Below are 56,941 nucleotides of genomic sequence, written 5' to 3'. Positions count from 1 at the left end.
TGTGTAAAGTATAACATTTTTTTGGATGAAGAAGGTAACATGTAGCCACTATCTAAGGTTGCGCATGGGTAAAGTATACCCGGCCACTACTGTTACAATTCAACTAGTTTTTTTTTTTGTTTTTTTTTTTTTTTTAACAACTAGTTTTTTTTTTTTTTTTTTTTTTTTTTTTTTTTATGATGTAACTAATCAAAACAGAGTTTTGAAGATACTTCAACAGAGAAAGAACAATACAAATCCATTTTCACATAAACAATATATAGAGTTATTGTTAGAATTATATATAGAGTGAATAATGTTGCTCAAGATTTCACATAGGATTATGCTATTAAGGTATGGAAATTAGTCTAAGAGTAGAAAATAAAGTTTTTTTTTTAGAAAAAAAAAAAAAGGTAGAATAACGCAATTTCGCTGCTTGCCTAGCTTCAAGCCCCACAAATTCCCTTCAACGATTTATGCATTATTCCCATTATTCTTTTGATTTACAGTGAAGTCTATAGTTTTTATTATGCTTGGAATAATAGTTTGAAAATGACATGTTAAGTGGCTATTTTGTGGTATAAATATTAGTGAGGTCCACTTTCTATTTGGGTCAAGTAAAAGTGGATTCTGATTTTTCGTAGTGAGACAAAGATATTGATATATTGTACGCTCAAAACGAATAATGGGTGAATGAAAAATTGATTCTCAAAGTAAACTCATTTGAGTTGAAAAACGAAGGGAAAGACTTTAATTTAAAGTAGCATTTGTCCCACATTGGTTTGGAAAGTCGATTTGCACCACTTTTTATACAAGAGCCTTTCTAAAACTTATTGAATTGAATTGTATAGCATAATGGCTCATTTGATTTCTAAACCAACCTTCACTACACAATGTTCCTAACAGCAAAGCAAAAATCTATTTGTCCCTTTGTTTGTTTTATTCCTAGAAATTTCCAGTTTTTCCAAAAAAAAAAAAAAAAAAAAAAAAAAACATAATCTTTTTTCATAAGTTTATTATTGAGTTTTCGACTTTATTTGCCAATAATTATCCGACACAAGGATTTATGCATTATTCTTTTCAAAAGGTTGAACTCCAACGATTTATGCATCATGATACACGTATCCATGCATCCAAATTTGTGCGTGTTTCACACTTGGGACATACTATATAAAGGAGTGGCTGGTGAATTAGTTATCACAACTATGAATTTGTCACTTTATTAAAATTCATCAAATCAAACTGAGTATCTATCTGTCACAGGGACAAATCCTTATCCTTATCCGATCCTGAATAATTTGGACATACTAAAGTAATATACTTTTACTTTTAATTTTATAATAATTTTTGTCAGAAAGATATACTTTACTCTGTTGTCCTTCAATTCATGCAAACTCTAGAGATAGCGAATTGTCTGTTTCTCACAATTTGCCGATAATGAAAGGGCCACAAAGTAATCCATTTCACACACGATGTGATATTGTTTTGTTTTAGTATGTTGATTACAACAATTCATTATGAATGACAATGAAAATGAAAAGACTATAGTTTTGATTATTTTAAATGCACTATCATTTGATTTACAGGAAAACACTCAATCCCTATTTGAAATTAACGTACACATACTCTAAATGGAACTTGCCTTATCATTCTAGCCGACGAAAGACCACAGACAAGTAAATTTGTTAAGGTTATCATAACCGACCGGCTCAGACCAAAATACCAATTAATAGACAGCTTTCACAGGAAATTGAACTTTTAAAAATTATAATTATCAAATCAACTGTCTGACTAACTTAGCTATGTATTGCCCTAGAATGCATTATCTTACAGAGACATGCAATGTAATTGTTGATGTTCTACAGTATAATGCTGATAGCTTATTTTCTTAATGTATGGATTTCTACTATCCACACTACCTTCATTATGGGAAAACATAGATTTTTCGTCCAACTACAAATAGTCAAATAGACGGGAAATCTCCTTGTTTTTATTAGAAAATGATTTGCCCGGCCCATCCAATATTAGAAAAAGAGTAATGTTATATACCCCTAATTTATTTTTTCTACATTTTTTCTCTTTATTTGACATCTTTAGGGTTTTCCTATGGCATCGAACCAAACTAATTTCTTGTAAAGATACGTCGTCACCTCGCTTCGTAGCAGTAGCCAATGGCATCGAACCAAGATACACCGTATGAGAAGCGGTCTAGTCAACGACGTGGCATTGATGATCCGTGTCAAATTTGTAAACGTTTTGGTCACACGGGAGCCAATTGTTTTTGGCGCTATGATGATCCTTGTCAAATTTGTAAACGTTTTGGTCACACGGGAGCCAATTGTTTTTGGCGCTATGATGATCCTTGTCAAATTTGTAAATGTTTTGGTCACACGGGAGCCAACTGTTTTCAGCGTTATTCAGGGGCTCCGGGTTTTTAGGCTAATGTGGCCGTCTCTGGTGATAATGGTGATTCCAACGGTCCTCATCAGTAGTTCCCTGACACTGGTACTACAAATCATGCTACACCTGATTCTTCTTTGATGACTTCTGCGACACGTTATGATAGACCGGAGACTCTGCGGGTCGGCAGTGGTACAGGTTTGCCTATTGTTAATGTTGGTTCCGCTTCGTTAGCTACTGATTCTAGGTCTTTTAAGTTACATGGTGTTTTACATGCCTCCTGGTCTCTCTTCTTCTCTATTGTCTGTCCAGCGTTTTGCAAAAGATAATAATGTTTTCTTTGAGTTTCACCCCCTTTGTTTCTATGTGAAGGACATTTTGACCAGGAATGTTCTTTTTAATAAGGGACATGCGTCTGGTGGTCTCTACACATGGCCTGCGTCCTCCTCAGCTCCTGCTGTGTTTATTGTTGCGCGATCCTCTTACGTTTGGCACATGCGGTTGGGGCATCCTCATTCTCGAGTCTTACGTAAAATTTTAACGTCTTCGTCTATTGGTACATTTAATTCTTGTGATCTTCCCAATGTCTGTTCCTCTTGTCAATTGGGAAAATCCTCTCGTTTTCCTTTGACTCGTGTCAAAACTACTAGTACACATCCTTTGGAATTAATTTATTCAGATATTTGGGGTCCGGCGCCATTACTTTCTACGTCTGGCCTTCTAAGACGGATGTGTCTCTTTTTATCTATTCTCGTGACAATATTCATCTTTATTTCTTGGTGTATGTTGATGACATTTTAATTATGGGTACTGACTCAGATCGTGTTACTGTTCTTGTTGCTAAATTAGCACTTGAATTTAAGGTTCGTGATATGGGTGTGCCTTCTTTCTTCTTGGGAATAGAAATTGTCACGTTATCTGGCGGTATGCTTTTATCCCAACAACGGTACATGAAGGATATTCTCAAACGTGCTGGCATGGTGGACTGCAAGCCAGTAATCACGCCTCTCTTCTGCGAAAATCACAGACGACGTGGCTGTTCCCTATGCCGATCCAACATAATACAGGAGTCTTGCTGGTGCTCTGTAGTATCTTACGGAAACTCGTCCGGATCTATCTTATGCTGTTAATCTATTGTATCAACATATGCATGCTCCCACTATTACAGATTGGGCCTCTCTAAAGAGAGTCATGCGGTATGTCAAAGACACCCTGAATCTTGGCCTGCATATTTCTCGGTCTACATCTACGGATATTCACGCCTATCCTGACTCAGATTGGGCTGACGATCCGAATGACCGCAAATCTACTAGTGGCTTTGCTGTGTTCTTGGGCAGTAATCTTATATCTTGGGTTTGTCGGAAGCAACGGGCTGTGGCACGTTCTTCGACTGAAGCAGAATACAAGGGACTCGCTGATGTATCTGCAGAAGTTACATGGCTCGTTTCTTTGTTACATGAAATCAGCATCCCGCCTGGGTCTCCTCCTCGACTATGATGTGATAATTTGGGAGCTACTTATTTATGTGCCAATCCAGTGTTTCATACTGTTGGGTTGGGCTTCCCTCCTATGTGGTAAATAGCTCATGTTTGGACCAAGCCAATTTCTATCCACTATATTTTGTTGGACTTCCTCTCATATTGAGCCCTAATTATTATTATTATATTTATATAATATAATAATATTTAATTAGGAATATTGGATGAATTAGGAATATATGAGGCAGAAAACCTTCATTTCCTAAGTTGTAAAAAGGAATTAAAATTCCTTTCTACTTTGTTCTCCCATATATATATTTATATATATTGCCTTTGGGATTATGGATGAGATTTTTTACACGACAGCAAGTTGGCAGCGAAGAGAAGAAGCAGTGGGCGAAACAATTGTTTTATTCTCAGGCTTTTCTTCCGCAGTGCGCAGGTACAATTTGGTACAGTTTGTCGTGAGTTCACCAAATTCTTGGGTGGTTTATTCATCAAATATTTTGGAGGTCAGCTTATTTGTTCTAGGCATCTTTTGGGTATTCTCGTACTATTTGTATTCTTTTCATCTTACTTGTGGTGGTTGAATATTTTAAGTACGAGTTGGTATTCTGTTTAGGCTTGTGGAATATAATAGAAGTCTTTGGCCTAGAATTATTACATTTGATGATTTGTGGATGTTTGGCTCGTGTGGTAGCCTGAAACTTTGTACCCAAGATTTATTATAGTGGATTATTTGGTTGGTGGTGGCCCCGTGGTTTTTTCCCCGATTTGGGGTTTTCCACGTAAATCGTGTGTTCTTGTGTTTGATATTTATTTTTGGGCTATTGTGTATCATCTTGTGTTTGTGCTCCTGTCGGTTCTGTGATTTTTATTGTCGCAGGAAGTGGGATTTTCCCAACAAAGTGGTATCAGAGCCCTGGTTGTTGATTGGGTACATTTGACATGGAGACAAATATGAGTAATATGATACGATTGAATGGTAGAAATTATCACATTTGGAAGGCCAAGATGAAGGATCTCCTATTTGTGAAGAAATTACATCTACCTGTGTTTGCAACTGCAAAGCCAGAAAGCATGTCAGACGAAGAGTGGGACTTTGAGCACCAACAAGTTTGTGGTTATATTCGCCAATGGGTTGAAGATAATGTTATGAATCACATTATCAACGAGACACATGCTAGAAGCCTGTGGGATAAACTTGAGACCCTGTATGCTTCCAAGACAGGCAATAACAAATTGTTTTTGCTAAAACAATTGATGAATCTAAGATTCAGGGAAGGTACATTGATCAATGATCATGTCAATGATTTTCAGGGTGTTCTTGATCAGTTGTCTAGCATGCGCATCAAATTTGAGGATGAGGTACTTGGTCTCTGGTTGCTTAACACTCTACCTGATTCTTGGGAAACACTCTACCTGATTCTTGGGAAACACTTCGGGTTTCTTTGACCAATTCTGCTCCCAAGGGTGTTGTGACCATGGAGTATGTCAAGAGTGGTATCTTGAATGAAGAGTCAAGAAGAAGATCTCAAGACACCTCCACTTCTCAGTCAGATATTTTGGTTACAAATGATAGGGGGAGAAACAAACAAAGGGGTCAGAAGGGTAGAGATAAAAGCAGAAGTAAGTCAAGGTCATGGCACAAGGATGTTGAATGTTATCATTGTGGCAAGAAGGGTCACATTAAGAAAAATTGCTTCAAGTTCAAAAGGGAACAGAAGCAAGACAAGAAAGATGATCACACAGAGAACCAGGTTGCAACAGTTAGAGCAGATTTGCTTCTTGCTTGTGATGAGAACGCCGTCAACGTTGCATGCCATGAGACAACTTGGATTGTAGATTCAGGCGCATCTTACCATGTTACACCAAGGAAGGAATTCTTTACTTCATATACTCCAGGTGATTTTGGAGAGCTAAGAATGGGTGATGATGGTCAGGTGAAGGTGATTGGTACGGGTACAGTTTGTCTTGAGACCAGCAATGGAACAATGCTGGAACTTAAAAATGTAAAGCATGCACCGGGTATCAGACTGAATCTCATTTCTACAGGAAAACTCGATGATGATGGTTTCTGTTGTTTCTTTGGTGATGGACATTGGAAAATCACTAAAGGCTCGTTGGTTATTGCACGAGGTAACAAGTCTTCTAACTTGTACTCTTTACAAAGCTCTATTTCTGGTGATTCAGTGAATGTGGCAGCAAAAGAATGTGCATCAGAATTGTGGCATAAACGACTTGGCCACATGAGTATGAAGGGGATTGATTACCTTGCCAAGAAGAAGAAGCTTTCAGGAGTAAAGGAAGCTAGATTGGACAGATGTGTTCATTGCCTGGCAGGGAAACAGAAAAGAGTTTCTTTTATGAGCAACTCTCCTTCGAAGAAGCCGGAGCCACTTGAGTTGATACATTCTGATGTGTGTGGACCAATGAAGGTTAGATCACTTGGAGGTGCATCTTACTTTGTGACCTTCATTGATGATTATTCTAGGAAACTCTGGGTTTACACTTTGAAGCACAAAAGTGATGTGTTTGGTGTGTTTAAAGAGTTTCATGCCCTTGTTGAGAGACAGACAGGGAAGAAATTGAAGTGCATCCGTACTGATAATGGCGGTGAGTACCGTGGCCCATTTGATGAGTATTGCAGAATGCACGGTATTAGACATCAGAAAACTCCTCCTAAAACTCCTCAATTAAATGGCTTAGCAGAGAGGATGAATCGGACAATTATGGAGAGAGTCAGATGTATGCTTGATGACGCAAAGTTGCCTAGTTCTTTTTGGGCAGAGGCAGTTTCCACAGCTGTTCATGTTATCAACTTATCTCCTGTTATTGCTTTGAATAATGAAGTTCCTGATAAGGTTTGGTGTGGAAAGGAAGTCTCTTATGATCACCTCAGAGTCTTCGGTTGTAAGGCATTTGTGCATGTCCCGAGAGATGAAAGATCTAAGTTGGACTCGAAGACTAGACAGTGCATTTTCATTGGTTATGGTCTTAATGAATTTGGCTACAAGCTGTATGATCCAGTTGAGAAGAAGCTTGTGAGAAGCCATGATGTAGTGTTCTTTGAAGATCAAACCATTGAAGGTGTTGACAAAGTGAGAAAGCCAGAATCTCAAGATAGCGGAAGATTGGTTGACTGTGAGCCAGTTTCCAGCGAAGATACACATGATGTTGATGAGGTTCAAGAGAATGGCCAGAACGGTGATCTTGTACCAGACAATCAGGATGATACAACTGATGTGGATGGTCATGTTGATGATGTTGTGCACCAGGAACAAGAAGTTCCTTCGCAGGTTCCAGTTGATCCTCCTAGAAGGTCTAACAGGGAACGGAGACCACCTACTCGTTACTCTTCCAGTCAGTATGTGTTATTAACTGATGGGGGAGAACCTGAGTTCTATGAAGAAGCTATGGAGAGTGAGCAAAAGAGACAATGGCTTGAGGCTATGCAGGATGAGATGAATTCCCTATATGCAAATGATACCTTTGAGTTGGTAAGGGCACCAAAGAATAGGAAAGCTTTGAAGAACAGGTGGGTCTACAGATTGAAACATGAAGAGGGCACATCAGTTCCACGATTCAAAGCTCGACTGGTGGTGAAAGGTTTTAGCCAGAAGAAAGGTATTGATTTTGATGAAATTTTCTCTCCTGTTGTGAAATTTTCATCTATTAGAGTTGTGTTGGGTCTAGCAGCTCGTTTGGATTTAGAAATTGAGCAGATGGATGTAAAGACAGCTTTTCTCCATGGTGATTTGGATGAGGAGATATATATGGAGCAACCTGAGGGATTCGAAGTCAAAGGGAAAGAGGATTATGTTTGCAGGTTAAAGAAGAGTTTGTATGGATTGAAGCAAGCTCCGAGGCAGTGGTATAAAAAGTTTACTTCCGTTATGAGTAAGCACGGGTACAAGAAGACTTCTTCAGACCACTGTGCTTTTGTAAACAGATTCTCTGATGATGACTTTGTTATATTGTTGCTTTATGTTGATGATATGTTGATTGTTGGTCGCAATGTTTCAAGAATTCAACAGTTGAAACAGGAGTTGAGTAAGTCATTCTCTGTGAAGGACATGGGACCAGCAAAGCAAATTCTTGGGATGAAGATCATTCGTGACAGACAGAACAAGAAGTTGTGGTTATCTCAAGAGAAGTATATAGAGAAAGTACTTGAGAGATTTAGTATGGATAGAGCTAAGCCAGTGAATACACCTCTTGGTATGCATTTCAAGTTAAGTAAGAAGCAATGTGCCTCTAGTGAGAAAGAGAATGAAGAAATGCAAAGAGTTCCCTATTCTTCAGCTGTTGGTAGTTTGATGTATGCCATGGTATGTACGAGACCAGATATTGCTCATGCAGTTGGTGTTGTTAGCAGATTTCTCTCAAATCCAGGGAGAGAACATTGGGATGCTGTGAAGTGGGTTCTGAGATATCTTCGGGGTACTTCAAGTCTGAGTTTGTGTTTTGGTACAGAGAAACCTATTCTTGTCGGGTACACTGATTCAGATATGGCCGGGGGCATTGACACCAGGAAATCTACTTCAGGTTATCTAATTACCTATGCAGGGGGAGCAGTTTCATGGCAATCAAGATTGCAAAAGTGTGTTGCTTTGTCTACCACTGAAGCTGAGTTCATAGCATCTGTTGAGGCCAGTAAAGAAATGCTATGGATGAAGAAGTTTGTTCAGGAGCTCGGGTTTGTTCAAGACAGGTATGTGCTCTATTGTGATAGTCAAAGTGCAGTTCATCTTGCAAAGAACTCTACGTTCCATTACAGGTCAAAACATATTGACACGAGATATCATTGGATTAGAGATATCTTGGAGTGCAAGATGCTTGAACTTGAAAAGATTCATACTGATGATAATGGGTCTGACATGATGACTAAAGCATTGCCGAGATGGAAGTTTGAGGATTGTTGCTCTATCGCCGGGATGGCGATATCTTCCACATAGTCGGGAGGGGGAGATTTGTTGGGTTGGGCTTCCCTCCTATGTGGTAAATAGCTCATGTTTGGACCAAGCCAATTTGTATCCACTATATTTTGTTGGACTTCCTCTCATATTGAGCCCTAATTATTATTATTATATTTATATAATATAATAATATTTAATTAGGAATATTGGATGAATTAGGAATATATGAGGCAGAAAACCTTCATTTCCTAAGTTGTAAAAAGGAATTAAAATTCCTTTCTACTTTGTTCTCCCATATATATATTTATATATATTGCCTTTGGGATTATGGATGGGATTTTTTACACGGCAGCAAGTTGGCTGCGAAGAGAAGAAGCAGTGGGCGAAACAATTGTTTTATTCTCAGGCTTTTCTTCCGCAGTGCGCAGGTACAATTTGGTACAGTTTGTCGTGAGTTCACCAAATTCTTGGGTGGTTTATTCATCAAATATTTTGGAGGTCAGCTTATTTGTTCCAGGCATCTTTTGGGTATTCTCGTATTATTTGTATTCTTTTCATCTTACTTGTGGTGGTTGAATATTTTAAGTACGAGTTGGTATTCTGTTTAGGCTTGTGGAATATAATAGAAGTCTTTGGCCTAGAATTATTACATTTGATGATTTGTGGATGTTTGGCTCGTGTGGTAGCCTGAAACTTTGTACCCAAGATTTATTATAGTGGATTATTTGGTTGGTGGTGGTCCCGTGGTTTTTTCCCCGATTTGGGGTTTTCCACGTAAATCGTGTGTTCTTGTGTTTGATATTTATTTTTGGGCTATTGTGTATCATCTTGTGTTTGTGCTCCTGTCGGTTCTGTGATTTTTATTGTCGCAGGAAGTGGGATTTTCCCAACACATACCCGCACGAAGCACATTGAGATTGACTATCATTTTGTTCGCGATAAAGTAGCCAAAAAGGAGTTAGAAGTGCACTTTATTTCGACCAAGGATCAACTAGCGTATATTTTCACAAAGTCTCTGTCGTCTCTTCGTTTTAACACTCTCCGTGACAAGCTCAATGTTTTGGCTAGCCAACCTTGTGCTTGAGGGGGAGTATTAGGACTATTATTCATATTAGACTAGGACTATATTATTCATATTAGACTAGGACTATATTATTCGTGTTAGACTAGGATTCTATCTTGCATCTCTATATATTCGCTCCCTGTATTCTCCGACATTATTATTGAATACAACACAATTATATTCTCATCGTTAGCATATTTATGATCACCCAATGATTGGAGCCACATTAGGAGCGGAAATATGAGAGGAGAAATTTAAGAAGAGTAATAAGTATTTTCCTTAGAAAAATAATCTATTTATTAATTAAATATAAACTGATCAATAAAACATTATGACTTAAAAGATGTGAAATTAAGAGTCTGTTTGAAAACTTAAAAAATAATTTTCAGAAAATGACTCATTATTTTCTAGAAAATAATTTAATTTTTAAATGTTTGGCTGAAAGTTAAGAAATTATACTTTTCTATTTGGTTCATTTTCTTGAAAATGACCATATTATTTTTATATAATAATAATAATAATAATAATAATAATAATAATAATAATAATAATAATAATAATAATCTAATCTAATCTAATCTAATCTAATCTAAAAATATAATAAGTCTCAATCAAAGTTATATCCCTAGTTTATGCCCATGTTTGTAGTGCTAACCATTTTGTACATTGTGCTTTTAGAGTTGTACTATATAATTTTGTGGACAAAAATACCTTTACCGTTATCTTTTCCATTACTTTTACCATGCACATGCATCCACCATATTTTTTTTTTAATGATAATAATGAGTTAATTCCAGCAATGGTCCTCCGACTATTATGATTTTCAAAAATTGGTCCTTGTATTTTAATTTGGACAAAATAGACCCTTGACTATCAGATTTGATCCAGCATTGGTCATTCCGTTAACTATCTGTTTGTTAGACGCTAGGGAAGGGCTAAAATGGTCATTTCTTGTGATTGTTTTCTTCTTCACTTGTGCATGCAAGGCTTCTTTCCAGCCGTTATTGGAACAAGAGTGTGGCACTAACTGAAGATCTGGCAGGGCAGTGGAAGTAGCGTTTTGTTCTTCTGAGATGTTAGTAGTAGCGCCGAGAAAAGCTTCAGGGTAGGGGACACCGAGGGCGAGGGATTCCTGATCGGCGGCCGCGGCCTCGTAGTTTAGTTGAGCATGGGATGAAGTAAAGCATTGATAGCAGGGCCGTCCCTGGGCATGACTGCCCAGGGCACTTGCACAGGGGCCCCCAAATTTTGGGGGCCCCAATTAGAGAACATGTATATACATATACTATACAGCAGGCAGCGCACTGCCTGCTGTATAGTATGTGTATATATTAATTTTATTATTTTTTTAAACAATTGGCCCCCAAATTTGGGGGCCAATTGTTAAAAAAAAATTAAAAAAGAATTATATTTTTTTGAATGCTACTAGCTCTATTACATTGTAGTATCTGTTCATATACTTTCTCAAGCTACTGAAACACAAAGAGCTAATAACGCCTCCACTGAGGCTTGAACTCACAACCTTCCTAATGGAAGTCCAACCCGGGTACCATTGAACCACATAGTCCTGGTAAAAAAGAATTATATACTTATATACATATATAATATATTATATGAGTTATATATATTGGTCATGTTTCGTAAGATAGTTAGCTTATCTATTAATTTTAATTTATTTGATTATTTTTTAACTATTTAACATGGTTAAAAAACTAATATAAGTGTTTGGTTAATCAGTTTTTTGTAACTTCAAAAGCTAAGATTTAAAAAGATGCTCAAAGCAATTTTTTTCAATTAGCTTTTTGAGAAAATAAATTATACCAAACAGCTAATAGCTAATTTATCAAATATTTTTCTACATTCAAATGTTATCAATTAGTCATACCTTTTAACCCAATTAGCTATCAACTAACATCCATTTACCAAATAGGGCCATAATTTTTTTTACAATTGGGCCCCAAATTTGGGGGCATAATTGTAAAAAAATAATAAAAAAATTATATACTTATATACATATATTATATGAGGAGTGTCAACCCGGTTACCATTCCAAATGGATGTTCATAGGTTTGAACCCCGGTGGTGGGGACTTAGATTCTTTGATTTTCTAGAAGTGGTCTGAGTGGAGGGCGTCGGCCCGTAGTATACTGTATTCAAGTTCTGAATTTCGAAGACTGAAGTTCTTCATTAAGTAGTTTAATCAGGGTTTGGAGGAGTGGTTCAAGGTGTACAAAAAAAGATTCTTCGATGTAAATTGTAGAGCATTTTATACTTGTAGTGGTAATCACAGTCTTAACTTGACTTTGTGTGCATGATATTGCAAATAGTTGTGGCAGAACAAGGGATTCCTTTAGAGTAGTGCAACGTATTTATACAATTTAACAACTATGGAGTGTTATTTATATATATGAAATGCTTGAAAAGGGCCCAAATTACGATGTCGTACAGGACCTCCATTTTTTTGGAACGGCCGTGATTGATAGCTAAGGCTGCTTGTCAGATACTGGTCATTCCAGAATCTTGTAATTAAAAACAACTCCAAGAACCTTGGAACTACCATTATAAGTAATGGAAGCATTGTTATCCTTTCCGTGAGTAACGTTGTTCAACCATGCTGTGATATTAACCCATTCCAGCGTAGAATTAACGTTGATACATACATTTGTTATCGAACAACACAGCCACAAAAGGATCTGGGCGTGTTACTGAACTGGGAGCCATGAGCCAAGGCCACCTCCACCAGTGGCAATTATATTGAATGGATGGGTTGAAAAATTCGCCAGGAAAAAGGCCAACCCATCAGCAAAGCTACTGTTACCATTTGAGTCGATGTTGAAAGCCATTCTCCGCAGCACCCTGGCACGCGACGTGGCGGCGGTAATGGAGTACAAAGCAATCATTATTGTATGGATGTGCTAAATTTAATTTGTAGTTTATATTCCAAAAAAAAAAAAAAAAAAAAAAAAAAGTGGATGGTGAAATCAGCCAATTCTCCAGTGGCCTTGTCCCATTGGTGAAAGGATTTAACATACTTTGCTTGGCCGACTTTGCCATTCAAGACCTTGTTGCGTTCATATGAGGTGACTTGGATCCCCTGCTCTGAGATATATGCATCTCCTTCCACGTTGATGTTCACGTTTGTATCCTTAGCAGTGATGTTTTGCAGATCAAATGAGAGTGAAGACGCTAAAGACGCCGCAAGCAGAAAGAGTGAAAAGGCTGCAGAGATATTCAAGAATTGAATCTACACAAGGTAGCTGCTGCCATGGCTTACAGATAGTTTGCTCATGATCAGGTGTAAGCTAAGCTGTGCTGATTCTCATAAATAATTGCTCTCAGCAACAATCTAACACTAGATTTAGATAGTTACAACTTACAAGACTTTGCCAGTCCACGCTCAACATTGAATATTTGTAACGGCTATATGAGCTGAGGCCTGAGGGAAAAAGGGAAATCAGTGGCTGAGAAAAGGAAGGAAGAAGCCATCCTAAAACGGTGTCGTAAGAAGTAGCCGTTATTTCGTTAATAAATGAAGGCCCAAAACGACACCGTTGCAGTGGCGGTTGGAAAGCAGTTGAGCGCTGATCTGACGACGTCGTTTAGCCTCCCCCTTTTATTTTCCTTTACAGCTTGTTTTGTTAGCAGTTAGTTATGCTGAAAAGTGGGGAACTGTTAGTAGTAGCTTGTATTTAGCTTGCCTGTAGATGATGGGTTTTCTTCATGCTATGAATTGAGATTTTCAGCTTCTTCTATCTCTTTCTCCTCTAACCCTAAATTCTTCCCCAATTCTTCCCAATTTCTGGTTTTCCTATTAAGTTCCATCACAAGTGGTATCAGAGCCCATATGTAGGATCGTTTGAGAAAGCTAGAGGCCACTGTAACAGAGCTGAACAGCAAGATCGATGACTCAGTCAATGAGATTTCCACTCAGTTTGGAAATCTCAAAGAAGAGCTACTGGAGCTTTTCAGGCTCAATAGGCCAGTGGTGCCTATCTTGGAGAACTCTCCGGGGTAGTCGTCTGTACATGGTCAGATTCTAGAAAGACCTGCCATGGATCCGGGAAGGAGAGCAGACAAAGCTCATGTCCAGGAGGAGGAAGAAAACATGGTTAATCATGGCATTGAGACCCCAGGAGGGATGAATACTGTGGAGAGACCTCAAGATGAATGGATGCGCAGAAGAAGAGGTATGGATGCCATTAGAGGATGTGGTCAAAACTTGGAATTCCTCAAGTACAAAAGCGAATTTCCTGTGTTTGATTATGGTAATCCTAGACATTGGGTTCTCATATGTGAATTTTTTTTTTTTTTGTGCTTTCCCACATACCTAGACATGATATTATGAATATACTATTTGTGCACCTCACTGGAAGAGTAGGTTTGTGGTATGAAGGGTATATGAACAGCCTAACGGAAGAGTTTCACTGGGCTGCTTTTGTTGAGGCTGTGTGCCGGAGGTTTGGAGATAGTGGAGCCTCTTTAATGGAGGACTTTGCTTCTTGCAAACAATGGGGAAATATAAGTGAGTTCACTGATGAATTTGAGGGTTACAAGAGCATGTTGTTGAGGGCTTACCCCTATCTGACTGATCAGTATTTTCTGGAAAATTATGTTGCTAGACTAAAGGCCAATCTGAGATGTTTTGTCAGGACTTCTAGACCTGGAAACCTAGAGGAGGTTATATGATTTGCTAGGGAGTATGAGAAAGGCTTGAAGATGCCTGAGAGCCCAAAACCTTTAAGCTGGAATGCCAAATCCACACAACCCACAAAGACCTACAGTTCAAACTCAAACCATCCTAACCTTGTAAGCCAACAACCTGTAAGCCACACACCTAAAACCACCCAATCCACACAAACCACTGCCTCAAAAATCCTTGACATAGCTCAGTTTAGGAACCAACTCAGAGAACAAAAGAGGTGTTTTAAATGTTTTGAGGCTTGGCAGCCTGGCTATAAATGTAGAGGTCCTACATTTAACATCATAGAAGAACATGAGGCTGAAGTCCTTGAGGCTTTTGAACAAGAAGGCGGTATAGAGGAGGCTGAGGTGTCCTTATGTGCTGTAGTAGGGGGTGAAGGATGGAACACCATTAAACTTCTGGGGGCTATACAGAAATAGCCTATCATTATACTTGTGGACAGTGTAGTACCCATAATTTCCTAGATCCTAAGTTGCTTAGCCATTTGAGAAGGGAACCTGAGAAGACCAATGTTCTCATGGTGATTGTAGGAAATTGGGAGAAGGTTGCTTGTGATTCAGTCTGTCTTGGTCTCAGTTGGCAGGTTCAACACGAGGAATTTGTCAAGGACTTTAGATTGCTAAGGTTAGGGGAATGTGACATGGTGTTGGGCATGGATTGGGTAGATCAATTTGCCCCAATCCAGTTGCATACCAGGCCCCCTGGCATCTCTTTTTATAATGAAGGGAAGAAGGTTTATCTTAAGGGATTAACCAAGAATGTGGTTCTGAAGGGAACTTCTGATAAACAGGTCAGAAGATGGCATAAGGAGGGAACTCAAGGCTTCCTGGTCCAGTGTTTTTCTACCCAAATAAATCCAGACACCCCACCCCAATCTACCAATTCACCTGAGCTAAGCAAAATCCTGCAAGACTACCAACACCTATTCAAAGAACCCACTACCCTACCCCCATAAAGAGCCCTAGACCATTCTATATCCTTAATACCAGGAGCTAAACCCATTAATATTGGTCCTTAAAGATATTCTTTTGACCAAAAGAATATCATTGAAAAGATGGTGGAGGAAATCTTAGTGGCAGGAGTAGTTACTCCCAGTTCATCATGTTTTGCTTCGCCAGTTTTGTTGGTTCCCGAAAAGGATAACACATGGAGGTTTTGCATTGATTACAGAGCCCTCAACTCCATAACAATCAAGAACAAATTTCCCATACCCTTGGTAGAGGACCTGTTTTCAGAACTGGTAGGAGCTATGTGTTTTTCCAAACTTGACCTGAGATCAGGATACCATCAGGTCAGGATGAGGGAAGGGGATGAGTTCAAAATAGCCTTTAGGACTCATCAAGGCCTCTATGAGTTCAAGGTGATGTCATTTGGGCTCACCAATGCACCTGCAACCTTCCAAGCCCTTACGAATCAAGTGTTTAAGCAATTACTAAGAAAATCTGTCTTGGTGTTTTTTGATGACATTTTAGTATATAGTGCAAGCTGGGATGAACATTGGCTGCATCTAAGAGAGGTTCTAAGAGTGATGGAATAGAACCAGTTGTATACTAAGATGAGTAAATAGTTTTTTTGCCCAATCACAAGTGGAGTACTTAGGCCACATCATTTCTGGAAATGGGCTGCAGACTGATCCTTCCAAGCTTGAGGCTGTTTCCTCTTGGCCTAAACCTGTGGCTGTGAAAGGATTGAGAGGATTCTTGGGGTTGGCTGGCTATTATAGGAGGTTTATCAAAGATTATGGCATAATCTCCAGACCCTTAACAGACATGCTTAGAAAAGATACCTCCACCTGGACTAAAGAAGCTGCGGAAGCATTTGACCAACTGAAGAATGCTCTTTGCCACTCTCCTGTCCTTGCATTGCCTAACTTCCAGAAGGAGTTTACAGTGGAAGCTGATGCTATCTATAAGGGCATGGGAGCAGTGTTAACTCAGGAAGGAAGACCAATTGCCTTTTTCAGTAAGGCTTTTGGGGAAAAACACCTAGGTCTGTCAATATATGAGAAAGAGTATCTCTCAATCATTAATGCAGTTGAAAGGTGGAGGCCATACTTACTGGGGAGACACTTCATAATAAAGACAGACCATCACAGCTTACAGTTCCTATTGGAACAAAAAATTACTACTGCTTTGCAACAAAAGGGCTCTCTAAATTGCTAGGGTTGGACTATTCCATCCAATACAAGAAAGGCATTGAGAATGGAGCTGCTGATGCCCTCTCTAGGAAGGATTTTGAAGGAGGAGTTACCTTCCATTCCATTTCTGCCATACAACCACTGTGGATGGAAGAAATAGCTAAAACTTATTAAGGAGATGTGTGGGCTGAAGAGAGGCTGGTACCTACATTGGTAAGTCATGCCAGTGATAGTAACATTTCTATTTCTAGAGGCCTTATGAGATACAAGAATAGGCTTTACATTGGATCTGCTGGGGAACTGAGAAAAGAGTTTATACTAAAGCTTCATGAAAGTGTTGTTGGGGGCCATTCTGGCCAAGCTGGCACTTACCACAGGATGAAGCTACTCTTTTATTGGAAAGGTATGAAGAAAGATATTATTGAATTAGTAAAAAGCTGTGATGTGTGCCAGAGATGTAAGCATGAGAATGTGGCAACCCCAGGCCTATTGCAACCCCTTCCTTTTCCAGAAGAGGCCTGGCAGAATGTGTCTATGGATTTTATTAAGGGACTTCCTAAATCAAACAAAAAGGAGGTCATACTGGTGATTGTGGACATGCTAACAAAGTATAGTCACTTCATTGGCTTAAGTCACCCCTACACTGTTGAAGTTGTGGCTAATCTATTCATGGAGAATGTCTACAAACTCCATGGGTTGCCTAAAGCTATCATATCTGACAGAGACAAGATTTTTACTAGCAAATTTTGGCAGTCTGTGTTCAAGAGTTTAAAAGTGGATTTGAACCTCTCAACTGCTTACCATCCTCAAACAGATGGACAAACTAAAAGGGTCAACAAATGTGTAGAAGGTTACTTGAGGTGTATGGTCTTTCATAGGCCTGGTAGTTGGAGCAAGTGGCTGCATTTGGCTGAGTGGTGGTACAACACTAATTACCACACAGCTTTGAAATGCACACCATTTCAAGCCCTATATAGCTATTCCCCACCCCTCCTGACATGTGAATTACACTCAGACAACAGGGATATGAACTGGTTAACTGACAGAGGAGCAGTCTTGTTAGCATTGAAGGACAACCTCAGCCAAGCCCAGAACAGGATGAAAATGCAGGCTGACAAGGGGAGGTCTGAAAGGTCTTTCGCAGTAGGTGATTGGGTTTTCCTTAAGATCCAGCCCTATAGACAAGTCACACTTGCAATCAGAAGTAATCTGAAACTCTCGGCCAAGTTCTATGGACCTTACAAGGTTTTGGCTAGAATTGGAGCAGTGGCTTACATGTTATCTCTCCCTCCAGGTTCATTACTACATCTGGTTTTTCATGTGTCGCAGTTGAAGAAAAAGGTGGGGGATGGTGTAGCCGTGTAGTAATTAATCCCCCTCTTGTGGGACTGGAGGGGCAAGTACTCGCTGAACCATTGAGTGTGCTGGCCAAACGATTGGTTAAAAGAGATAATAAGGTTGTCACTCAGATTTTTGGTCCACTGGACTAATCCTCCAGAGAAGGAGGCCACCTGGGAAGACTTTTACCACATCAAGAGTCAATTTCCATTGTTCGATCCTTGGGGACAAGGATCGTTGAATGAGGGGGGTGGTGTAACGACTATAAGAGCTGAGGGAAAAAGGGAAATCAGTGGTTGAGAAAAGGAAGGAAGAAGCAATCCTAAAACGGTGTCGTAGGAAGTAGCCGTTATTTCGTTAATAAATGAAGGCCCAAAACGACACCGTTGCAGTGGCTGTTGGGAGGCAGTTGAGCGCTGATCTGACGATGTCGTTTAGCCTCCCCCTTTTATTTTCCTTTACAGCTTGTTTTGTTAGCAGTTAGTTATGCTGAAAAGTGGGGAACTGTTAGTAGTAGCTTGTATTTAGCTTGCCTGTAGATGATGGGTTTTCTTCATGATATGAATTGAGATTTTCAGCTTCTTCTTCTATCTCTTTCTCCTCTAACTCTAAATTCTTCCCCAATTTACGGTTTTCCTATTAAGTTCCATCACAATATTCTCACCCGCCAATTAGCATTTAGGGAGGGCACGGACCCCACTCCCCTGCTCCCACTGGAAATTATTGAAGCCATCTAACAGGAAGCCAGGAAAGACAAAGAAGAGACCTAGCTAAGGAAATTACACTTTTACCCCTTTACTTAACGGTTGTCTAAAACTATTTTGACGAAAGGACCTATGGTGGAACAAATCTAATAGTCAAGGGTTTATTTCGTCCAAATTAAAAAACAAGAACCAATTTTGGAAAATCACAATAGTCGAAGGACCATTGCTGGAATTAACTCTGATAATAATATTTGACTTTATTTGTAGACATTATATTTTGGAATAATATAATAAATAAATTTAGTTGGTTTTCAAAAATAAATAAATAAATAAATTTTAGTTCATTTATATTTTAATTAGTAAAAAAAAATTTGTTAGTTATTTTTTTTTAAATATAAATATTGGGCATATGTTTTTGCGCATCGTCAACTCTTAATTGGACTATAAACAATAATAGGGGTGAGCATTTCGGTTCGGATTAAGGTTTAGATTTTAGTTTATTATTAAAGACTGATCAGTTCTATATTTTATAAATTGAATGGTTTCGGTTCCATTCAGTTAAAAATCGAATCGAAAATCATATATATATATATATATATATATATATATATATATTACGTAAATGTTTTTATATTTACAAATTTATCTAAATATATATACTAAAACCTCAATCCCTAACCCAATTTTTTACAATTGTTCTTTGTTTCGAATTTGTAATTGCAAGTTTGTGACATTGTTGTCGGACATCAGACGCAAGTGAAGATGTCGATTTATTTTGGACTTTATTTTAGATTGAAGAATTTAAAATGTGTATTGTGTACTTGTTGTTTAGATTTTAAAATTTAAATTATTAGTGAAAATAAATAAATAATTAATGACCTTGTGGTCTAGTGGCATGAAGTGACTCTTCGAAATGGGAGGCCATGGGTTAAAATATGAAACTGAAACGCCCACCCTAATAAATAGATCTTTAACTATTGACATTTATCAAATTTCATCATCGACTTTCAATTTGATCATAAATAGTCTCTTAACTACTGATTTTATTAAACATTTGGTCATACAGTTAAATATATATACATTTAGTAAACATTAAATTTAAGGGTACAATGTAAAAACCGACTTCTTGTTGTGATGGGCAAATCGAATTCATCATTAGTGGAAACGTGAAGAACCACATTTTTACATTATTACCTTTAAATTTATCTTTAACTAAATTGATAGTAATAGTTCATCACTGGTATTATTAGTAATAGTTTACCAAATTATTACTACAATATAATTAACTTGTCACATAATAATAGTTTAATCAATCTCTTCTCTGGCAAGATAAAATCCACAAGAAGGATCTATTCATTTTTGGACCCTCTTGTCCCTCAGCACAATAATTGCATTTAATTGTTCACAAATATATCTTTATGTAAAGTTAAATAAGTATTGTACTTTTCAGTCTTTCTTTAGGTATTCTTTATGCAAATTCTAAAGATGATTTTCACAATTTGTCAATAGTGAAATGACCCTAAAATAATTCATTTCACATTTGAATGGCATCTACTTTTGTGTTCGATTTGATGCCTTGGAGGTGACTCATAATTTACACAAACACATAACCTCAAATTATAAAAATAATTTTTAAAATTACAATAATCCATTGTATCATGTGAAATTGATACACTCCTAACACTTTTAGAAAGAAACAGAGTGATTTTAAAAATACCATGTGTAGCACAAACTTTAGATTAATTTTATATTGTACCATGGCTGAAATTTTGGAAATATATTTCGAATTAAAATTCCCTACGACCTAACATACACTAGCCACACCATTGTTGTTAATTAGTTTACCATATCATACACCATTATAGAATCATAAAATTATAAAATTTTAAAATGTTGTTAATAAATAGCTTTATGGTTAACACTATAAATAATATGGCATGCATACACAAAGACACAAAGCACACTTCCTACTTAATTACTATATATCATTCTCTTACCCTTTGGCATACCACATTGATGATGACTTTTCCAACTCTTGATTTGATTTACACTAAGTTTTTCTTTTTGTTGTGTTTTCTTATCTTATTGATTCCTGGTTTTGTGTTTGTTTCTTGCACCTCCAAGTTATTAGGCAACGAGACAGACAAAATTTCCCTTCTTGAATTCAAAAAAATGATAAAAGAAGATCCTTTTAGTGTCTTGACCACATGGAATGAAACCATCCATTTCTGTGAATGGTCTGGTGTTTCATGTGGTCGTCGTCACCATAGAGTCACAGCCATAAAGCTCAAGTCTTTGAAGTTGGGGGGATCAGTGCCTTCACACATCGGTAACTTGAGCTTTCTCAGGGTTCTAGAGCTCAAAAACAACAGTTTCTCAGGTAAAATTCCACCTGAAATTGGTAATTTGCATAAGTTGCAGATTTTGTACTTAAACAATAATTCTCTCAATGGGTTTATACCGTCAAACATTTCTGCGTGCAAAAACTTGAAAACTTTAGCTTTGGCATACAACAATCTCGTAGGCAATGTTCCACCAGAGCTTGGCACTTTAACTAATCTCGAATTCTTTGATTTTACTCACAACAACCTTACTGGTAAAATCCCTCAACCTCTTGGGAATCTTTCTTTGCTTTATGGCTTTTCTGTCTCGTTCAACAACATCATTGGAGAAATACCTGATTCTCTAGGTAGATTACCAAAACTAAAATACTTTGTAGTCAGTGGAAATAATTTAACCGGCACTGTGCCTTCTTCTCTATTCAATCATTCATCCTTGTTGGCTCTTGATGTGGCCATGAATTGCATTCATGGGACTTTGCCCCCCAATCTTTTTGTCAATCTTCCCAGCCTTTTTTATTTTGGTTTTCAAATTAACAATTTCACTGGAAGTATTCCTACTACATTATCCAATGCTACAAACATGCAGTTCTTCCATGTTCTTTCAAATGGGTTGACAGGAAAAGTTCCTGACCTTAGAAAACTGCAAAAAATTCAGAGGTTTGTGGTTGGAAATAACCATCTTGGGGAGGGGATGTTTGATGACCTCAACTTCCTTTCTTCATTGATCAATACCTCCAGCATAGAAATTTTGGAACTTAGTCGTAATAATTTTGGAGGTTGCTTGCCCAGATTGATCACTAACATTTCAAGAAACCTTGTATATCTCCACCTTCACAGCAATGAAGTTTCTGGAAATATTCCAAAGGGGATTTCTAATCTCATTGGCTTGGAGACTCTATATTTGGGTGTCAACAAATTTAGTGGGGAAATCCCATTCGAGATTGGGTTTCTGAGAAATCTACAAAAATTGGGTTTATTTGGAAACAGATTTGTTGGGAAAATCCCATCTTCTTTAGGAAATCTAACCCGTTTATTCACACTCAGTTTAGAAGAAAACTACCTCCAGGGAGTTATTCCTCGAAGTCTTGGAAAATGTCAAAACCTATTGATGTTAACCCTTTATAAGAACAACCTTAGTGGTTACATCCCTAAGGAAGTTCTAAGACTATCATCCTTGTCAATTGCTTTGGATCTATCTTACAACCAGTTGGTAGGTTCCATTCCAAACGAGATTGGATATTTGATAAATCTAGACTACTTGGATTTGTCCTATAATTCATTGTCAGGCCATATTCCAACAACGCTTGGTAGCTGCGTGTACTTGGAAATGTTGAGTCTTACCAATAACCACCTTCAAGGCCCTATTCCATCAGCTTTGTCAAATTTAAGGGGACTGCAATTTTTAGACCTTTCTCACAACAAATTAACAGGTCAATTCCCAGCTTTCTTCAAGGACTTCAAACTTTTACAGAATTTGAATCTTTCGTACAATGATTTGGAAGGGGCAGTCCCAACCAAAGGAATCTTCAACGACACAAGTTCTGTTTCGATTGTAGGAAATAGAAAGCTGTGTGGGGGAATAACTGAACTGAAACTTCGTGAATGTAATACTACAAAGCCCGAGAAGAAGAAATCAAAATCTTATTTGAAAGTAGTAATTCCTTTGATTCTTGGTGTTATTGGGATAACTCTTGTAGTGTTTATTCTTTGCCTTAGGTGGTTTAGAAGACATAGAAAAGAACCGTTACCCCATTTGTTAGAAAACTCCACCTTAAGGGTGTCATACCATTCCCTCCACAAGTCCACTAATGGATTCTGCGAAGAAAATTTACTAGGAGTTGGTGGTTTTGGAGCTGTATATAAAGGATGTTTTGATCAAGATGGAATAGTTTTCGCAGTCAAGGTACTTGATCTTCTGCACCAAGGAGCGTCCCGCAGTTTTGTAGCTGAGTGTGAAGTGTTGAAGAACACTAGACACCGCAATCTTGTCAAGGTATTAACTGCATGTTCAGGGTATGATCTCCAAGGGAATGATTTCAAGGCACTAGTTTATGAATACATGGATAATGGGAACCTTGAGAACTGGCTGCATTTTATTCCAAAAGAGAATTCTCGGAGGTTAAGTTTTGTTGAGAGGATAAACATTCTCATCGACGTGGCCTGCGCTCTAGATTATCTTCATAATGATTGTGAACCTGCAATAATCCATTGCGATCTCAAGCCAAGCAATGTTCTCCTTGATAAAAACATGACTGCACATGTTGGTGATTTCGGATTGGCAAGATTTGTACAACAAAGGCCGATTCAAAGTTGTTCAGAAAACAACAGTTCTATAGGAGGAGTTGGAGGAACTATTGGTTATGCTCCACCAGGTATGATAAGTATTCTAATACACATGATTGACTAGAAAGTACTTATCATTCTAATATTAAATGCATATACTCATCTAATCTGCATTTTGATGACACTTTTTAAAATTTTGGAGTAGAATATGGTATTGGAAGTAAGGCATCAAAGGCAGGAGATGTATATAGCTTTGGCATACTAATCTTGGAAATGCTCATTGGGAGGAGACCTACAGATGAATTGTTCAAAGACGGCTTAAACCTCCATAGCTATGCTAAGGCGGGTTTAGCAGAGAGAGGAGTGGAGATTGCAGATCCAAAAATTCTCCAAGAAAGAGTTGAACAAATACAAATGAGGAACAAAGGGAAATCTTGCAAGGAGAATGACAAATTTGATGTGTGCTTAGTTTGTATGATCAAAGTTGGGGTTGCCTGTTCTGTTGAATTCCCTGCAGATAGAATGAACATTAGTGATGTTGTTGGTGAATTAAATAAAGTAAGGAAATCCTTCTTGATGTAATTAATTCCAGCTTTTACATAAGCTTATTCTCTTGGCTTCAGTGTAATGAAATATATGAAGTGCATCAGGGAAATGATTTATGAATCACCAAAAACATCTGAATGTAAATACTACAAGTACATAATACTAATCACGCCGGAGAAGACAACATCTACAGAGCCACCACCAGCCAGAGTTCATGGACGACAGAACATCCAACCGGAATATAGAATCACCACCTTTGCACAATTACGCCGGAAAACATACACCTCCAGAAAAAAACACACAAACCCACAATCAACAAATACCTGCGAGAACAGCAATTGGAGCCAAGAAATAACAGATCGCGACAGCAGTAAGCATCAACTGTCAGTAGCGCCAGTGAGAATCCTCCACTAGTCGCCTCCGGTCACCAAGAAACATGGACAGCCAGAGAAGGAAGCGAGTGGTCACTTACAACCGCCTGACCCAGTCACCCCAAAACGGAGCACACCGGAGGTCGAAGATGCTGGGAAGACCGCCCTCCCTTGTTTTGAATGCCGTCGGAGTAAAATAATCTGAGAACTCACTTCTTTTTCCATCGGGCGGAGGAAAGCAAGTCGCGACCATCGGGTCGAGCCTCGCCTAAGAAGACCAGAAGAAGACGAACATGTCGCCTAAAATTCTTTTTTAATTCAGATGCAAGTAAAAAACTCTTTTAATAAAAGATTATAATCACAGCAAACTCTTGCTTTTTTCGGCTGTTTTGGGTGGTCTTGAGTGGTTGCAAAGTTGGTGGTCTCCGTCTCCGGTTTCTGGCGTATTCGGAGTCCTCACCGGATGAAGACAAGAAAAGACCAAAATGCCTATGCTAAATCGGAGTCTTCCCGGGCTGAACGGTGAAATAGTGCCGGAAGGAGTTATTTTTTACCAAAAGTTAATTAGAGGATCAAATTAATGAATATGGAATTCAAGGACTACATTGACCGTTCAAGGGACCAAATCGTTAATTATCCCTTTATTAAATGAAGGCACATGCCAAGCACATTGTGCTTGGATGGTATGTAGTGACTCTCCTATATGGGAGGTCATGAGATTGAGCCTTAGTGGAGGTGATGTTGACTCTTTGTGATATATTGAATGCAGACACATAATTTTTACTGGACTAGAGTCCACAATGAAAGATGAATCATGTTACATGGTATAACCATTGTAATCTTGTAATTTTTTTTCCCCAGTTTGGGCTAGAAGGTTGCTTGGTTTGCTTTGTGCTAAATGTTGAAGGAACAGACAAGCGACACAATTTATATCATGGACCAAAATCTACACAGCATTGTGGATCCTAGATCCAAATAATGTTGTTTCAGTATTTGGGTTTTAATGTTTTTGTGTCAGTCCCGTTTTCTATAGTTTCCTTTTATTTTTCCTTTTAGATCTTCGCGGATTTTGCTCTTTATTCTTTTGATCTTCGTGGATTTTAGACATTGTCTTTTGATATGGACAGCTTTAGATTTGATCTTTGCGGTTTTGTTTGCGGTGCCTGTGTTCAATATGGACGAGGTGATTGCTCAACAAGATTTTGTGGTGTTTGATGAGTCAACTCCAGATTTTTTCAAAAAAAAAAAAAAAAAAAAATCACCTCGATCTATATGCTTTGTTGTTTACAAATTTTCGCGTGGTTTTTATTTGTTTGTTGATGCAATTACTTGAATATGTGGATTGTATTATGTGGATGTAAGATTTTCTCTAATAATATAATATATATTATATATTATATAAGGGCATTAATTAAGTGATGCAAGTTGATTAGGCTTATTAAGTAGTTTGATTAGACTTAATAACGAGAAGTTGTTAGTTAATCAGACTCTATGCATAGTATAAACCTGAATTTATGGGATACAGGATATTCGATATATAGCACATTCAGTTACGGTACTTATATTGCTCAGTAGACACCTATACACCATTCTGAGTCTAGTACGAGGCAAAATATGGCTAACGGTCTACCGTTAAGAGCAGGGTTGTAAAAATCCCGCCTAGGCACTGAGTAATCGGCGCCTAGGCGCTAGGCGCCCCTAGGCCGTGGCGATTTCCCCCTAGGCTCCCGCCTAGGAGACCGGCCGCCTAGCGCCTAATTCAGCCGCCTACGCCTAACTTGTCCGATTACGCCGAGTTAACTCGTCAATTTCTGTCGAGTTAGCCGAGTTAACCCGACTGACTCGACCTTGCTAATTTTTTTCTATTTATATGACAGACATACATATATATATGTATGTATGTATGTGTGTGTGTGTGTGTGTGTGTGTGTGTGTGTAATATGACATATATGCACTTACACACGTGCACTGGTTTTCTTTTTTTTTCAGTTAGCCGCCTAGGCGACCGCCTAGGCCACTTAGACCCCACCTAGGCCGTCTAGGCGCTAGGCGCTACTCTACCGCCCGACTAGCGCCTAGCGCCTATTGCAACCATGGTTAAGAGGCAACAAACAAGAACACCAACTATGGCTAGAGATCAACACGACTACCGCTTCCGCTTATACGAGGTCAGGTTCCTTGTGTACCATTCTTCTGTATCGTTAGATTATTTAGATCTAACATTTGGTATCAGAGCCTTTATAATCCCTGTCTGGTTGATTGTATTGCCTAAAAATCAACAGTAATTTTTCATATACATCAAGTGTTTGTATATGCTTTATTTTACGATTACATTTGTTTTAATTCTTTGTTTGAAAGAATTATTTGTAATTGATCTGGATGCCTGGAATTTAATTACGAGCATTAAGCACAATTATTTTAATTTCCTTTATTTTGATATTAAATATATATTGTGATTCCTTTGGTGAGACTACTGCCGATTTGTTTTGGCCGGAAAAAAAAATGAGGCCTACGCACTGGTTCCGAATGTGACTCACCGGCGACCTCGGAATTGGTTTTAGAAGCCTTCAGTGCTTTGTTTTTCAGGCAACCGCCATTAGTTTTCTTGCTTTAGCGATAGGACGACACGACAGCGGTGCGACTTGGAATTGCAGGCGGCGGTTGTTGGCGTTGCGCAGTGAGGAGACGCGGCGGAGGCGTGGCTGGGTTTTCCCGGTGGCGTCGCTGCTCGATCTTCTCCTTCAGGTGAAGGGCTGCCGCTCTCCATCTTCGCGCTGCTGTTATATTCATCGGCAGGCGGAGGCGTCGCGAACAGGGGCGAACAGTCGCATGTCGCGACGAGGAAAGATGGCAAAGGCGGGCTGGTTTTCCGGCGTCGTCGCATGTCCTCTCTTTCTCCTTCAGGTGACTTTGCTGCTCCTTGTTGCCGCTGCTAGGGCTTCCGGCTTAATTAACATGAAGAAGAAGATGGTGATGGATTATAATTTTAATTTGGTTGGGAGTAGCTACAACATCCTTAATCAGTTAAAAATATATATATTATGCTCTTAATCTTGATCACATAAAGATCACGACTATTATTTTAGTACCAATTTTTATTCACGACTATTGTTTTAGTACTAATTTTCATCCATAACTATTGTTTTAGTGCCAAAATTCATCACGTCGGTCACCCTTTTCGTTTAAGACATGCCGAAATATGAAATTAAAGGGTATTTTCATCATTTTCAAATTAAGATCTCAATTTGAGCATGAAAAAGGGAATTTAAGTCCTAAGATCAATCCCAATTCGCAATTCTCCTGCTCAAATTGGGATCGGTCTTAGGACTTAAATCATTTATTCATGCTCAAATTGAGATCTTAAGTTGAAAAGAATGAAAATACCCTTAAAATTTTAAAAATTTGGCATGGTTTAAACGGAGGGGTGACCGTCGTGATGAATTTTAGCACTAAAATAATAGTCGTGACTGGAAATTGGTACTAAAATAATATTCGTGGATGAAAATTGGTACTAAAATAATAGTCGTTGATGAAAATTGGTATTAAAATAATAGTTGTTGATGAAAATTGGTAGGAATTAAACATGTAGAGCAAAACTGTTATTTTGCTAATATTAGTGGGACCAAAATTGGTATTTTCTCTAGATTTTTTTGTCATATTAGGAGTAAAACTGATTGAATAGATATTAATAGTACATGTAGCCATATAGTAGAACTTTTTGCAATTCACCAATTATATATTTTCTTTACATTCCTGCAATTTCAACTCACCACCAAGATAATAATATTTTATTAATTAAAAAAATCAAATTGAAGTTAAAAGTTTGGCATTTGTCAATTTTGCAATGGTTACAAAATTTGTAAATATTGTAAAACACATCACCCAAGAGATAGAAAGAAAAAAAAAAAAAAAAAGACATCTAAAAAAGAAAAAAAAAAGAAAAAAGAAAAAGAAAAAAAAGCAACCCTAGTCTAGTTGGTATGGTTGTCTGTCAACTATACGCAACTATAGTCAACTGTCATTATGACACTTTGTTGATTAGGATTACAAGGTGAAGTTTACTTAGCACACACCTTTAGACAGTTGCTATAGTACCTCATTACAAAAAAAATGACTTGAAAAATTGCACATCATCTTGCAATTGCGCAGGCATGCCGATGGTTTTAGTAGATGTATATGAGTGCAAATTGTAACGGCGGTCTCGACGGTTCGTTTGTTATCGAAAATGAAATGACCTCAAAGGAATACATTTGTGTCTTGCCAATATTTGGAATAGGGCTGGGCACTTCGGTCGGGTTACCCGAATCGAATCGAACCGGTTCAGTTCGGTACTAAACCAAAGTACCGATCGGTACTCAGTTTAGGTAATCGGATCGGTTTGGTTCGGATAAAACTCGAATCGAACCGAAGAATCGATCGATTTTTTTTAATATAATAAATATATACAGTGTATTAAATATCTAAAATAAAGTTTGAACCCTTAACCGGAAATCAAGAACTTTACCCATTAAACGATAGGTACATTTGTGTTAATACTTACATTTGTATGTAAATAAAGGTATACATTTTTTATTAAATGTTGTACACTTCAATTGTAATGGACAAAATTGTCCCTACTACATTCTTGTTAGACTAAAATACTCTTATACCGTTATAACACCGTTACTATTTAATTCTAAAACTTTCATAATTCTATCATTATTATCATACACCTATATCTAATTATCTTTCAAATACGATGATTACAATTTACTACTTTAAGGAATTGCGAAATAAAATTCGAACTATAATTTTTAATTATTTGTATTTATCAATTTTTTAATGTTGGGCATAAATTTTCGCGCATCACACGTACAAAATGCTAGTATTATATATAAATATTATAATAATTAATAATTTCAACTCCTCAAATCCTCAATTTTTTCTTTTGACTTTCAGTTTAACTCATCAGATTCAGTAATAGGTTCCTTCACAAAATATCTTGAATGATCGAGAAGAAGAAAAAGTTATCACACAATCGTCTAACTAGATTCTAAAACTAGAAATTTCTATTCTCTTTTACATTTCCCTTTACATATTAAAAAGCCCCATCCTTGTAGCTAGTAGCTAGATCGATAAAGAATCTTTGGATCTCAATCCAATACAACAATGAATCAAAACTATTGATTCTAATTATCTCAACTCTAAGTCGTAAGTCCCAACATTTAGTGTTTTAATAATTCTTATTTTTCAAATATTAACTATAGATGGATGATTCTTCATCTTGTCATCAACAAAACACTTCAAGTGAGCCAACTAAACAATCGGTCAGGCAAAAAAGGAAACGTTCAAATAGTGGACTTCCACCAAAACGAACCGAATACCGAATCAAAGCGGAACCGAACTTTTTAAATCGAATGGTTTAATTTTTTTAAAATCGAAAAAAATCGAAACTAAAACCCGAAGTGCCCAGCCCTATTTGGAATCAAAATCCACTTAAATAACTTTCAATTTATTTTTTGTTTTTTAGGTAGTACAAAAATTGATTAGGAATATCATTGTCTATATTTTGCTATGTGATTGGTTTCCATCTTGTCCGATAATTATGTTCTCGCCCTTTTAAACAAGGAAAATGCATTTTTTTAGTTCACTTTTGTAACGATAATAATGGTAAAAGCAAAGGTCGATCAGATAAAAACAAATTTAAAAATCACATTTTAGATAGCTATCTTAGGTTGTCGCATTCATGTAGTGCCCTCCCAGGGATTCTTACATGATACCATTGATGAAACTAATTAGATTTCCAAGTTATGAATTAAAATTTAGGAATAAGTTTAGAGTTGAAGGTCTAGTATACAATAAATTGAAGAAAATGCGAAATATGTGATATATATATATATATATATATATATATATATATATATATATATTATTTTTAATTGTTAATAAAAAAAATAAATATGTTAATTGTTAATTGATTTTACAAACGAGTTAATTGTTAATTTTGTTAATTGGTAGATTGAATATGAATTATATAGGTTGTTAATATATATATATTGAGTATGAATTATTTAGTTTGATGAATTAGATTGAATTTGTTGATGAGTTAAGTATAAAATTTGTTGAATCAAGAAGACAATTTTTTAGAATAAAGAGATTATACAATGTGCTGAAGAATGCTCACCAAAATCAAGTATGGAAGGTGAAATCCTGTTTTGTTATGTGAAGTTGTGAGATTTAGCTATTGCTTTGAGGCACTGTCAATACATTGTTGTAAAGATGATATCTTGAAGCAAAGTTTTAGTCCAAACTGTGCATAACAAATTTTATAATGCTAATTTGGTGAATTAGCATTTCTTAAAACTACTACTGCAAGCTAGTCTTGATTGATAATGGGAGGGGGCATTTCTTTTTTAGAGATTGAAAACGTTTGTAACAGAAGAGGTGTGTACATGGAATACCATGGCAATGGGCAAGGGTGAGTATGCTGTTAGACACAGGTTTAAAATATAATATCCTCAGATCTTGATATTAAAATGTAGTAAAAACTGTTATATAAGTATACAAATTTTGACATGGTAAATACTTGATTTTTGCAATTACAACTTTTGTTTCAACTCGTGAATGGCTATTTTAATACAGAGGGATTCTTTGATTGGGTATTTGAGTTGGAGTGAACAGAATTATTGAAATTGATCAATGCAGTGTTTAATTTGTTTGTCATTGGATAACAATAGGCAAAATACTATTGGATTGAATGGGTTAGAGTCTAATAATAATTTATAACTGTGTGGTAATGCAATAGTCTGTTGATTAAAATAAGTGTATCTAGTTCACTGTAATTATTTGTGTGTTGTAATAGAAATTGGATTCTCTTGTTTTATTAAAATTTAAACAAGTTCCTTTTTTACATCACTCTAGATTACTTATTTAAGTTGGTTTGATGTTCACATTGTTAATGGATTCCATGCCAGGGAGCCCATCTCTACCATTGCAAAAGTTTTATACTGCTTATATTTCTGATAAAGTCCCAGACTATTGGTGTGCATTGCCAGACCTCAAACTTTTGAAACTCCTGCTAGTAGTTGCTAGACTACAAGAAACTTGACACTTTTGGTCCTCACGTTAGAGTTTAGGTTAGAATTGGATGCTAAAGTGGCACTAGACTTCATGTGATAAAAATAAATCAAAGTTTAAGGGTACTAAACACATTTCAGGTAATTTCTTCCTAATTTATCAAAATTTCCCAATCAATGGATTGTTTCCTTCTTCCAACTGCAACTTTTTAGAAGCACAGGTTTTTCTTTCTTTCTCTTTATTTCTCCCGTCAACTCTCCAAGTTGCTACTGCCAATGGCCTAATGCTCCTCTGATCTCTATCTCACTAGTCATTAATCCTAATTGATTGTCTTTTTTCAGACATTCAGTCCTTAGCATTTTTTGTTTATTTGGTTGGAAAATGTGAAAATAATTTAATCTTGAAATGCCCACGGGTTTGATCTTGTTTTAAGTCAATGGTGCTCTGGCTGGGCAGTGGTGACATAGTGGTGGTCTGATATCGCAAGGTGGAACATGAAGAAGGTGGTTGTAGGTGATAAGAATGTCTGGTAGTGGTAGTAGATGGTGACACTGCTGGCTGGTGGTGAATGGTAGCAGCGTTGGATAGTGGTGATAGATCTTGTGACCCAATGCTGTAGTGTTCATACAGATAGTGGAATAGGCTTATATATTTTTTTTAAAAATTCCGGAAGGACAAAACTGTGTTGGTACTATTGAAGTAATGGGATTTGGGATGGTGTTGTGACTATTGATTATTTCAGTCAAGTAGTCAAATGCGAAGCCTGTTGCATGTTTGTTTTTATTTTATATATTAGTTATTATTGATTTTTTTTTTAGATATAAAGAAAATAACTGCTAGCCTCCATGTTGGAGCAGCATGTGATGCATTCACTTAACCAATGACCATAATTGTCCTTTATTTGGTAATATATAGATGGACTACTAATGGTCAAAAGTTCTGATAGTCTAGGGCCTAAAACAAACTTCTATCTCTTATTTCAGTTGACATTTATTTGGTGGTATACATTCAATAATGCAGGTTTCTCGTCACAAGAGAGGGATACGAAATGGACCTAAGGCTCTGAAACCTCAACCAGTGATTATCCGCTGCAAGTAAGTGTTCTAGAGTTAAAGTGAAAATTACAGTTTCTTTCAGATTAATTTTTTTTTTTAAAGTCCAGAACATTAAAAAAAAAAAAAAAAAAAAGTCCTTGCAAGATAATATGTACAGCAGTTCTATTCTTAACTTCTGGTGTATCTTTTTCATGGTTGCTTCAGAGTCACTCGTCTTACACATACTTTTTAACTTAATAATTGTGCTGAAGTTGAATACCGTTTCTATTTTTAATATATATTTGTGTTTTTAAATATAGCTCTCATTGGTTACTTTTGGTGATTTGCATACGGTCAAAAAGCGTATGTATCTTGGATCCATTGCCTTCTAATTGCAACATAGGTTTAATTAAAGGCTCTGTGAATTTGTAAGTAAATACTTTATTATTTATATAAGTATTTTAGCAGCTATGATATTATTTATAAATTTTTATGTATGCTTATAATTATTATAGGGCATTTCGCTCTGTTCCTACGAGTGCACGGGTTAAGAGCATCAATTGGAAGCCATGCAAAGTATGTATGAAAATTGAATTTAAGTTTTAGTGTGATATTTTGAATTACATTAAGTTGTTTAAATTAGTAAAATAATATATGTATATTTTTTAGTGCCCGATCCAATCGGGAGGTCATGAGTGTGGATATTATGTCATGCGATACATGTATGACATCATGACAAAATATTCATCTGTTGATAATTTGGATGGGGTAAGTGAATTTAAATAGAACTATGTATAGTTAAGTTATATTTTATTAATTAACATATTTATTAGTTTTATTAATTTAATTTTTTGTAGGCATTTGAAAGAGATAGTCCGTATTCTATCGACGACATAAATGAGGTTCGAGAGCATTGGTCAAAGTTCTTCTTTTCCGAGTGCTTATAACTTTTATTTTATTGATAAAAAGTATTTTGTTTTTGATGATAGTATTGATCGAGTTGGGCATGTTTTGATGATATTATTGTATTAAAGTATGAGGATTTTAAGTGCTATATATTGTATTTTGATGATAGTATTTGCATTGTGTGTTAAAGGTATTATTTCAAAGTGTGTTGATAGTGGAGTAATGTTGATAGGGGATTTGAATAAGCTGTAACAGGTACAGGAATTACAAAAAAAAATTAGGAATTTTAATCAAATAAAATAAATAATAAAAAAAAAACTTAAAATGTCATCCACAACCATTCCTAGCCAGAAATGGTCGCGGATGACATTTTATTAAAATAATAAAAATAGAAAACGCGACCATTTCTAGCCAGGAATGGTCGCGTTTTCCCTTCGAATTAAAAAAAAAAAAAATCAATACGCGACCATTCTTTGTCAAGAATGATCGCATATTACTAACAATGCGCGACCATTTCACAATGGTCGCGTAAAGTCGATGCCTTTGCGCGAGCCTCTCATAGGCGACCATTGTACAATGGTCGCCTATTGTCTTTTACAATGATTGCCTATTTGCAATTTTGTACTAGTGAGTCTTTCTAAGGCTTATTGAATTGTATAGCATAGAGGCTCTCTCGCGCGCAGGGGGGAGGCGGTTGCAAATCAAGTCCAAAAATGAGCCTGAAAAAGCTTGACTCGTGTATGCCGGGACCTGCGTGCACGAATATCGTCCAGAAAATTGGAAGGCTCGGAAGAGATGAATGACTGGATTTTGCATCGGTGCCGTCAATGTATCCTAACAATCCAAAATCGACAAGGGTAGACCAGACGTGTCGTGTCGCTGTTAGACTGGAAAGTTGGAAGAGGTGAGTTTGATTAGAAAATGTAGACCAGACTTGTCGTGTCGCTGCTAGAATGGAAAGTTGGAAGAGGGTGCCATGATAAATTAACAGAGGAAAAAAACAACCTTGTGGAGGAACCTGGCTCTGATACCGTATAAAAGAAATGAGAGTTATTATTTCATTCATGGCTCTGATACCATACAAAAGAAATGAGAGTTATTATTTCATTCATCAAAATAAAGTTGTATATATACTGGAAGAAGAGTAACAGAATGCCAATAAATATCATATATTCTACAGAAAGTTACAAAGACAAATAAGGAAGATCAAGACTAAGGGTGCGTTTGGAAACTTGAAAAATGACTTCCAGAAAATGTTTTCCGAGTTTTCAGTGTTTGCCGTTTGGCAAGAAGGGAGAAAATGAGGTTAATAGAATGCATTAGTCAAAGAAAAATATGCATATTTTGGGGGAAAATAACTTCCCCCTTTTTTTTTTTTGGGGAAGTCATTTTCCAAAAGATGCACATGCAAAAATTTTTGGACCTAATACATGCACATGCAATATATATACACTACACACTACACAGTACGTAATTATATATACTACACACTACACAGTATGTAATATATATATATATATATATATATATATATATATATATATATATATAGTGCTATTCACAAAAGGATTTTATCAAAAGTATCAAATAATTAAAATTTTGAAGTATTCAATTCTTTTCATTTTCCTACTCATTTTCTGGAAAATGAACCAAACACACAAAGACAGTTTTTCGTTGGGTAGCCAAACACTAGAAAAGAAAATGTTTTCTGAAAAATGACTGATTTTTCAGAAAACATTTTTCCAGAAGTCATTTTCCTACTCTCTAAACGGAGCCTAAGTGTAACAATTATGCTAAACTCTTTGACAAAAGGAACTTGAGAACCATAAAAACAAGGGAATGATTGATCACAAACTTTAGGCGTGAGAAGACTCACTATGTTAAAGGTTTCTAATTTCCCTTATCAAACAACAAGGGTAACAAATTAGAACTTTTGAGATACAAGAAAAATGTCAAACTTTTTAGGTTGCTTTTCTAAAAAGTTTAGCAAGGTAGTAACTTGAAATTCTTGTCTTAGAAACCACTCTCTTATAAGTACTGCACCTACTTAGTCAAGAGCAAAGAATACACTCACAACCCATGTGTTGGCAACTTGATGGAAGACCAATTTATATCAATCATCAGAGATCCCTCCTTTAATCATCTTTAAAACTAGAGTTATGAAGAAGATTACTAGAAGCTTTGTAACTTCCACAATCATTATTCTCATAATGATTACAACAATTTAAATGTAATATTTAAATTACTGTGTAACTGATCAAGAATTTATTATATTATTAAACATAATAATTGCAATTTTTGGGAATTTGAGAAGTCATTCGAAGAGTAACCTTCTGAGAAGTCATCTAAAGAGTAACCTCTCAAGAAGTCAATTAAGGTCACAAGGTGAGGTTTACCTAGTACACACCTCTAAGCAGTGCAATAGTCCCTCGTCACCAAAAAATAAGTAAATAAATAAATAATGACTTGAAAAATTGCACATCATCTTGCAATTGCGCAGGCATGCCGGTGTTTTTAGTAGATGTATATGAGTGCAAATTGCAATGGCGGTCTCGACGATTCGTTTGTTGTCGAAAATGAAAGGACCTCAAAAGAATACATTTGTGTGTTGTCAAAATTTTTGGAACCAAAACACGTAAATAACTTTCAATTTATTTTTTGTTTCTTTTAGGTAGTACAAAAATTGATTAGGAATAGGTCAAAGTACATATGAGAGCCATGTATTCTAGTGTTTCGTTCAATTTAGTTCATGTACCTTTATTTTATTCAATTTCGTCGCTCTACTTTAAAAAGTAGTGAAACTAAGGACAATAGTAACGGTGTTAATATTACCATTAACTTAGCTTACGTGGCGCTGACATCATAGCTGTCATATCATGATATTTATATTCCAACTCATATATTATTTTATAAATATTTAAAATTAATTATTTTTACCACTAGAATATGTCCAAAAGAAATAATTATAATCATGCTGACATCAAGTGTCCAAATCTCATTAAGAACATTGTTGTAATGATCTATTTTGAACATACTAGTTTAATCAATGTATTGGTGGTAAGAAAAATTAATTTTAAATATTTATAAAGTAATATATGAGTAGCAATATAAATATCATGATGTGACACTGATGATGTCAGCACCACGTAACCTAAGTTAATGGTAATATTAACACTGTTAACTATTGTACTTAATTCTTTCAAAAAAAAAACTATTATACTTAATTGCACCACTTTTTAACGTACATGGACTAAATTGAACAAAATAAAAGTACAATGACTAAATTGAACAAAACACTATAATATGGTACAGAGACCTCGTAGGTACTTTATTTTGCGGTATGATTGGTTTCCATTTTCTCCGATAATCAAGTTCTTGCCACTTTAAACAAGGAAAATCGAAAATGTATTTTTTTTTTTCGTTTACTTTTGTAACGATAATAATGGTAAAAGCAAAGGTGGATCAGATAAAAACAAATAAAAAAATCACATTACAGATAGCTATCTTAGGTTGTCGCATTCATGTAGTGCCCTCCCAGGGATTCTTACATGATACCATTGATGATACCATTAATTGATGAAACTAATTAGATTTCCAAGTTATGAAAATTTAGTTATAAGTTTAGAGTTGAAGGTCTAGTATATAATAAATTGAAGAAAATGCGAAGAATGTCCAAACAAAAAATGTTATTACTCAATAGTAAATTAAAAATAATGTGTGTATATTATTATGCGGGCAAGATCCCTATTTATAGGCTTATATAAAAATATTTTAAAAATATTTACAAATAATATGATAAACTCATATTTTTGGATGCTACTAGCTCTATTACTATCTGTTCATATACTTTCTCAACCTATTGAACAAGTAACGCCTCCACTGAGCCTCGAGAACTTACAATCTTCCAAATGAAAGTCGAACCCGAATACAATTAAACCCATAGTCTTGGTATGATAAACTCCTATATTTATTATATTTAAACATTTTCCTAAGTTTCTTGTCTACATTTTATTATCATAAATGGCCATTTTTGCAATGTCCCATATTCATTCTGAGCCTCGAGAACTTACAATCTTCCAAATGAAAGTCCAACCCGGATACCATTAGACCACATAGTCTTGGTATGATAAACTCCTATATTTATTATATTTAAACATTTTCCTAAGTTTCTTGTCTACATTTTATTATCATAAATGGCCATTTTTGCAATGTCCCATATTCATTTTCTTTATAAAAATAAAGAAGAGGGATTTTCTGTTCATAACTACTTTCTCAACCTACTGAAACACAAAGAGCAAATAACGCCTCCACATGCTCGAACTCACAACCTCCCATATGGGAGTCCAACCCGGGTGCCATCGGTGCATAAGGTGCTTGGCAAGCAGAGGGATTTTTTTTTTTTTTTTTTTTTTTTTTTTGAAAACAGCAGAGGGATTTAATTCTATTGATTTTTCTTTTGTAAAGTAGATGAGTGTGCAAATGGTTATGCCGGTCTCTCCAGGCCATTTTGTTGTTGAAAATGAAAGGACTTCAAAAGAATCAAAATTTTGGAACCAAAATCCACATAAATAGCTTTAAAAAAATAAATTTTTGTGGGTTTATTTGAGGTGGTACAAAAATTGAAGAGGAATATTTTTCTCTATTATTTCCATCGTATCCGATAATCAAGCTCCTTAATTTCCTCCAATAAATATCCGATAATCAAGCTCCTTAATTTCCTCCAAAGAAAATACATTTTTTTAAGGGAAAATGGCACTTTTTACCCCTGAGTTATATATTTATAGCACTTTTTCCCCCTCAATTATTTAGGTAAGCACATTAGCCCCCTCAGTTATTCTAAAAGTGGTTCTTTTTCCTCCCTGATATATTCAATTGACATTTATACCCTTAAAGTATATATTTTATTTATTTTACTTCTCCAACAAATTATTGCGTATACGTAGGGATGACCACGGTTCGGTTTGAATTGAACCGGATACTATAGCAATCAAATTAATAGTTTTCGGTTATAATTCAGATATAGAATCCAATATTTAAATGTCAATTTATTAAAATTATGTATCAAAAAAATTGAATCTTGAACCGTGAATCGGCGGTTCTGGATCCGATTCGCGATTTTGAACCGTCTTTATTTTAAAATTTTATTTTTTATTTTAAAATAGTATAAATTCAACAATATATGTATTTTATTTTTTCAGTTCGAAACATGAACCGTCCATTCTGGTTCACGATTTTAATAAACTCTAAATATCGGATTTCGATTCTAAATTGTAATTGGAATATTTCGGTTTGGTTGCTGACAGGATAATAGGGCTGGCCCCCGACCCGGATCACAAATGGGCATTGACTCAGCATCACATGGGAACCCAACGGGCAGAACTCCAACGGTCAGGAATTCCAACAGGTGCCACTTTACTACCATTGAAGCCAGCATTGAAGTCCCCATTGATGAGAGAGAGTTAAAGGCTAGGCTCCCCATTTATATCCCATGTTGTTACCGTTAGGACTCTAAGTATAAATGGGGCTCCCCTCAGCTAGCAATGGACACTGTACTTTCTATACTGAGACAAGAAGCAATACAACTATTGTTACTCTCTTATAGCATTATTATATTATTATTACCGGTAACGTTATTACCGTCATTCGTGCTTTCATTGAGAGCCTGAGTCCAATACTCAAGCAGGCTACAACACAACTCTTTTACTCTTTCAACAGCAAGCTTGAAAGAATGGCGTCCCGCAGCTCCCACGGTTCTCGCAACGTGAACAATGGCAACGCCTCAGGTGACCTCCGTGACCAACTCACCAACAATCGCGGAGGGGACCTCCGAGAACATCTCAACAACGGGAGGCCCGGGGACCTTCGAGATCAACTCAACAATGGAGGGGCGAACCAAGTCATGAGCCTCCAGGCAACCATTCAGCAAGCAGTGACGGCGGCACTAAACCAAGTGGCGGTGGGACTGCAAGGCCAAATGCCCCCGCCGCGGCCTCGGGAAATAGAGGTAGAATCCCCACGGAGAGTGGATGCCCAGGACGCAACCCGTGCCGCGAGGGACGCAGGGCGTCGCACTAGGACTTGGGGCCCGGGAGAGGGCACCCAAAGAAGCGGACCGGCCGGACGGCAACCTAGGCCCTCCCGCTCTGCCTTAGAACGGTTGGGACACGGGGCGCCCGCTCGGCAAAGGCCGGAATCGCGTGCCGAGGGGTCTTTCGCTAGAGGCCCTCGCCGACACGAGGAAAGAGAAGTTGAAAGATCGCCCACAGAAAGGATGGGCGAGTCTCGTGGGCCGGCCCCGCGCCGGCACGATGACGAGTCGGCTCCGCGTCGACACTTGGATGAGCGACGCTTCGATGAACCGGCCCCGCGTCGGCACTCGGCGGAGCGACGCGTCGATGAGCCGGCTCCGCGTCGGCACTCAGCGGGCGAACGACGCGTTGGTGAGCGAGTTCCACACCGACACCTAGAAGGACGAAACGTCGAGGAACCAGCTCCGCGTCGACACTCAGATGGACGGTGCGCTGATGAACTAGCCCCACACATGGAGGAGCGGCATCCGGCCCCGCGCCGGCACCCTGACGAGTCGGCCCTAGTCGAAAGGCTGCAAAGAAGGATCGAGGAGCTAGCAAGAAGGGTGGAGGCACGGGAGCAGTCGCCAGAACCCGAGGTACGAATGGCAGCACCATTCTCCCCAAGTATCATGGATGTACCTCTGCCGATGGGACTTCAGGTTACCCGCCATCAAGGCGTACACGGGAGCCACGGACCCACGTGTCCACATGACTAGGTACAAGGCCGCTATGGTAATGATTGGGGCAGGGGACGCCATCATGTGCCGAGCATTTTTGTCCACCCTGGATGGAACGGCCCAAGATTGGTTCAACACCATCCCGGACGGGTCGATCCAAAACTTTGGAGAGTTGTCCAAAAGCTTCCTAACGTACTTCTCGGGTAGCATACAACGTAAGAAACCATTCTCTCACCTCTGTGTGGTAAAGCAAGATAGAGGCGAGAGCCTCAAAGACTTCCTGATCAAGTGGAAAAAGGAAGTCAATAGTGTCTACGATTTCGACTCCAAGGCGGCGATCGCGATATTCATCCACGCCTTGAGATCGGGGTATTTTCACAAGCAGCTGAACGCCCACCACCCCCGTTCTTACGAAGATTTGATGAGGACGGCTAGCCGCTATGCCGAGGCAGAGGACGTCGACAGGAAAAAGAAAGATGAGGAGGACGGCAGGAAAAACGGGAAACCTGGGAAAGCTGGTCCGTCCAGCCAAGCACCACGTTCGAACCACCCGGCCGCAGGGAAAGGCCGGGACCATGAACGGCCTCGCCTAGTTCCTCTGCGTAATCTAACTCCTCTTACCCATCCCGTCAGCGTCATTCTAAAACAGGCTGAGGAGATGGGAATAGTCGAGTTCCCACCAGAGTGCATGAAGGTCTCCTCAAAAGGAGACCAAGCAAAGTACTGCAGGTTCCATAGGCAACCCGGGCACGACACGGATGAATGTAACGTACTGAAGAGACAAGTAGAAGAACTCATCCAGCAGGGCTACTTCCGGCATTTCGTCAAGCGATCCAAGCAGCAGCAACAGCCGCAGCGCGATCAATCAAAAAATCCACCAAAAAATGTCTGGAGGAAGGAGGATGGCTCGCCTCGAACGCCAAGAAAAGAAAACATGACCAAATATCTGAGCAGGATGATAGCGAAAAGGAAACCGAGGTGGCGCCCAGGCGACAAAAGAAGCACACCATACACTTTATCTATGGTGGACCTGCGGGGGGCGACACAACCACAGAGAGGAAGAAGTGGAGCAGACAGCTGTACGTGGGAGAAGTGGTAAGTCTTCCAAAGGAAAGAAGCAGAGGCGGGAGGCCATCACTTTCTCTGACGAGGACCTCCCCGAGGGCCCCTTACCCCATCGCGATGAACTTGTGATCAAGATGGATATCAATGACACGATCGTACATCGCATCTTGGTCGACATGGGAAGCTCGGTTAATGTGATGTACTATGACGCTTTCACCAAGTTAGGGCTACCTAGAAGCCAGCTCAAAGAGGTACGAACTCCACTCTCTGGGTTTACTGGGGATTCGGTGGAAACAGAAGGGTCGGTGACCCTGCCCGTGGAAATAGGCACGAGCCCCAACATTCGCAAACTGGACATGGAGTTCATCGTGGTAAGACTCACCTGCGCGCACAACATCATACTCGGGAGGCCGGCACTGGAGGACCTCAAGGCCATAGTATCGGTGGAACACTTGTGTATGAAGTTCCCCACTCCGAATGGAATAGGAGTCGTCAGAGGTGATCGACGGGCAGCCCGCAGTTGCTACGTGAAGGCATGCAAGAAGATTGGCAGTAAGGACCTACAGGTCCACACGATCGCGGAGAAAATTTTCAAAGAAGAAGAGGCCTGGCCCCGCGCCGAGCCCGCGTCAGAGACGGAAGATATAGTTCTGGATCCCTCCAGACTAGACCGAGTGGTGAAGATCGGCACAGGCTTAAGCCCAGAGCTAAGGGCCCAGATAGTGGATGTAATCCGCTGTTCTCACACGGTGTTCGCATGGGGGCCAGAGGACATACCGGGCATAGATCGAAGGATCATAACCCACAAGCTCGCAGTCGATCCCAGCGGGAAACCAGTGCATCAGCGAAAAAGGTATATGTCAGCAGAACGAAGAGAATTCGTGAAAAAGGAGGTGACCGCATTACTCAACGTAGGGCACATCAAGGAGATTTACTACCCACAGTTGCTGAGCAACGTAGTCTTGACTCCCAAAGGATCAACATGGAGGATGTGCGTGGACTACACGGACCTCAATAGGGCATGCCCCATGGACCGCTTTCCACTACCCAATATAGATCAATTTATCATTGATGTACCTCTGCCGAGGGACTTCAAGTTACCCGCCATCAAGGCGTACACGTGAGCCACGGACCCACGTGTCCACATGACTAGGTACAAGGCCACTATGGTAATGATTGGGGCAGGGGACGCCATCATGTGCCGAGCATTTTTGTCCACCCTGGATGGAACGGCCCAAGATTGGTTCAACACCATCCCGGACGGGTCGATCCAAATTTTGGAGAGTTGTCCAAAAGCTTCCTAATGTACTTCTCGGGTAGCATACAGCGTAAGAAACCATTCTCTCACCTCTGTGTGGTAAAGCAAGATAGAGGCGAGAGCCTCAAAGTCTTCCTGATCAAGTGGAAAAAGGAAGTCAATAGTGTCTACGACTTCGACTCCAAGGCGGCGATCCCGATATTCATCCACGCCTTGAGATCGGGGTATTTTCACAAGCAGCTGAACGCCCACCACCCCTGTTCTTACGAAGATTTGATGAGGACGGCTAGCCGCTATGCCGAGGCAGAGGACGTCGACAGGAAAAAGAAAGATGAGGAGGACAGCAGGAAAAACGGGAAACCTGGGAAAGCTGGTCCGTCCAGCCAAGCACCGTGTTCAAACCACCCGCCCGCAGGGAAAGGCCGGGACCATGAACGACCTCGCCTGGTTCCACTGCGTAATCTAACTCCTCTTACCCATCCCGTCAGCGTCATTCTAAAACAGGCTGAGGAGATGGGAATAGTCGAGTTCCCACCAGAGTGCATGAAGGTCTCCCCAAAAGGAGACCAAGCAAAGTACTGCAGGTTCCATAGGCAACCCGGGCACGACACGGATGAATGTAACGTACTGAAGAGACAAGTAGAAGAACTCATCCAGCAGGGCTACTTCCGGCATTTCGTCAAGCGATCCAAGCAGCAGCAACAGCCGCAGCGCGATCAATCAAAAAATCCACCAAAAAATGTCTGGAGGAAGGAGGATGGCGCCGAGCCATCCACCTCGAACGCCAAGAAAAGAGAACATGACCAAATATCTGAGCAGGATGATAGCGAAAAGGAAACCGAGGTGGCGCCCAGGCGACAAAAGAAGCACACCATACACTTTATCTATGGTGGACCTGCGGGGGGCGACACAACCACAGAGAGGAAGAAGTGGAGTAGACAGCTGTACGTGGGAGAAGTGGTAAGTCTTCCCAAAGGAAAGAAGCAGAGGCGGGAGGCCATCACTTTCTCTGACGAGGACCTCCCTGAGGGCCCCTTACCCCATCGCGATGCACTTGTGATCAAGATGGATATCAATGACACGATCGTACATCGCATCTTGGTCGACACGGGAAGCTCGGTTAATGTGATGTACTATGATGCTTTAACCAAGTTAGGGCTACCTAGAAGCTAGCTCAAAGAGGTACGAACTCCACTCTCTGGGTTTACTGGGGATTCGGTGGAAACAGAAGGGTCGGTGACCCTGCCCGTGGAAATAGGCACGAGCCCCAACATTCGCAAGCTGGACATAGAGTTCATCGTGGTAAGACTCACCTGCGCGCACAACATCATACTCGGGAGGCCGGCACTGGAGGACCTCAAGGCCATAGTATACGTGGAACACTTGTGTATGAAGTTCCCCACTCCGAATGGAATAGGAGTCGTCAGAGGTGATCGACAGGCAGCCCGCAGTTGCTACGTGAAGGCATGCAAGAAGATTGGCAGTAAGGACCTACAGGTCCACACGATCGCGGAGAAAATTTTCAAAGAAGAAGAGGCCTGGCCCCGCGCCGAGCCCGTGTCAGAGACGGAAGATATAGTTCTGGATCCCTCCAGACCAGACCGAGTGGTGAAGATCGGCACAGGCTTAAGCCCAGAGCTAAGGGCCCAGATAGTGGATGTAATCCGCCATTCTCACACGGTGTTCGCATGGGGGCCAGAGGACATTCCGGGCATAGATCGAAGGATCATAATCCACAAGCTCGCAGTCGATCCCAGCGGGAAACCAGTGCATCAGCGAAAAAGGTATATGTTGGCAGAACGAAGAGAGTTCGTGAAAAAGGAGGTGACCGCATTACTCAACATAGGGCACATCAAGGAGATTTACTACCCACAGTGGCTGAGCAACGTAGTCTTGGCTCCCAAAGGATCAACATGGAGGATGTGCGTGGACTACACGGACCTTAATAGGGCATGCCCCATAGACCGCTTTCCACTACCCAATATAGATCAATTGGTGGATGAGACGGCAGGATGTGAACTCATGAGCTTCATGGACGCCTTCCGTGGGTACCATCAGATATCCATGCATGAGGAGGACGCAGAGAAGACCGCTTTCACCACTCCCGAGGGGATATTCTGCTACGTGGTCATGCCATTCGGACTGAAGAATGCCGGGGCCACATACACCCGTATGGTGGCAAAGCTGTTCAAGACAATACTGGGACGAAACATGGAAGCATACGTGGACGACATGATCGTCAAAAGTCGTAAGGCCACCTCCCACGTCGAGGATCTCAATGAGGTATTTTCCATTATGAAGAAATTTAATTTGCGCTTGAACCCAAAAAAAATGCACCTTCGCCGTTGATGGGGGCAAATTTTTGGACTTCATGGTCACTAGGAACGGCATTGAGCCGAATCCAGAAAAAGTAAGGACTATCCTTGACATGGAGCCTCCGCGGTCCATAAAGGAAGTCCAGAGACTCAACGGGCGTCTGGCGGCCTTAGGCCGTTTTCTATCTAAATCGGTTGAACGTTCCCTCCCCTTCTTCCAAATCTTGAAAAAGAGCAAAGGGTTCGAGTGGACGCCAGACTGTCAAAAGGCCTTCGAAGAGTTGAAAAAATACTTGTTGTCCCCGCCCTTGCTTGCAAAGCCAGAGGCAGGTGAAACCCTAATCCTGTACTTGGGCGTGTCACAAGGTGCGATCAGCTCCGTGCTGGTCAAAGAAGAAGGAGGGACTCAGCGTCCCATCTACTACGTAAGCAAAGCCCTAACGACGCGGAGCTCCGGTACAGTGTGTTGGAGAAAACAGTATTCGCCATAGTCACTTCATCAAAAAGGTTGGCTCACTACTTCCAAGCTCACCCCATCCACATACTCTCCCATCAGCCGTTGGGGAGCTTCCTACGGAATACTAACAGCTCCGCCAGGATGGCACGATGGGCCATGCACCTCAGTCAGTTTGACATAGATTTCAAACCAAGGCCCGCCATCAAAGGCCAAGCTCTCGCAGACTTTATAGTGGAGTGCACAGCTCGGGAAGTGACGGACCAGGTAGAAACTGAAGATGGAGGGTGGTGGACCTTGTCCACAGACGGCTCTTCAAACAGCAAAGGTTGCGGCGGTGGCGTAGTGCTCGTCACTCCAGAGGGATTCCGCGCCTACTATGCCATCCGATTCCACTTCAAATTATCTAACAATGAGGCAGAGTACGAGGCCCTCCTCAATGGACTGCGATTGGCGATGGGACTACGAGCTGAGAAGGTCCGATTTCGATGCGATTCCAAGCTGGTGGTAAACCAGGTGTCCGGGGAGTATGAAGCCAACGAAGGAAGCATGCAGAAATACAGAGACGCGGTGTTGCGAACCCTGCGCGAGTTTGAGGGATATGAGATACACCAGGTGCCTAGAGAGCAGAACGCCGACGCCGACATGCTCTCAAAGCTAAGTACCGGAGTCCCCAGCCACATTAGGAAGATCGCTCGACTAGAAGACCTCGAGACTTCAAGTATCGGCGTTTCATGGGTCTTCCCTGTGCAGATTAGGGAGCCATGTTGGATTGATCATATCAAACGATACACGGCAGATGGCACCCTACCGCAAGACGAGGCAGACGTAAAGGTAACGAAGTTACGGGCACCCAGCTACGTTGTCTCAGGCGATAAACTGTACAAACGCTCCTACAACAGCACGTTACTGAGGTGTCTATATCCAGATGAAGCGAAGTTGGTGATAAAAGAAGTCCACGAAGGGGTATGCTCCGCGCACCAAGGGGCGTACACCATCGCACGCCGCATCATGTTACAAGGGTATTTTTGGCCCAAAATGCTAAGGGACTGCGCCGAGTATACAAAGCGATGTCCCAAGTGCCAAGAATTCCAAGCACTGCCGGGTCGACCTGCGACGAACTACACCCCGGTAAGCACCGCGATTCCTTTTTCGAGATGGGGAATTGACCTGGTAGGAGCCCTTCCCACGGGGACTGGAAGCAGGAAGTACATCATTGTGGCCATCGACTATTTCACGAAATGGGTGGAGGCCGAGCCCCTGGCAAGCATCACCGCAGCAAGGTGCAAAAGGTTTGTCGAGAAAAACATCCTGTATCGTTTCGGTATCCCTCTCCAGGTAATCACAGACAATGGCCGTCAGTTCAAGGCATGAGAATTTTCAGAATTCTTAGCAGGATGGGGCGTTAAGCATAGCCGGGTGGTGGTATCTTATCCTCAAGCGAATGGGCAAGTGGAGAATGCGAATAGAACCATCCTCGACGGCCTCAAGAAAAAGCTAGAAGTGGCTGGCGGAGCCTGGGTGGAGGAACTCGACGGCATCCTCTGGGCCTATTGCACGACACCAAGAAGGGCCACCGGAGAAACCCCGTTCGCACTCGCCTATGGATTTGAAGCTCGGGCCCCGGTGGAAGTAATCATACCTAGTAGAAGGGTGGAGGAATTCGAGTCAGAACAAAATGAACTCCACCAAAGGGTGGATCTGAACTTCTTGGATGAAAAAAGAGAGGCGGCATTCTGCAAGATGGAGAACTACGGTCGTCAACTAAAGTCCTACCACGACGCAAAATTCCGACCCCGGTACTTCCAAGTCGGCGACCTGGTGCTGCGAAAAAGGGAAGCCAGCCAACCCCTTTAAGGGGGAAAATTCGCAAAAAGTGGGAGGGGCCTTACGTTGTGGAGGAAGTCGTTCGCCCAGGGACATACAAGTTAAAAACTACAGGGGGAAGAATGATCGATCGGGTATGGAACTCGGAACATTTGATCAAGTACTTTCCTTAAAAATCCTATAATAGCAATCATTAGAACTAGTGCATGGCAATCGCGGTCCGCCCGCTCTACATGCTAAAAGTTCTGGGAAATAATATCTTACTTTCATGGTCCGTCCATGTTACTTAATAAAACAAGATCGTTATCATCTTTTACAAAATTTTCTGAAATAATATCTCGTGCTCGTGGTCCGCCCATGTTTTTTTTTTTTAAAAAATAAAAATAATAATAATAATAAAAATTTAAAAAAAAAAGGCTGAGGCCGCGCCTCAGCCAAGGCCGAGGCACACGCCTCGGCCAAGTGGCCGAGGTCTGGGAAATAATATCTTACTTTCATGGTCCGTCCATGTTACTTAATAAAACAAGATCGTTATCATCTTTTACAAAATTTTCTGAAATAATATCTCGTGCTCGTGGTCCGCCCATGTTTATTAAAATAATAATAATAATAATAATAATTAAAAAAAAAAAAAGGCTGAGGCCGCGCCTCGGCCAAGTGGCTGAGGCGCACGCCTCGGCCACAGGTTCGTCTCGGCAAAAAAAAAAAAAAAAAACATTATAACAACATGTTTATTCCGAAGTAACTAGTTTATTTCAAATATTCTAAAAATAATAGCAAGTTGTTAAAAAACAGGAAGCAAATTGTTCACATACATAACCAGAAAGCAAGGGAAAATCTCAAAGACTACGAACTACTCATGATCCGAGAGCTCCTCCATCATAATCTGATCCAGTGGAACATTGGGGACGTTGCTAGTGTCAATGCCGTGAAACTCGTCCACCAAAGAATCCTCACGAGCGTCCGTGACATCATCAGTGGATTCATTCTCAGCATCCGGATCCGGATTCTTCTCTATCACAGGCAAGCCAAGGGACACGGGGTCAAAATTTGGAACCTTCTCCCTCAGCACTGAAAAGATCTCCTGTTGCTTCGTGTACCGCCCAATATTAAAAGCCACCTATGCCTCAGTCTCAACCGCCTCTTGGCCAGCCCCAGTCTTGAGGAACTCTCGGATAGCCTCAGGAGTGCACATATAGTGCATCGCGTCCTCCTTAAACTCGGCGGAACTCTTATAGACCTCCACAGCCCGGCCGAGGGCGTCGGCATGGCCAGCACGGGTCCTCTCGTGGTCCTCCCGCTCCTTCACGAAGGCAAGTTTAGCCGCTCCGTGCTCTTTCCTCAGGGCCTCAAGCTCGCCCTCCATCTTGCTTATAGCCTCCGCCCGAGCCAACAGTGCTTGGTGTTCCTTCCTAAGCGCCCCGAGCTCGCCTTCCATCTTGCTCAAGGCCCCTTCCCGGATCGATAGCAGGTCCTTGAGGCTCTTGTTGTCCGCGTCCTTAATTTTAACATCCTCAAGGAGCGAGTCCGTCACCCGCCGTCGTTAGGCATGAATGATCTGTCCTTCTAGCAGGGCCTGAAAGTAAACAGAATAAGACACACGCCAGGGCAGAGAGGGAACATTAAGTATAAAAACACTAACCTCAAAACTGTGCCTGAGATAACGCTCTTGCAGCATGTTGACATCCATGGCTACAAGGTGTTCCAAGTCCGCAGGAGGAGCGATACGGGCAGCATACTCAACCGCATCAAGACTCTTATTTATTAACAACGCTCCGGGTGGCACGTCCATTCCCAGTTGAATCAAGTTGGTCCGAACACGCGAGCCGGACTCAGTAGAAGTATCTCCTTGCACCTCGGGGGGTTGAGGGGAAAAAGTAACGGCCGTGGGCGTCCGAGTCGATGGAGGTTGCGTCACCCCCTCGGCAACCTCGGTTGGAGTAGGCACACGCACCTTCGGGGCGACCTTTTTTGGGGTAGGCGTACGCTCAACGTCCTTGGATGGAATTGGCGTGCATGCCGGCGGAGGCGGCATCACCTCCGTGGCCTCGGCTTGACTCTTATTTCCTTTCTCCACCTTGGTCTTCTTAGAGGGGGGATCCGGTCGCGACAAGTATCGGCTAGTCCTCGAAGATGAAGACATGGTACCTGCAATAAAAAGAAGACAAGTTAGAGTTAGTGGTTGACGAATAAAATACTGAGTGGTAACTAAAGAGTACCCGTGGGCGAAAGAACAGCCGGATGAGTCCTCACGAAGCCTAAGCCCGCGAGCTTCCACTCGGTAGTATAATCAACGATCGATAAGAGACCATCCCCCAGTAAATCATCTATATCTCGGCGGAGGGAGGGACTCATGTCAAGAGTAGGAGGGCAACGTAAATGGGATCCCCACGTAACACGAAAGGGAAACGGACGACTCACAAGAGTAACAAAGACATATTTGGGTTTCCAATCCTTGTTATAAGTAGGACGGTCCTCAAAGAGTTTGAAATGCGGCCTGCTCGAAATCTGGACGAATCCCTTACCCTCCTGAGAAGCCCTACCAACTATGAAAAGAGCCTGGAAAAGATCTAGCGTGGGTTCTATCCCTTTGTCCTTACATATAGCAAGAAAGCCCGCAATTACCTGGTGACCATTGGGAACTAGCTGGCTGGGGACTATCTCATAGTGTTTCATAAAATCTACCACAAACCTATGGAGGGGAAACCGCAGCCCAACCTGTAGCGACAGAAGGTGGACCCCAAAATACTTATCCAAGGGTGGGTCGGTGATATTACCCCAAGGGTAAGGAGGGAGAGTCAGAACGTCAGGACTAAGGAGACCTCTAATATCATCCCAATCCCATTCCCCTAATTGAGGCTGTATGGACAAGACAAGGGACTTATCAAGAACAAAATAGGACGCCTTGCGTTTTTTCTTCTTTTTCATTTGGGGCTTAGGTGTAGGCGAGTCAGCAACAAATGGAAGAGGGGGAAAATTTTCAAAGAGAGGGGAATCATCATATTCCTCATCAAAATCAAGTTCTCCAACATCAATCAAGGGAGTGACATCCATTATGAAGCCAAAGACACTAAACTCACCTCGGTTACGGATGACTTGGGTACAAAAACTGCCTGTCAAGAAAAGAGCGTGTCAGGAAAAAAAAAAAAAAAGGCCGAAGCACACGCCTCGGCCCCTGGTCGAGGCCGTGCCTCGGCCAAGTGGCCGACGATGCGCCTCGGCCCCGATCAAAAAAAAAAAAAAAGGCCGAGGCACACGCCTCGGCCACACACGCCTCGGCCCCTAGTCGAGGCCACGCCTCAGCCAAGTGGCTGAGGCGACGCCTCGGCCCGATCAAAAAAAAAAAATGAGCAAGTATATTCATACATACATAAATACGTTGTAAAATAAATTGCAAAATAATAATGACAGCGAAGACTTACAGAACTGTGGCAGAAAGTTGTTGAAGAAGTGCTCTCAAATTGCTCAGAGAGACAAGGGTTTATATTGGAGAGGAGCTTGAGATAAATAAAGTTAAGTGAAGCAGGAAAGGATTGGGAAAGCACAAATCAGGGATTTGGAAGGCAAGTTAGGGATTTGGAAAACAAAACCAAATATCCTAAATTAAGCAGAATTCTACACAGGATCAAATAAAATATCCTAAATCAAGAGAATTTTACACAAGATAAAAATAGATTCAGCTTTACTCCCAAGTCAACTCAAACAAATACGTTGACTCATGAGTAGGGGGGACTGGTGACAGGATAATAGGGCTGGCACCCGACCCGGATCACAAATTGGCATTGACTCAGCATCACATGGGAACCCAACGGGCAGAACTCCAACGGTCAGGAATTCCAACAGGTGCCACTTTACTACCATTGAAGTCAGCATTGAAGTCCCAATTGATGAGAGAGAGTTAAAGGCTAGGCTCCCCATTTATATCCCATGTTGTTACCGTTAGGACTCTAAGTATAAATGGGGCTCCCCTCAGCTAGCAATGGACACTGTACTTTCTATACTGAGACAAGAAGCAATACAACTATTGTTACTCTATTATAGCATTATTATATTATTATTACCGGTAACGTTATTACCGTCAGTTGCTATAGTGTTTGTTTGGTTTAAACCAAATTATGGTCATAATTTTTTGGAGAAAAAAAATAAATTAAATATTTAGTTGAAGGGTAAATATGTCCATTTAACATTTCAGGGGGGAAAACAACCACTTCAATAATTTAGGGGGAAAAAATGTTATAGGTATATAACTCAGGGGGAAAATGTGCCATTTTCCCTTTTTTTAATTTATTTTCTGACATAATTGATGGATCAGATAAAAACAAATAAATCACATTACAGATAGTTTTCTTGTGTTCTTTCTACCCCCTCTTACATGACAACATTGATGGAACTTAGATTTCCTAGTTATGAAAACTTGGAAATAAATTTAGAGTTCAAAGAGTAATATACAATAAATTGGAAAAATTAAAATACAGAAAATGTTAAAACAAAGAGAAAATTGTAATTTATGCTTCTCACAAATATGCCAATTATCAATGTCACCCTTGAATTATTAGTGGTGTAAATGTTGTTTCTCAATTTTCAATACATGACATATATTGCTCGCCCCCCTAATAGGTAGAAGGAGAAACATTATTGTTGACGGAAGGAGGAAAAAAAATGTGGTCTTCGAACTGAGAAAACAACGAGTAACTACATTTACATCACTAATAATTTAAGGGATGAGCAATATATGTCACGTTTTAAAAATTGGAGGACAACATTTACACCACTAATAATTAAGAGGTGACACTAATAATTAGCATATTTGTGAGGGGCATAAATTATTATTTTTTCTAAAAGAAATAATGCTATTGCTTATTAGTGTAAAGAGAGAAATAATGTATGTACATAATGCGGACAATGTCCTTATTTACATAATATATATACATTATTACATTTATTATCAACATCTGTATAATATAATTATTCATATTATTTATCTCCAACGAAATTATATGAAAATGCCAATTCTTAGTTTAATTATTTGGCTAACAATAATCATAGAAACAAATGTGGAAAGAACAAATCTACTCTCCTCCTATAATTATTATTATTTTTTTTTTTGGTGATATCAGTATTTAAAAAGGCACAACAATAAGTTTAACCTATATGATGCATGTTAGGAACACGTGTAATTAGATTTTGATGATACCAATCTTGTGAGGACTATAGATCCCTATTTTTGTTTTCATTTGATGCATATTTCGTTTTAGGTGAAAGAAGCCATAACTCATCTTGTGATTCGTGTTAAGATAGACAAACACACAAAACTAAGTTATGTTTAGAAAAATAGGTCTACTTGGTCAACAGAAGAACCGAAGAAGGACGAAAGAACGCATCAGACCGAAAGATGGAAGGGTCTAACTCTCGGATGAACAGCAAATGATAAGATAGATCATTTGACTGTCTGCTTTGACGAAAGAAAAAGACAATCTTTCGTGTAAGACATCAAGTCTGAGACAAACTTGGATATGCAATCTTTTCGATGAACACATGAAGAATGTTGTCTATGTCTCATACTAGGCAAAAGGAGCCCTAGGAATGAAGTTTACAAGAACCAAGGAGCATTAAATTATTGGTACTTCATGACAGTGCAAAATGACAAAAAGTCATACTACTTTTCGGTCACCAACTGCTACATAGTACAAGTGCATTAAATGCTCTATGCCCACTGGTTATTACACGCTGGTAAATAGGTTTGAAATCTCCATCTCCCTCCAACGGATGAATTTTTTCCACCTATAAATACCTCTCTTCACCATTGAAGAAGGTGCTGGTTATACTACTGTTGAAATCTTAAGAAAAGCTCTTTAAACAAGTTCAGTTGTAAAAGCTTTTTAAACCAGCGTGCAAGTTGTGAAGATCTTTGAAAGAAGTACATCCAGATTCCATCTTTACAACTTTGAAGAAGTCTTGCATCTTATACAAGAAGATTATTCATCAACCAGCCAGCCAGACAAGACTTCAACCTGTTGGAGAAACTCATCATTTTCTTACCAACACTCAACTCTAGGGAAGAAGTTGATAGAGGCGGAGTAAACTCGAGGAGTTGAAAAACCTATCAAGTAGCTGTCCAGCTTAGTGATCAAGGAAGCTATCTTGAAGTACTTTGTACTAGGAGGTTTAGTGCAAACCCTTTCACGAGTTGTGAAAGAAGAGTGGAGTAGGCTTCGTTAATAACCGAATCACTATAAAAATCTTTCTCTCAATCTCTCTCTTTAATTATTGCATTTAACTTTCGTGCATATATCTATCTATCTAGCATTGCATTCATATCGACCACACCTCAATCTTTCATAACATAATCGTGCAAAGATCGTTTCAAAAATTGTATACAACTTCCGTTATGCTTAACCCTTAAAGGAGTTATCTTTGAAAAATCGATTAGAGTCTATTGACCCCCCCCCCCCCTCTAGACTCTCTTTCGAACCTACTGGGACTAACAAGTGGTATCAGAGTGGTTACCTTGAACGGTAAACGTTTTGTTTTACTGCCTGGTAGATCCCCTTAATCTCTCTAAATTTGATGATTGGAAAGTCGGGATGCAGGTCCATCTTTCGGCAATTCGTGATGAGATGTGGGATGTCATAGAAGATGGTCCTATCGTGGTTATGATGGTAAACACACAAGCAGCTGCCCAAGGAGCAGACGAAACCTAAGTCTCAGCTCACTTCAAACGAAAAGACGAGAGAAAATCTCAACAATGTTGCACGAGATATACTCTACAAATCTCTAGATGACTCCTTGTTTCCAAGAGTACGAAAGTGCAGGACAGCGAAAGAGATTTGGGATACTTTCATGAGCCTAGGCGAAGGAGACGAGCAAGAAAAGGATAACAAGCTCACTGTTGTCATGAATAAGTTTGAAGACTTCAAAATGCTGCCAAACGAAACCATCACTGACATGGAGCTTAGGTTCACTAAACTTATGGGTAACCTTTTAGATCTAGAAAAGGAGCTAACCTAGAAAGAGAAGAACCTAAAGATACTTCGAGGACTTCCAAAGTCATGGGAGATGAAGGTGACAGCCATGAGAGATCACCGAGACATGAAGACTACGACCACGAGTAAAATCTTTAGTGATCTCAAGGCCTATGAGTTCAAGCATGAGCCCAAAGAGTCTGAGGAATCTGAAACGAGGAATATCGCCTTGGTTGCAAATCAACAACCTTCAACATCAAACAGGTCAAACTCTAACCCTACTGAATTTTTATCTGATGAACAGTTTTCCTTGTTTGTGTGAAAGATGAAAAGGTTCATGAGGAAGAACAATTTTCAAGATCATCAAAGATCACCAAACGTCTCCAACCGAAGGCAATATGAAAGATCTCCTCAGTCGTCGAAACAAGAAACGGTGGATGCACAATGCTATGCTACAATTATCAAAAGCCAGGGCATTTCAAAGCAAATTGTCATCATCCCATGGTACGCAAATACCAGGACCAGGACCCTAGCACAAGCTCACCGAAAGATGCTGTTGAAATCCAATAACAAAGGTGGAAAACAAGAATCAACCAATTATCGACAAGAGAGAAGAAGGAAGGCTATGGTGGTGAATGAACCAGCTGAAGAAGTCCAACCCGAAACCAGCACCTCAAGCTCATTTTCTGAGAGTGAAGACTCAGAAGAAGAAAATGGACTTCTTTGTCTCTTCAGTCAAGAAGAAGATGGAAAAGATTTGTGCTTAATGGCAAATGAAAATGAGGTAAACTCTCAATCCTCTTCTTCTACTCAATTAGAAACCAGTTCTGAAAGTGGAGAAAATCCAAATGAAACCATCTTTGGGATGATGATGGATTTTAAAGTGATTAAAAACACATACTCCAAATTAAAAGAAGAGAACTCTCAGCTATTGATCAGCTATAATGAGCTAAGGCGAGTTAGAATTGATAACATAAAACTAGCAATCGCGAAAGATCAGCTCGAGAAGCAAGTTCTACTTCTTAAGGAGCAGTGTACAGAAAGAGAGTTGCAGGAGAAACATATGCGTGAGGTTCTTGATTCATTGAACAAGTCATCCAATTTAATGGATCGATTAGTGAACTGATCAAAACCGCCAAGGGAAAGAACCGAAATTGGTTACGGCATCAGCTCCCCATCACAAATCTTGTTGAACAAATCTACAGACAATTACTCACATGAAAGTTTTAAGTCTAAATTTGTTCAAGGCCCTACCCAAATGTCTGAGCCAATGATACAGATTAATAATCGTGATCAACCACAACCAATAAGCCAACCGAAAGGAAAAGCTGTACAACGAGTTGTGGAACCCCCAAATGGAAAATTCTTAAAAGGAAATCCTAAACATAATGCAATGTCAAAAGGAATGGACCGAAAGTTAATAGACCTAGTCTATACTATCAAAAAGGTTAGCCTGCAAGAAATAAACATACAAGGGTAAACTGGAATGTAAATCAGAGGCAAAAACGTTCTAAGTATCAATGAAAGGATCCTCTACGAGGAAATCCGAAAGAGGAACGAAACAGATATGCCAAGAGGTCACTTAGAAGACCAATGACGGGCAATGGATGGAGTGGACCATCTGAAGAAGATTGGCTTGTTTATTCCGAACCTTTATCAAAAGCAGAGTTTGAAAAGATTCATAAGCATAAACAAACCAACTATTCTAAGCAGTATCACAATCCACCAGACTCCTTTTTTCAAAGTCGATACAAAGCCAAAAGTTGTGCAAAAATCTTTTACAATTATTGCTCGTTTAATGGATACAAAGGACCAAGGATGAGTAATACCAACTCTAGGTTCATGTGGATCCCAAAGCTGTCTACTAACCCTCAAGGACCCGAAACCGAAAGGGTACCTGTTTATTTCAGGAAAAACAGGTCATATGGTATGTTGACAGTGGATGCTCAAGACATATGACCAGAGACAAATCTATCAACTATGAAGAAGTTGATGGTCCAAAAGTGGTCTTTGGAGGAGAAACAAGTGGAAAAACTCGAGGAACTTGAGACATCATCAGAAATGGAATAACGATTCGAGATGTCTCACATGTTGAGGGATTAAAATTTAATCTGCTAAGCACGAGTCAATTTTGTGACAAGGGCTACAAAGTTGAGTTTTCCAAAGATGAATGTAAAGTGATCAGTACGAGAGATGGTGTCATTGTTCTCACAGCAAGACGAAAGAGAAACATGTATGTTGTGTCTTGGGATTTATCTAAAGCTAATGTTTGTCTTGTTGCTAAAAATAGTGCAGATTTAAGCTAGGAATGGCACAATAAGATGAATCACCTTAACCTCAAGATCATCAACAAACTAGCAAAGAAAGATCTTGTAAAAGGCTTGCCGAAAGTTACTTATATCAAAGATAGAATTTGTGATGCATGTCAAAAGGGCAAGCAAATCAAAGCCTCATTTAAGTCAAAACTCTCAGACTCAAACTCTCGACCACTGAGTCTTCTACACATGGATTTATTTGGTCTAGTTGACCCTGCTAGCCTGAGTGGACGAAAGTACTCTCTTGTTGTTGTAGATGACTACATGAGATATACCTGGACGCTATTTCTGAAAAAGAAGAATGGAACTGAGAAAGCTCTGCCAGAACTTCTAATGCAATTACAAACTGAAAAAGAGCTTAGTATAATAAGAATCAGGTTAGATCAAGGGACAGAGTTCGTGAAAAAAATCATCAAGGATTTCTGTGGACAAAGTGGCATTTTCCATCAACTTTCGGCCGCACGTACTCCACAACAAAATGGAGTAGCCGAAAGAAGGAACAGAACCTTGAAGGAAGCTGCACGAACTATGATAGCACACTCAGGGCTGCCTAAACGCTTCTGGGCCGAAGCCATCAATACCGCATGCTACACTCAAAATCGAACTCTCATCAACAAACCTCATAATCTAACTCCATATGAATTATGGAAATGTAAGAAACATGTTGTTAGTTATTTTCACATCTTTGGCTGCAGGTGTTTCATTCACAACAACAGGAAGAATCACTTAAGATCTTTCG

General features: G+C 39.6%; 1 protein-coding gene and 1 long non-coding RNA gene across 3 annotated transcripts; both read left to right on the top strand.

The window, feature by feature from the left end:
- Positions 1-9,556: 9,556 nt before the first annotated feature.
- On the top strand, positions 9,557-29,424 carry LOC109185660. The gene is made up of 3 exons (XR_002055012.1): positions 9,557-9,567; positions 26,086-26,089; positions 29,201-29,424. It is a non-coding gene; the product is annotated as an uncharacterized LOC109185660 (long non-coding RNA).
- LOC109185659 (probable LRR receptor-like serine/threonine-protein kinase At3g47570) lies at positions 20,697-24,202 on the top strand. 2 transcript variants are annotated; one of them, XM_019335622.1, is made up of 2 exons: positions 20,697-23,434; positions 23,551-24,202. In XM_019335622.1, the coding sequence occupies exons 1-2, from the start codon at positions 20,737-20,739 to the stop codon at positions 23,925-23,927; spliced, it is 3,075 nt and encodes a 1,024-aa protein (XP_019191167.1). In that variant the 5' UTR covers positions 20,697-20,736; the 3' UTR covers positions 23,928-24,202. The 2 variants fall into 2 exon arrangements, with proteins under 2 accessions (XP_019191167.1, XP_019191168.1); XM_019335623.1 differs by having other exon boundaries at positions 20,697-23,448; positions 23,482-23,649.
- Positions 29,425-56,941: the final 27,517 nt, after the last annotated feature.

The sequence above is a fragment of the Ipomoea nil genome, unplaced genomic scaffold (genome assembly GCF_001879475.1).
Source record: "Ipomoea nil cultivar Tokyo-kokei standard unplaced genomic scaffold, Asagao_1.1 scaffold1339, whole genome shotgun sequence".
Lineage (NCBI taxonomy): Eukaryota > Viridiplantae > Streptophyta > Magnoliopsida > Solanales > Convolvulaceae > Ipomoea > Ipomoea nil.
The sequence above is the reverse complement of the archived record's forward strand: the minus strand, read 5'-3'. Positions and strand labels throughout refer to the sequence as shown.

Coding starts and splice junctions, on each gene's coding strand:
- LOC109185659 (XM_019335622.1), top strand. CDS start 20,737: ATGATGACTTTTCCAACTCTTGATTTGATTTACACTAAGTTTTTCTTT. Junction 23,435..23,550: donor TATTGGTTATGCTCCACCAG/GTATGATAAGTA, acceptor ATTTTGGAGTAG/AATATGGTATTGGAAGTAAG.